This window comes from Pongo abelii, chromosome 19 (assembly GCF_028885655.2).
Source record: "Pongo abelii isolate AG06213 chromosome 19, NHGRI_mPonAbe1-v2.0_pri, whole genome shotgun sequence".
Lineage (NCBI taxonomy): Eukaryota > Metazoa > Chordata > Mammalia > Primates > Hominidae > Pongo > Pongo abelii.
Window position 1 is genome coordinate 58,860,350 of NC_072004.2, and position 56,433 is coordinate 58,916,782.

At 44.4% G+C, this 56,433-nt stretch overlaps 1 protein-coding gene across 2 annotated transcripts; it reads right to left on the reverse strand.

Moving 5' to 3' along the window:
- Nucleotides 1–12,654: 12,654 nt before the first annotated feature.
- On the reverse strand, nt 12,655–41,779 carry SCPEP1 (serine carboxypeptidase 1). 2 transcript variants are annotated; one of them, XM_002827340.4, is made up of 13 exons: nt 41,601–41,779; nt 38,573–38,721; nt 33,706–33,795; nt 31,391–31,546; nt 30,950–31,024; nt 28,129–28,201; nt 24,272–24,309; nt 23,655–23,783; nt 22,234–22,327; nt 20,778–20,891; nt 18,286–18,423; nt 17,099–17,262; nt 12,655–13,253 (listed from the first exon to the last, which is right to left on the reverse strand). In XM_002827340.4, exons 1-13 carry the CDS (start codon nt 41,674–41,676, stop codon nt 13,191–13,193), a joined length of 1,359 nt encoding a protein of 452 aa, XP_002827386.1. In that variant the 5' UTR covers nt 41,677–41,779; the 3' UTR covers nt 12,655–13,190. The 2 variants fall into 2 exon arrangements, with proteins under 2 accessions (XP_002827386.1, XP_009249859.1); XM_009251584.4 differs by lacking the exon at nt 20,778–20,891 and having other exon boundaries at nt 41,601–41,744.
- Nucleotides 41,780–56,433: the final 14,654 nt, after the last annotated feature.

A 56,433-nucleotide genomic window follows, 5' to 3' on the forward strand; every position in this document is an offset into this window, starting at 1 on the left:
GTCCATGTTGTAACAATCATATTTAAAAAAACTCAAAAATAACAGACAAGACTAGAACCTAATAGCAGGTGTATTATAATAATATTTTTTCTCCAGTCTTTCATTTTTAATCAAAGACAAGTCATGGTAGGACCAATGTGTTTGCAAAATAAGTTTTAGTCATATTATACTTGGCCTGATTATTTGCATAAAGTGCAGCAAGAATAATTATTTGTCATATAAGCTCTTTTTAAATTGGCTTTGCTAGAACTTTGTTCCATAGGAATCTCAGATTAGATTGTTTAAAGCCTGGAGCCCAGCCATGGATTTATCTCTGCCTGCAAATGCCTATATGAAATGGGTGAATTCTCCTTTGGAGGTCCCAAGATAACTTGGAGCCCCCACACTCAGTCCTCAATGGAGCACTGCCTAGTGGAGTTGTGAGAAGAGAACCACCATCCTCCAGACCCTAGAATGGTAGATCCACCAAGAGCTTGCACCATGTGCCTGGAAAAGCCCGGGGCACTCAACGCCTACCGTGAAAGCAGCTTTGGGGGCTGGACCCCACAGAGCCACAGGGATGGAGCTACCCAAGGCCTTAGGAGCCCACCCCTTGCATCAGCATCACCTGGATGTGAGCCATGGAGTCAAAGGAGACTATTTCCTACCTAGATATTAAACATCAATGCTAAAATTTTTTTTATAATGCAGGGTAATTTTTGATGCCCCCAAGAGTCAAGATGATCAGGTAATGCAATGCAAAATGAGCAAAACCTTAGATTTTGAGAGGGATCTCTCCAGTTATAATTTTGGGGGTTATGTTAGGGAAATAGGAGCATAGCAGAGCCAGGGTGATGCCATTTTGAGTTCAGCTCATCTCGAGACTAATAAGGCGCATTCCATGCTTGTCACAACCCACAGTCATGAGATGTTTACAGTTCAGGAAACAGCTTGAGGATACCTGTAAAAGACACATTCTTACAATGATGGGAAGTCCAGATGTCCCAATATTCATAACAATACATGCTTTTAAGATTGTTATGCTTTGGGCTGGGCACGGTGGCTCACGCCTGTAATCCCTGTACTTTGGGAGGCTGAGGTGGGTGGATCACTAGGTCAGGGTATGGAGACCATCTTGGCTAACATGGTGAAACCCCGTCTCTACTAAAAAAACCACAAAATATTAGCCGGGTGTGGTGGTGGGCGCCTGTAGTCCCAGGTACTTGGGAGGCTGAGGCAGGAGAATGGCGTGAACCCAGGAGGCGGAGCTTGCAGTGAGCCAAGATCGCACCACTGCACTCCAGCCTGGGTGACAGAGCGAGACTCCGTCTCAAAAAAAAAAAAAAAATTGTTATGCTTTGGCTGGGTGCAGTGGCTCACGCCTGTAATCCCAGCACTTTGGGAGGCCAAGGCAGGTGGATCACTTGAGATCAGGAGTTCAAAACCAGCCTAGCCCACATGGTGAAACCCCATCTCTACCAAAAAATGCAAAAATTAGCCAGGCATTGTAAGGTCAGCCAAGAGAAAGGACGAGAGAGAGAGACCCAAGTTCAGGCAAGTAAGTTTATTGAACCTGCTGGCTGCTCTGTTACAGACAGAGGAGGCAGCCCTGAGCTTACAAAATGAGGGGTTTATATGGGGGAGAGAGACCCCGGGGTCGTTTGTTGGTTAACTCTGCCACATATCACCTGTGACATTTATGGTACCAGACGATGTAGGTAAAGTTTGTTGATGCTTCCCACGACCTCCCCCTGTGGGGTCTGGATGGTTTGTAATTGGGGTTTGCTTTATAGCAGCAAGTCCTGATAGGTAAAGTCTGCTGGGTTCACTGCAGTGCCTAGATAAGGGCTTAGAAATGTAAAGAGGCTTGGGGCAGCATGGAGAGGAGTTGCAGAGTGGGGAGGGGCGGGCAGCACCAAGAAGCTTTTTGGAGCAGTTTGTCTCTAACGGGCATCATGGCAGAATTGGAGCGGGAGCCAACAGCAGGGAGAAGCCCGGCAGAAGGGCAGACACTTCTGAGCCTAAAAGGGCAGGGGGGCCTTCCTGAGCCCCCAGGAGTGGGGACTTGTGGTGCCTCTTCTGAGCTGGCCCATGGACCAATCGGCATACACTTCCTCCCCTCTGAGATCCCTAAAAGCCCCGGGCTCAGCCAGACCAGGGCAGAGAATGGAGAGGTGATGGGATGACCAGCTGCAGAGAGGAGCTACCCTCTCTGCTGAGAGCTGGAGATGACAGGATGATCAGCTGCAGAGAGGAGCTACCCTCTCTGCTGAGAGCCACAGACTTCAGGATGACCAGTTGCAGAGCGGAGCTTCCCTCTTGAGGGCCTTCTCTGTGCTGAGAGCTGAACACCCGACGAGATGACCTGCCTACAGAGGAGCTACCCACTGCAGGTCTCCTCTGAGCTATTGTAGCACTCAATAAAGCTCCTCTTCATCTTGTTCACCTTCCACTTGTCTCTGTACCTCATTCTTCCTGGACTCAGGACAAGAACCCGGTCAAAGGGGCCACCAGCCAGAGGTTTCCAGCCAGAAAAGTGACACCCCAAAGATCCCATAATACTATCTCAGAACCACAGGCCAAAGCCTCTTAAATTTCTTAATTTTGTAGTAAGTTAACGGTTTGTGTTCCGAACTTCCCTCAGTGTTTAGAAAACCAATACTGACCATCACACCCAGGCCTCCTGGTGCCTTCCTGAAAGCTAGCCGGGCGTTTCTGGCACCCTGTCTCAGGCAGTCTCCCCAAACCAGCAGGACTACACATTCAGACAGACTCCTAAAGAGAGAGAGAGAGATTTTCTTGGGACTTGAACCCAAATCAACTTAGGCCAGGGGACAGGTGTGACTCATCCCACTGCCTGCTGTGGGATGTTTAATTTGTCCTGTGTGGATGTTTATTCAAGTGACCCAGACGAGTAAATCAGGAAAATCACATCAATCCATCCCTCATGTATGTCTAATAAGGCGACCCAAACCAGTAGGGATTAGAAGAGGAGGGGCAAAGCACCCCAAGTGACAGAAAAAATAGAAAAGGGATAGGAGAGAAAGACAGAAAAAAGGAAGGGAGAAAAGTGTGGCCTTGAGGGGTGGGCGAGGAGTTCCAAGGGGCTGGAGACTGATCCATTGTGGTGACACTGAGTCAAAAGTTCAGGCAGCTGCTGTCAGCCACTAAGAGATATTGTCCAGCAGTCCCATCAGCCCTCAAGTCTCCCCCCTAGCGGGAGAAAAATCTCCCCATGTCCCCTGATCCCAGATGAGCCCTCAAAGAACATGTTACCAACCATGGGTTCTTGGGCTCTCAAAGCAATAGAAATTGACCTGAGCCTGAAAAAGGTTTCCCAGACAAGGCCTCCTTGGAGCTTATGTCCTAAGGTAAGGGAGGCATAGAGAGCCAGAAGGGCTTTTTTTTTTTTAATTATGCAAAGCATGGGGATTGACAGCAGGGTAGGATATGCAGGCTGGGCTGAGCAAAGCCTGAGAGGGGTGGGGTATGCAAGGCAGCATATCTAGTTGCGATGGCTATCTTGAGTAATGGGCCCCTTGGTGGTCTGGCCTGCAGCAGCAAGGCTGCAGATCAATTGTGCAGCATCCCTTCCCTAGGCAGGACACTCCACAACCTTCATTATCTCCTAAGAACCATGCTGGAATTCTTTAAGTAAAAGAGGAGTGAGGTAGTGGTGTGGGTTTTGGAATCAGTGGGGATGCATGAAAGAATGCTCTAGAGCAGGTGAGCTGAAAACAAGCCCTGTTTCTACTCTGTCTTAAGAAGACTGAGGATTACAAAGTACAGGTAGAGTGCTTAGAGAGTGAGCAAAAGAGGGTTCTACCTTAGTCTGGGGGATCAGAGAGGGCTTCTTGAGAGATTCATATTTATTCTGAGAGCTGAAGAGAAATCAGAAAGTAGCTAGGTGGAAGGGGCAGGAGGTTTCCAGAAAGCCGGGCACATGCAACATTCAGTGTTGAGGGTTGAGGAGCTGGGAGAGAAGAGGTTTCTTCCCCTTTCCTTGTTTCTAAGTCCTCCTTAAAGACTTGCTTCTAAAGAAGAGGCAAAAGTGATAAGATGTCACTTCTGAGATTTCATTATAAAAGATCGTGACCTAGGCCGGGCGCGGTGGCTCACGCCTGTAATCCCAACACTTTGGGAAGCCGAGGCGGGCAGATCATGAGGTCAGGAGATCAAGACCATCCTGGCTAACATGGTGAAACCCCGTCTCTACTAAAAATACAAAAAATTAGCCGGGCCTGGTGGTGGGTGCCTGTAGTCCCAGCTACTCGGGAGGCTGAGGCAGGAGAATGGCATGAACCCGGGAGGCGGAGCTTGCAGTGAACCGAGATCGCGCCACTGCACTCCAGCCTGGGGGACTCCGTCTCCAAAAAAAAAAAAAAACACCGTGACCTTTGTCTTGCATATTTGCCCATGCTCTCTCTCTCTGGCTCTCTCACTTTCTTTCTCTGTGTCTATCTGATGAAGCCAGCTGCCATATTGTGAGCTGCCCATGGAAGGGTCCACATGACAAGTAATTAAGGGAGTCCTTCAGCCCAACAGCCTATGAGGAACTGAATCGTGCCAATAACCTCATGGCTGAACTTGGAAGCACATTCTACCCTAGTTGGGCCTTGAGATGACTGCAGCCCTGGCCAACCCTTGATTGCAGTCTTGTAGAGATCCTAAAGTAGAGGACCCAGCTAAGCCACAGCCGGACTCGTCACTTACAGAAACCGTCAGATAATAAATGTTGCTTTAAGCCACCAAGTTTCTGGGTAATTATTTTATTTTAATTTTTTAAAAATTAAAAGGGACAGGGCCTCTCTATATTAACCAGGCTTGTTTTGAACTCCTGGCTTCAAGCAACCCTTCCACCTTGGCTTCCCAAAGTGCTAGAATTACAGGCATGAGCCAGCATGCCTGGCCTTCTGCGTAATTTTTTACATAGTAATAGATAACTAATATATTCATCAAATAAGGAGTCCCTGGATTTCTCATGGACTTTGCATCTTACCAAAGTTTTGGGTTCATCCTGAAGCTGGGAACACAACAAATTCTGAGCACTTATGTCATTAGGAAGGAAACACTCCCTAAGTCCTAAGGGACACAGGAAATAAGTTTCCAATAATTATTATCCAAGAGCTGGGCATTCACCGCCCTTAGGCAACTGAAGAACTGTGAGGACCATATAGCTCCGCCACATCTAGGCTTCCTGAATGAGAATTAAGTGGACAATCTGAAAAATAACCAGATAATCAATTAGATGATTATATAACTGCCCTCATTCAAAGATACATACACATAAAAAAGCAAGCACATAAACATGGGGAAAAAAACACCTGCAACTAAAATGGAGGAAATTAACACAAAGTACAAAAGATAAATGAGGAACATTCCTCGGAAGCTTTGCACTGGGAAACTACAAATACTTTTTTCCCTCTCAAGGAAATTAAAGCAAACCGGAAGCCCATGAAATAAGAAATGTAAAATGAGATGAAAAGATAAGGTGAAGCAGCAGCTGGCATAACTAGGGAAAATAAATTAGGGAGAAAGATAATTATAGAAGTTAAGAATCCTTTAGAAACTCAAAGTCTCACCGGGTGCAGTGACTCACGCCTGTAATCCCAGCACTCTGGGAGGCCGAGGCAGGCAGATCACGAGGTCAAGAGATCAAGACCATCCTGGCCAACATGGTGAAACCCCATCTCTACTAAAAATACAAAAATTAGCCAGGCATGGTGGTGGGCACCTGTAGTCCCAGCTACTTAGGAGGCTGAGGCAGGAGAATTGCTTGAACCCGGGAGGCGGAGGTTGCAGTGAGCTGGGATCGTGCCACTGCACTCCAGCCTTGGCGACGAACGGAGACTCCATCTCAAAAAAAAAAAAAAAAGAAAAGAAAAAGAAAAAAAAGAAACTCAAAGTCTAGAGTAACATTACCGAAAACGAAGTAATGATGTTGATGGGAGTCTGGAGAAAAAGTATCTAGAATGAAAGCTAAAGGACAACAAAGTGGGAAAAAGATCTTAAAACAATATTCAGATAAATACTGGAAAGCACTGCTGAACTGAAGATCAGAGCCTGGGGATCTAAAAGCTCACGACACATCAGGCAAAATTAATTAAAAGCTAAACATCAATGTAACCATCAGACGTTCCCGGTTTACATAATTTAACAAAAAGATTTACAGCATCCATTTATTAAACTGGTTGGCTAGGTGTGGTGGCTCACATCTGTAATCCCCGCACTTTGGGAGCCCAAGGAGGGCGGATAGCTTCAGTCCAGGAGTTCGAGTTCAGCCTGGGTAACATGGTAAGACGCAGTCTCTACTAAAAATACAAAAAAAATTTGCTGGGCTTGGCGGCAGGACCCTGCAGTCTCAGCTACTTGAGAGGCTGAGGTGGGAGAATCACCTGAGCCCGGGAGATCGGGGCGGCAGTGAGCCAATATCACACCACTGCACTCCAGCCTGGGCAACCAGAGTGAGACCCTGTCTCAAAATAAATAAATAAATAAATAATAAAAAATAAACAAAATAAACTCATTATTTACAAAGATGAAAAAGAGGCGAATTGGTTTCAAATTTCTCAGCAACATTAGATGGCAACACTAAGAATGACGTGACTGAGAGTTTTGTATCTGATCAATTGTTGCTCACAAGTATGGGCAACAGAAAGACATCAAATATGCAGATTCCAATTGTGGAGAATTTTGAAGCCATTAAAATAATAAAGTTTTATATCAATCAGGATTCAGTCAGCAGCTGAGCACAGTGGTCCCTGCCTGTAATCCTAGTACTTTGGGAGGCTGAGGTGGAAGGATTGCTTGAGGGCAGGAGTTTGAGACCAGCCAGGCCAACATAGCCAGACCCTGTCTCTAGAAAAATAAAACTTAAAAAAGAATTAGCTGGTGGCCGGGTGCAGTGCTCACGCCTGTAATCCCAACACTTTGGGAGGCTGAAATGGGCAGGTTACATGAGGCCAGGAGTTGGAGACCAGCCTGGCCAACATGGCGAAAACTCGTCTCTACTAAAAATACAAAAATTAGCTGGGCATCATAGCACGCATCTGTAATCTCAGCTACTCAGGAGGCTGAGGCAGGAGAATCACTTGAATCCAGGAGGCGGAGGTAGCAGTGAACCGAGATCATGCCACTGCACTCCAGCCTGGTGACAGAGTGAGACTCTGTCTCAAAATAAGTAAGTAAGTAAGTAAGTGAATAAATAAATAAATAAATAAATAAATAAATAAAAGAATTAGCTGGGACTGGTAGCACACACCTATAGTCCCAGCTACTTGGGAGGCCGAGGCAGGAGGATGGCTTGAGCCCAGGAGTTCAAGGTGGCTGTGATCGCACCACTGCCCGAGAGCCTGAGTGACAAAGAAAGACTCTATCTCAGAAATAAAAAAGGATTCAATTTGAGCAGCAGAACAGTGTGTGCGTGTTTGCATGTGCACAGCTGTGCGTATGGGGGAAGGTGTAACAGGAATTTGGCTTATGCAATGTGGAGCTGGTTAAGGAGTCTTCGTAAGCCTTTTGTCTCCAAATCTGATGCTGGAGATTGAAGTACACAGGGCAAGCAGTCAGGAAGGAACAAGGAATGTAAAGTGGAGAAGGACAAGAACAATGTGAATCCCACAAGCAAGAGATGGAGTCCATGGGATTGAAATGCATGTCAGTTCTTGGGTCCCTCTTAGTGCTAAGCACACTCACCTGGCCCGGGAAGCGGACATGCTCTAGGAGGATCCGAGGGAAGGGGGAGCAGCTGAGCTCAGCTGAGCTGAGCCAGCAGAAAAACAACATGCATGAGTGAAAAACGGTTGCTGCTTCAGTTCACCCTCCACATTTTCCCAAGAATTTCTCTTGTGGGCCACCCTAATCAGAAACATACAAGAAAGGTAATTCTGAAGAAGTTAGCCTAGGCAAGTTGAAACATTACAAAAACACTACAGTCCACCCCTGGTCAACCTGGCACCCATAACATTGCCTTAAACCACACTTACTCTCCAAATAAAGTCAATAACAAAGTCATACTCTGCTTACCATGACACAACTGTCCTTCCTATACCCAGAAATACACATCTTTTTCCCCAGAAGAGAATCAGAGTCCATTTTTTATCTTTGGATGATGTTCATTCTTTTACTAGCTGTTTCACATTCCTTGCGTGACATCTTGTGATATAAATATTTATATGTAAAGTTAGGTACAAGCATTTTGGAAGGCCAAGGCGTGAGAATTGCTTGAAGCCAGGAGTTGAAGACCAGCCTGGGTAACATAGCAACACCCTGTCTCAAAAAAAAAAAAAAAAAAAAAAAAAAAAAAAAAAAAAAAAGCCAGGCACAATGGTGTGCACCTGTAGTCACAGCTACCTAGGAGGATCATTTGAGCCAGGAGATTGAGGCTGCAGTGAGCCGTGATTGCACCACTGCACTGCAGCCTCGGTGACAGAGCAAGACCGTCTTAAAAAAGAAAAATAAAAAAGATTAAATACTATTAGCACATCAGAGATGATAAAGGAATGAGAGATAAAAACAAAAATATTTGGTTCACCAGATGCGGCGGTGGCTTACGCCTGTAATCCCAGCATTTTGGGAGGCAGAGGCGGGCAGATCACTTGAGCCCAGGAGTTTCAGACTAGCCTGGGCAACATGGTAAAACTTCATCTCTATAAAAAATACAGAAATTAGCTGGGCATGTTGGTGCATGCCTGCAGTCCCAGCTACTGGGGGGGCTGAGGTAGGAGGATCACTTGAGCCCGGGGAGGTGGGGGGTCAAGGCTGCAGTGAGCTGTGATTGTGCTGCTGCATTTCAGCCTGGTTGACAGAGCATAACCCTGTCTCGAAAAAAAGTTTTTTTGTTAATATTTATTAAAATAGATTCACATCAAAAGAAGAAAGAAATACTCATAATTATTACAGTCCTCGTTCTACAGTGGGTCACAAGGTCATAGTACTTATGACTGCCCTCATCTATGATTTATTCCGTGTGTATTTTGCCCTCGGCAAGCACTTCAGTTGGTCATGGCTTTTTGCCTGATGGAATGACTTAAATCTTTTGTGAAGGGTCTGGGCCATTAGCGGTCTTAATTGGGTTGTTGTAGCTCTCCATTGACCTTAATCAGAGGATATGGCAGTACTAGGGGGTGCCCCAAAGGATCTCCTGCATTCTCCCTTCTTACATCCATTGTGTAGGAGCAACCCCATTTCCTCTTGATAGTCAGGATCAATCACTGCAGACAGCACTTTGCCTGTTGATGCAGTGCCCAAAGAGGCCAGATGGTGGCTTCAAGCTCTAGTTCCACGGATTATCTGCTGTGTCTCCTAGAGAAAACATTTCTCTCGTTGTAACTAAGACCTCTAGACCAGCAAAACCTAAAGTTGCAGGGATGGGAAGCAAAAATTCTACCACTGGATCACTAGGGTTAACAGTGAGAGGAGTCGCTTTCATTTTTATCCCTTGATAACTGGACTCATGAATCCTGGGAGAAACAACGCTGTTGATTTAGAGCATGTACCACATACTGGAGGGCAGTGCCCCAGCCCTGCAATCTATCCCCACCTAGCTGGCACTGTAACTGAATTTTCAGTCATTCAACCATCTGTTAAGACAGTTGCTTCAAGAGGATGGGGAACATGGTGAGAGCAGTCAATTCCACATGTATAAATTCGCTGCTGCCTTTCATTTGCTGTGAATACCATAGTCATGGATAAGGGACTCCGTAGGTCCACAGATGCTAGTTTTGGCAGAAGCATTGTGGGAAAGGAAGGCACATCTATGTCCAGAGCAAGTGTTAATTCCATTGAAAACACAGTGCTGCCTCATAATAAAAGTGGTCCAATGTAATCAGCCTAACACCAGGTAGCTGGCTGATCTCTTCAGCAGTGATGCCACATTAGGGGCTCAGTGTTGTTTCTTCTGCTGGCAGATGGGGCAGTCAGCAGTGGCTGTGACCAGGTCACCTTTAGTGAGTGGAAGTCCATGTTGCCAAGCCCATGCATAGCCTCCATCCCTGCCGCCACGGCCACTTTGTTCATGAGTCTACAGGAGTGGCTGAAGGAGGCTAATAGCCACAGAACGGGTCATCTACCCACCTGATTATTAAAATCTTCCCTTGCCCTAGTTGAGTATTCAGATGGAAAACAATGATCTTCATACTCGGGCATTCAGAGATCTAATCTCATACCTCTTCCTCAGAGCTTCTTGTCATCAATTTTCTAATCAAGTTTTTTTTCTTTTTGAGACAAGGTCTCACCCTGTCACTCAGGCTGGAGTACAAATACGGCTCGCTGTAGCCTCAACCAACCTCCTGGGCTCAAGTGATTCTCCTACCTCAGCCTCCTACACAGCTGAAACCACAGAGGTGCACCAACATGCTGAGTTAATGTTTTTATTTTCTGTAGATACAGGGTCTTATCATCTTGCTCAAGCTGGTCTTGAACTCCTGGACTCAAGGGATTCTCCCACCTCAGCCTCTCAAAGTGCTGGTATTATAGGCATGAACCACTGTGCCCAGCCTTCTAATCAAGTTTCTTCCAAGTCCCTGAATACCCAGCTAAATCATGAATTGATGCAGACTTATTCTTCTGTTCATTTCCCCTTCCAGGGAAAATGAAGAGCTGAGTGCACTGTTCCAAGTTCTGTCCACTGGGAGGATTTCCCTTCATACCATCTTTCAGGGCTGTCCTGGAGTGCAGCTATGGTGCTATAGCTGTGCACATTCAGGTGATGCATGCATACTGTGCAGCCCTGTCTGTAAATCAAGCCTGAGAGTTGACTTCCTTTGTCAACTGATCACATGGATTCCCTAGGAAGGTAGGGGTGTGGTTTGAGGGAGAATGTTATACAGCAGGAATAAGAGCCCTGGGCAAGTCTAGGGATTTACTACAAGATCTTAGGGCAAGACACGATTAACCTGCCCAGACAGCAATGGAAGGGCGGCTTCTAATGGCCAAAAAGGTTTGAGGTCCCCTAGCTTTATCTGCCCAGGTGACTCATCTCAATGTTCAGAATTACATTTCTTCTCAACCAATGCACTAACTTTTAACAGAAGAGACTCTGTGAGGTTGGGAATTCAACTTGCTTTATGATTCACTGCTTTGTTGGATGGTTCACCAAGACTCACAAGGCTCAGCAGCAGGTTATACTAATAGCTAACATTTTTGTAACAGAAGATACACATCAAAAGCAGCAGCTAAAAAGGATACACATTGGTGACGTCCAGGTGTATCCAGCACAGGCTTCTAAGGTTCTTCCTTTCCATGGGCACACTGGAGTTCTTGCTAACAGTGAACCACAGAGACATGTGTAATCTGTCCCAGGAGCCTGTTTTTAGTCTCAGGGTCTGAAGGGGCTGGTCATGTAGACATAACCTGCTGTTAACTGTTTCCTCACAGTCTGCAGGAATAAGCTTTGGGTTTATTTTTTTTAATTTAATTGATTTATTTATTTATTTTTGAGACAGTCTTGCTCTGTTGCCCAGGCTGGAGTACAGTGGCGCGATCTCAGCTCGCTGCAAGCACTGCCTACCGGGTTCACGCCATTCTCCTGCCTCAGCCTCCCGAGTAGCTGGGACTACAGGCACCCGCCACCACGCCTGGCTAATTTTGTGTGTGTGTGTGTGTGTGTGTAGAGAAGGGTTTCGCCGTCTTAGCCAGGATGGTCTCGATCTCCTGACCTCATGATCCGCCCGCCTTGGCCTCCCAAAGTGCTGGGATTACAGGCGTGAGCCACAGTGCCCGGCTGTTTTTTTAAACCTCAGCCTTTGGCCAGGCTTGATGATTCATGCCTGTAATCCCAGCATTTTGGGAGCCCAAGGCAGGTGGATTGCTAGAGCCTGGAAGTTCAAGACCAGCCTGGGCAACATAGTGAGACTCCAACTCTACAAAAAAATTTTAAAAATTAGCTGGGTGTGGTGGTGCATGCCTGTGGTACTAACTACTTGGGAGGCTGGGGCAGGAGGATCACTTGAGGCATGATTTTGCCACTGCACTCCAGCCTGGGTCAGAGTGAGACCCTGTCTCAAATAAATAAATAAATAAGTAAATAAAATCTCAGCCCTGCAACTACAAGAGGTGACATTCCTTTCAGACAGTCCTAGAAGCTTTAGATCCCCTATGCAGATTTTTTTTTTTATTTTGAGATGGGATCTCTCTCTGTCACCCAGGCTGGAGTGAGTGGCTTGATCATGGCTCACTGCAACATCAACCTCCCTGGCTCAAGTGACCTTTCTGCCTCAGCCTCCTGAGTATCTGGGACTACAGGTGTGTGCCACCATGCTCGGCTAATGTTTTTATTTTTTTTGTAGAAATGGGGTCTCCCTATGTTGTCCAGGCTGTTCTTGAACTCCTGGGCTCAAGCAATCCTCCTGCCTCGACCTCCCAAAGTGTTGGGTTTATAGGTGTGAGCCACGGCGTCGAACTTCCTTATGTAGCTCTTGAGCTATGAATAAAAAGTTAAAAGTCCTGAGCTAATTATTTTGATTTTAAGGAAATGTGGCAATCCTCTGACTAAATAATTACACTTTTATGAATTTATTCTAAGAAAATAAGGAGGTGCAAAAAAACTAACAGGTTGATTCAACAGAGCACTATGTATAATAGCAATAAACTAGAAATTATTATACTTGTCGGAAGCAATTGGGAATTTTGTAAATAAACTAGAGTACGACCATAAAGTAGAATGCCCCACAGCCATTAAAAATGTTACAGAAGAACATTTATTGACATGAAAAGGTGTTTCAGATATACTGATATGTCAAGCAAATAATAAAACAACATAGAGTAATGATTCATTTTGGTAAAAAATATATATGTATATATAGCAAAAAAAAAAAAAAAATCTGCAAGGACATATGCTAAATTGGTAACAGTGCTTACCCATGGGAAAGGGGTATACAGATGTTGATTTACTCTTTGGGTACCTGTATTTCCCAGTTTTTCTATAAATCACATCATTTGCTTCTGTCATAAGAAAAAGTAATATCTGTTATCATCCTTTATTTTGATTAAAACAAATCAATTTTTTTAAAAATCTTAGTTTTTTTAAGAAGCAGAAATTTCCAAATTGCCTCCAGAGACAATGATTTTATCCTCTGCAGAAGCTGGTCAGAACCTTCTTGATCACAGCCCCAGTTAGATACAGGGAAGAATGGTGCTTCCTACAGCTTCAGTGGCCTCAGCTCAGCTCTGTGCCCCAAGGCCAAACCAGCTCATCTCCAGCTCCATCCATCCTATTCTTGCTGAGTCACCAGTCTCATCATCTTTAGAGCCATGTCCCCTTGGTCAGAAGGAACCTAGAAAAAAACAACATCTGAGTTAGTGCTCCTGGTCCTATTCCTGGGGCTGGGGTCAGAGGCAACATCCTGAAACCTTGCTCCCAAAAAGGGAGCCAGCTCTGTGACAGCAACCTGTGCAGACACCTGGGCACATCCCTGAGAGAGGGTCCTTCCTGAAAATGACTCCTGCACTGGATGAAAGCTCTTCTGGGCCCCGACTGGGCTGGGTGGGAGGGACCTGGAGAAGTCAGCATTTAAGACAAGAACCTTCTACTCCATTTGGGGCTGATCTGTTGATTTCTTGGTAAGGGTCATGCTCATGATACTAGACCTAGCCTGTTCAAGGAAGAAGGAAGATTCTAAACATTTTAAAGGAGTCTGTCTAGAAGGGATCCCGGATTGAGAATAGAGAAATGGCTGAGAAGGAAGCTCACAGGAAAGAGCCACAAATAATAAAAACAAACAGGGCCCTTTGGATGGCATCTGATTTTTGCAGTTATTCAACTTTCTTTTGTTTTCTCTCAGATTTTTAGAATAAGTCCTTTAAAATTTCCTTCCCACACAGCATCAAAAGGGGGAAGGGCAGAGGCCTCAGTTTCTCCCCTACACAGAAGGGGTTGGAGTATATGGTCTCCCTGTTATGCAGTTCCCTGGCTCCATGGTTCTCTATGGCACACCCATCCTTGACTCTTCAGCCAAGAGTCCCCAGGAGGCACAGGCACGGTGGGGCATCCTAAAATATCATTTAATCAATGAAAGGGGAAGTGGTTTGGGGACGACTTAACAACAGTCTCCAAGGGCTATTTTAAGCCTGTCCCCAACTAATCTGTTGTTCTATATGTGACAAACCAAGAGGAAATGGGCCTGAACTCTAGTATACGAGCACGTGGTTGGCTTGTTCCATGCCCTCCTACCAGCCTCGGCAGGGACTTCTCTCTAGGGCAGGCTGAGCATCCCTCATTGGAAAATGCAAAATGCTCCACAATTCCAGCCTTTTTGAGTGCCACCATGAGGCCACAAGTGGAACATTTCACACCTGCCCCATGGGCGGCTGCATTCAAAATGCAGGCGTACAACACACAGTTTATTTCTGCATCCCCAAGGGGGTTACAGTACAGTAACCTTTTAATCAAAACACAGCATTGTAGGTAGAGAGCAAAAGCTGCTGTTGCTTGCTGTTGCTGTTGTCTAGCAGCTGACACAGGTATTCCGGTCATGCTACTATGCTGCTCAGTTACTCTGAACACAGTTTTTCCACTGTATTAATGGTATGTTGTATTTCTTACTGTGAAGTACTTATGTGTGACTATGTGCAAGAAAAAGATTGCTTATCGGCAGCATATACATTTGGAGTCAGAAATGATATGATGCCCGACAACCACAGATTGGTTGAAGAGCCATGGGTGGCTGAAATAGCCACCCTTTGCTCTCTAATAACTCAATGCACACAAACTTTGCTTCATGCACAAAATTATTTAAAATATTGTACAAAAGTACCTTCAGTCTATGTGTATAAGGTGTATATGAAACATAAATGAGTTCCATTGCCTAGACTTGGGTCCCATCCCCAAGATATCTCATTATGGATATGCAAATATTCTAAAATCCAAAAAAATTAAAAATCTGAAACATCAGAAGTTCCAAACATCTCAGATAAGGGGTACTCAACCTGTAACAGTGCTTTGCTCTAAGACTTCCTAATTTTTTTTTTTTAGTCAATATTGAAGGTTCTCAGATCCTGAGAGCCATAAATAATGCCCTCCCCTCTGTGCCCTGCTGCCTTGTTTGTTCTCCCTTTAGATTAAGTCTGTTTGTTTATTTATTTATTTACTTTTTGAGACAGAGTCTCACTCTGTCACCCAAGCTGGATACAATGGCATGATCTTGGCTCTCTGCAACCTCCACCTCCCAGGTTCAAGCGATTCTCCTGCCTCAGCCTCCTGAGTAGCTGGGATTACAGGTGCCCACCATCATGCCCAGCTAATTTTTGTATTTTTAGTAAAGATAGCCATGTTAGCCAGGCTGGTCTCGAACTCCTGACCTCAGGTGATCCACCTGCCTTCACCTCCCAAAATGCTGGGATTACAGGTGTGAGCCACCACACCTGGCCTAGATTAAGTGTCTTTTGAAAGTGGGCTGCTTTCTCTGGCTTCTTAAAGGAAGCTACTGTCTCTTCTCCTCACTACTCATTCATTTTCTCCAGTCTTTCCATTCTGGCTTCTGAGCTTGCCACCTCACCAAAATATCTCACCAACGCAGGTGCCAAGGACATCGGTGTAAACACATCATCACTCATGTTCCAGCCCTTCCCCTGAGTTCTCACCTGGCGCTGCGGGCCCCTCCCTGCTTTGGGGATGCCACGCATCCCTGGTCTCCCTTCTCACTTATCTGGCTGCTCCTTTCTCAGTCTCATTTGTAGGCTCTTCTTCTGCCTTCTGTTCTATAGGCAATTCAAACTCAGCTTGTGCAAATTCCCTCCATCCCAAACAACAATGCTGGAGCAGAAACCTGCAAGCCACCCTTCAGTTCTTTTCCACCCCAAATGATTACCAAGTCCTGCCAATTTTCCCTTCTTTACACTTTACCAAATCCATCCACTTTCCTCCTTTCTGGATTTACCTGACAGTCTCATTGATTGGTTCTTGGCCCCAGGCTTGCCCCATGCCCTCTACTGCTAGAATGGTATTTCTTGGACAAATCTGTTAATTTCACTCCTTTGCTTAAAACCCCTGCTTGGTGCCCTACTGTCTGAACTCCTTAGCGTGGTATGAAAATTCTCCCTCTGCAGCCACCTCCCTCCAGTGTCCATTCCAAGGCCTCACTGTCTGAGGCTCCTGTGGACCTTGTATTCACTGCCCTCCATGCTCCCCACCTCCTCCTCTTTCCTTAAATCACTCCTACGCATCACTTGGGGCACAATCTTCCAGATCTGCATGCCTGGGCAGGGCACCCTTCCCTGAGCCAAGCCCCCTCTTAGCATTGCTCGCCCGATGCTGTTGACAGTCTCCTTGCCTGTCTCTAGACCACAAGCTCCTTGAGGACAGGGACTGGGCACCACTCACCCTTGTGCTCGCAGTGCCTAGTGCTAATAGCAGAATTTTGTTAGGAAACTCAAAACACTCCCAAGCCCTAAGTATTTCTTTTTTAATTTTCCTTTTTTTTTTTTTTTTGAGACAGGGTCTCGCTCTGTCAACCAGGCTGGATTGCAGTGGCATGATCTTGGCTCACTATAGCTTCTAACTTTCAGGCTCAATCAATCCGCCCACCTCACTCAGCCTCCTGAGCAGCTGAGACCACAGGCATGTGCCACCGTGCCCGGTTGATTTTTGTTCTTTTATGAGACAGAGTCTCACTTTGTTGCCCAGGCTGGAGTGCAGTGGCGCTATCTCGGCTCACTGCAGCCTCCACCTCCCGGGTTCAAGCGATTCTCATGCTTCAGCCTCCCAAGTAGCTGGGATTACAGACATGTGCTACCACACATGGTAAATTTTCGTAGAGACAGGGTTTCGCCACGTTGCCAAGGCTGGTCTTGAACTCTTGAGCTCAAGCGATCCAGCCGTCTCAGCCTCCCAAAGTGCTGGGATTGCAGGCATGAGCCTCTGTGCCTGGCCTAATTTTCATATTTTTTGTAGAGACAAGGTTTCTCCATGTGGCCCAGGCTGGTCTCAAACTCCTGGGCTCCAGCAATCCACCTGCCTTGGTCTCCCAAAGTGCTGAGATTACAGGCGTGAGCCACTGCACCTGGCCCTCGGGCCCTCGTACTTCTTACAAGACCCACCTGGGCAGTGGACAGAGGTATAATAACTGCCTGTGGCTTCCCTCTCAGGATGATTTTTAAGTCTGGAACAAAAGCTCTCTCTCACCATGTGACCAGCTTTCAGAATCCAGTAGAAAGCAAGGTTCTTGTAGGACTTGACAAAAGCAGATGTTTCCAAAGATTTAGGGTCACTGTACAGGGCCTTCCACTTCAGCTGACTGAATTTAGGCAGTTCTGGCCACTTCAGTTTCCGCACCCAGGCCTCCTGACCTGGTGAGAAGAACAAAGAGAAAGGCCTGGCATTAACAGCTGGGTAGAGTAGGAAAAAAGTCTAGGTCCTAAAAGTTGGTGCTTCCCAAACTGCAGTATGCATGAAACTCACTCAGGATCTTGTTAAAATGCAAATTGTGATTCAGAAGATCAGGGTAGGGCCTGAGCATCTGCATTTCTGACTCCCCAGTGAAACCTAGGCTGCTGGGAGAAACCTAACAGCTGCAAAAAGCCTGACTGATTTTGCCTCTGCATCTCTCACCACCATCTGCTCTTTAGGAAGGGAACTGGGGACCTCTGGAGGCAGACAGGCCTGTGAGGAGGATTGAGAGATGTCGGGAATGAGATAGTGATAAGGATCACCTGGGATGAAAGCAGCAGCTTTCCAAATTGTCCTTGGTGTCCCTTGCTTACCAGTCACAAAAATATTCAATCCTTCTGGTTTCACAAGGTGTGTCACATCCATCAGACCCTGTGCCTCAATTAGCCTGCCAGTTCAGAGAACCTGTCTCTGAGCCTCCACCAGGCCCTATTTAATTTGGAAGTGAACAAATTAAATAGGTGGTAGGTGATAGGGCAGGAGTTAGGATTCCACAAAGACCATTTCCCCTGGGTCTTCAGGGTTACAGTCGTTAGGGTTTAGTTTTAATTCACTCTGCAGTGGTTAACATCGACTGTGATGTCGCACAAAAATGAGGCTCTCCCTTAATTAAATAGCGCATTTGCCCAATAACCAGGAAAATGTCTTTCTAAGTTTTGTGGTAGAGACAGGTGGTGTTCTTTTCTTTAATCATACCAAAGGGCCCCCAAACCTGGATAGGCCCAGGCTTCTGAGGGGTCACAGCCATGTGCAGCTCCCCACTCTTTGAATAATCAAGGTCGGGGTAGACGGATGTAATGGGAAATGGCCTTCCACCTGGCGTTTCAACATCACCCGCCCCAAGACTGACATGTCCAAGGCCAGTTCCCTTCCAGTTGAACCCATAAAACTGCCTCTATGTGCCTCTCAGAGTCAATTCCTACCCATGGTATCTACGATGAGATCAAGCTGTCCGTTATACACGGTCACGTTGATCCCTGCCTCCAGCAACTCGTCCACAATGCTAATGACTGGCTTCATGAAGTCCTCCTCCATGTTCACAAAGACGTTGGTAGCCTGGCCTGCACATGGGGAAGGAGAAAGACGGAGTAGCTTGGAATCTGCCAGAACGGGAGGTACCTTTCAGCCCAGAGCATCTTGGGCTCCAGCACTGAACAACGACTGAATGCACAGATGCTTCACAAACAGGGATGAACCAGCCCAGAAATTTGTGCCGACTGGTCAGGTGTAAGGCACACATAAATAGCACATGTGGTCCATTCTCTTGAGAGCTTGTGATGACAGCAGGCGCCATTTTTAATGAGGAATTGACACCTGGAATAGGCTACTGTCCAAGGAAACAGGGAGGGAGAGGCCCAGGAAATACTCATTAGGCTGGTACACTCAGGGAATAAATTGTGCTTTGGGCCAATGTCAGTTTTCCTGTTTTTTTGAGTAACACCAGGGCCAAGTTTCAAGTCCTGAACAGGTAGGCCTACCTTATAATAAACCAGATCAAACCTAAACCAATTCAGAGCTGGCCCTCAGGAAAGCCAAATGAATAACAAGCCCCAGGCAAGAGAGGAGCTAATACTCTTGCGAGCTCCTGCGCCTCAGCATTATCGTAACACTGAACGACAGCAATAACAGTGGCAGCCACCATTATTTGCTAGTCACTGCCAAGGAGGCATCTGACAAGCAACATCCCATTTTCTTCTTCATTACCTTGGGAGATAAGGAGTCTTTTTTTAAAAAAATTTAATTTTTATTTATTTATTTACTTATTTGAGACAGAGTCTCACCCTGTCACCCAGGCTGGAGTACAGGGGCACAATCTCAGCTCACTGCAGCCTCTACCTCCCAGGTTTAAGCGATCCTCCCACTTCAGCCTCCCAAGTAGCTGAGACTACAGGTGCACACCACCACGCCCAGCTCTTTTTTTTTTTTTTCAGACAGAGTTTCACTCTTATTGCCCAGGCTGGAGTGCAATGGCACAATCTTGGCTCACCGCAATCTCTGCCTCTCGGGTTCAAGCGATTCCCCCACCTCAGCCTCCCAAGTAGCTGGGATTACAGGCATGTGCCACCCCACCCGGCTAATTTTGTATTTTTAGTAGAGACAGGGTTTCTCCATGTTGGTCAGGCTGGTCTCAAACTCCTGACCTCAGGTGATCTGCCCACCTCGGCCTCCCAAAATGCTGGGATTACAGGCGTGAGCCACCACACCCGGCCACAACCAGCTCTTTTTATTTGAGCTAATTTTTCTTCATTTCTAAAATTCTCTCAGCACTCAGGAGTAATGAAAAAACCAGGGATAGAATGAGCCCTCTGGTGACTGCAGGTTGGGAGAGGAGGGCCCATGTCCCCTGAGAAAGCTCCCAGCAGCAGCAAATTGTAGGCTCCCAGCAGCAGCCGCAGGACCACTGACCCCATATCCCTGGGGTATCTTGAACACACATGAAGCAAAACCCTCTTAGGCTTGGAGTGTTTTCTCTTCAGAAACCTGAGATCTCTGCTTGCTCAAGGCCTCCCTATAAGACTAAAGTAGGAACTTAACCAAGATTTCTACCTGGCCCTGGTCTCTAAGGATTTCATTATTTCCTCACCATGGCCTTGAGACCAGAACGCAGTAATGCCCGGCCATATCCAGCATCAGGATGCCTGGGGAGGTCAGCAAGAGAGAGCTGGTCAAAATCTGCCCAAGCACCTGGGCGTGTCTGACATCCTACAAGGACCTTTGGCGCGAAATCTCATCTGCAACCAACTGTGGCCTTGGATGTAGCTTTTTTATCTTAATTTTTTATTATGGAAAATTTCAAATGGACACAAAAGAGAAGTGTACAATGCTCCGATGTACCCATACTAGGCTTCAACAATTATTAACTCACAACCAATTACACACTGTTTCCCTCCCCACTCAGTTCCCTACCAACCCCTTATTTTGAACCAATTTTGACAAGTCTTTTTTTTCCCCTTTTTAAGAAAGAGGGTTTCTCTCTGTTGCCCGGGCTGGAGTGCAGTGGCACAATTATAGCTCACTGTAGCCTCAAACTCCCGGGTTCAAGCAATCCTCCTACCTCAGCCTCCCAAGTAGTTAGGACTATATGCCACATGCCACCATGCCCAGCTAATTTTTCTATTTTTTTAATAGAGATCGGGTTTTACTATGTTGCTTAATTGTGGCCTCAAGCAATCCTCTCAACTCAGTCTCCCATAGTGGTGGGATTATAGGCATGAGCCACTGCATCCAGCCCTGACAAGTCATTCACTGTCTCTATATCTATTTACTCACCTACAAAATGTAGACAGTAATATTGTTTACCTATAACCTATCATCACCAACAACAAAACCCACCCTACAAATTCAGGTCTCTGAATTTGCACCTCTTTTCTCCCCATAACTATATAAACGGCACTTAATTAGGTCATATAAGTACCTCCCCAGGATTGATCCTCAGGAATAATTTTGAGCTTCTTTCTGATGGGGCCATTCATGAGCTGGCTTAAGGCATCTTGTTGTAGGTGTCTCATGTGGCGCTGACAAAGACGAACTAAAACCAAACTGGTAGATGGTGAGTCAAAGGACTGGAAGTAAGGCCAAGAGGACATCTTTTTTTTTTTTTTTTTTTTTTTTAGACAGAATCTCTCTCTGTCGCCAGGCTGGAGTGCAGTGGCGTGATCTCGGCTCACTGAAACCTCCACCTCCTGGGTTCAAGCAATTCTCCTGCCTCAGCCTCCCGAGTAGCTGGAACTACAGGCACCCGCCACCATGCCCAGCTCATTTTTGTATTTTTAGTAGAGACAGGGTTTCACCATGTTGGCCAGGATGGTCTCGATCTCTTGACCTCATGATCCGCCTGCCTCAGCCTCCCAAAGTGCTGGGATTACAGGTGTGAGCCACCGCACCTGGCCATGAGGACATCTTTACCAAGCTGCTGGGGATGCTGCACAGCAAGAGGGAGGGTTTCAGATTCAGCTGGAAAAGGAAAAGCGTCACTTTGATTCACCCCCAGCGGGAGGAAGGAAATCAGAAACACATTGAAAGTGGAGAGGCTTTATTATTAGGTTGGTGCAAGAGTAACTGCGGTTTTTGCCATTAAAAGTAATGGCAAAATTTCTAAATTTCAATGGTACTCCAGCCTGGGCAACAGAGTGAAACCCTATCTCTTAAAAAAAAAAAAGGGAAAAAATAGATTTGTCAAAATTGATTCAAAATACGGGGTTGGTAGGGAACTGGGTGGGAAGGGAAATAATGCTTCATTGGTTGTGAGTTAATAATTCTTGAAACCTGTCAAAAACCGCAGTTACTTTTGCACCAACCTAATAGTATTGATTGTACATTCTATAGACTTGGGGGCCATTGGGATTCTCCAGAACGGCCAAAGAGAATCATCTAGGAAGTGGAACATAGGGTATCCTGCAGCCTTTATATGCTTCTTGGTTGGCTGAAAGATGACTAAATTCAGCCTTGAATTGATGTTGTTATTTGGTGTACGGAAGCTGGTTTCTAAACTTCAAAAACATCATGCTATGTGACAGAAGCCAGTGCAAAAGACTAACTATTGTGTGATTGTATTTATATAAAATGTCCAGAAAAGGCAAATCTAAAGAGACAGAAGCCAGATGAGTGGTTGCCTGGGGCTGGGAGTGGAAATGAGAACTGTCTGCAAGCGGACACGTGGGATCTGAGGTGACGGAAATGCTCCAAAACTGGATTGTAGTGATGACTACACAACTCTGGGAATATACTGAAAACCACTTACAGTGAGTTAATTTTATGGTATGCAAATTATATGTTAATAAAGTTTTTTTTTTGTTTTTTTTTTTTTAATAAACAGGTTTCTTTTTGCATGGAGGCTGAGGCAGGGACTAATAACTTCAAGGTTCACTCACCTAGGTGGCTCTGTGTGAATTCTAGACTCGACTCCATTGTAGACGTGGGAGTGCTTTTAGTTAAGATGTTATAGAAGTTCACCCCATCTGTGTTCTGAAATATAAAAGTTTATTTGGCTGTTTGTTTCATTTTCCTATCATCAAAGCTGCCAAACAGAAAGACACATGGCTCTTCATCTTATCCAAGGACAGGTTTAATTTTGTAAATTTGCTTGGATCAGAAGAAATACAGCTTTGGTTGGGCCCAGTGGCTCATGCCTGTAATCCCAGCACTTCGGGAGGCTGAGGTGGGTGGATCACTTGAGCCCAGGAGTTCGAGACCAGCGTGGTCAACATGGTGAAACCCCTCTCTACTGAAAACACAAAAATCAGCCAGGCATGGTGGTGCTCACCTGTAGTCCCAACCACTCTGGAGGCTGAGGCATGAGAATCACTCAAACCCAGGAGGCAGAGGTTGCAGTGAGCCGAGATCGGGCCACTGCACTACAGTGTGGGTGACAGAGCCAGACTTGGTCTCAAAAAAAAAAAAAAAAGAAAGAAAGAAAGAGGCCGGGCGCGGTGGCTCACGCGTGTAATCCCAGCACTTTGGGAGGCTGAGGTGGGTGGATCACCTAAGGTCAGGAGTTCAAGACCAGCCTGGGCAACACGGTGAAACCCCATCTCTACTAAAAATATAAAAATTAGCTGGGTGTGGTGGTGCGTGCCAATTATCTCAGCTACTTGGGAGGCTGAGGCAGGAGAATCACTTGAGCCCAGGAGGCAGAGGATGCAGTGAGCCAAGACTGTGCCATTGCACTCCAGCCTGGGCGACAGAGCGAGACTGTGTCTCAAAAATAAATAAATAAAGGAAAAAAGAAAAAAAGAAAAAAGAAAATAAAGAAAGAAATGCCGCTCTGAAGGCCCAGAAACCAGCTGTGTCAGCCCACTCTCCCTGGAGTGGTGAGCATCTCATATGAGCGGTGATCAGGCCCTGCAGGGAAAAAACCAACGGCCTAGGTGTTAATTTACAGGGAGAACAGAGCTGCAGAGGGGCCTACACTCCCAAGTCCTTAGCCTACACATTCTTTCCTTCTGGCTCTCTGGAGTCAGAATGTTGCTTGGCAAGGGTCCCAATAAGGGAATGTGTTGTCTCCACACACTCATCTGTGCAAGACAGTCTTTTTTTTTTTTTTTTTTTTTTAATAGAATCCATACATTTAGTGAAGGACAAGCAAGTCTTGCAGGCCTGGGTGGCTTTCTGACTCTGTAAGGAGCCACTACTTCACTGCTCAGACCCAAGAGATTTATTATCTAGCATGCAATCATTTGCAGATATGTGGGGAGCCTCAGTATAGACTCCAAGTTTGACAACACCAACCACGGGCCCTGTACCCACCAGAAAAAGCCAAGCAGGCTGGCCTCTGAGTGTTTCCCCATTTTACCTGTTCAATGATCATTTCTGCTTTCCCCCACAGCTCTGTGGCCTCTCTGTAGAGCCCCTTATTTACGGCATTCAGTACTTGCTCTGCAACCTTAGACACCTCTGCCAGACCTTTGTCTTCAAGAAGAGACTGGAATGCAAACCAAAAGCAAAAAGACCCACTTTACTTGGGAACATCAATCTGGTATTGCTGCAGTTAGGGAGGGGTAGGAGAAAGAGGGGAAGGAAGGAGAACGGGAGCTCACATATCAAAGTGTATTGTTACAAGCCACATGTTTATTGGATGAAACACAGCAAATTGTTAACTGAACCTAAGTAGGTATTCACAGTGATCTTTCAACATTTCTGCATATTTGAAAATTTTTGTAATAAAAATTTAGGGCATTGGAAAAATGTGTTTCTTATATCTGGAAAAAAGTGATGTGTGCTGATTTTCTTTCAATTTGTCCCTGAGGCGAGCTCTTGCTTTGGGTCTCCAACTCTATATGGATGACTAGTCCCTAAAAAGTAGTGTCAACCACATAGGCAAACTCATCCATCATCTCTTTTTCTGGGGTCACAGCCAGAAGAGATCTGCTGGGCTGTTTGCCCAGAGGGCACAGATGTGTATCTACTTACCATGCTGTACAGGTAAGGTCCCCAGGAGAGCACCGAATCTAAAGGAAACCACATATGTACAAATCAAGTATGTCATACCTCTGTCTTTTCAAAGACAAACCTACTGTGTTCTCTCTAAAGAAGAAAGAGACAGAAGCAAGAAACCTGGTGGCTTTGGATTGGAAGGCTCCTCGATTCACCTGTACCCATGCAGGAGGCGGGCTGATGTCTCAGTGTCTGGAAGGTGGAATAAGGGTGTGGGGGCCTTTCTGTTGACTCTTAGAACTAATGGCACATTAATTTGGCCTGATACTGGTCCAGCAAGTGAGTCATTGCCGATGACAGCATCCCCACAGGTAGGCTGTAGGTATGCAGGTGGAGGCTCTTATCTGTGGACCTCTAGGCCTTTTGACAGCTTAAAATATTTCCCCACCCTCACATTTCTGCTCTGCATCTTATTTGCTCCTCCAGTTTGGAGATATTAGCTTCTGCCAAGGAGCTAAATAAGGAAGATGACTAATGAGTTTGCAACAATGCAAGTGGCTATATTGCCAACTGGCTTATTCCCATCCCACGAACATATTGAGAATTTACTAAGGGTCTGGAGGCAGCAAAAGCTTAAGATATAAATGTGAGTAACATAATGCCTGTCCTCAAAGAGAATAGTAGTTGACCTTGGTTTAGACAAGCTCACAACTATTAAATACTGTATCACTAGGTAAGACAAGTGCTATTGAAAGACACGCCAACAAAGAATCAAGGACCTCAACTTATAAAGCACATTTGAGGATGTCTCTCCTTAGCTTAAAAGTATTCAATGGCTCCTTAAGGCAAAGTGTCTCAAAGTAGGTTTCAAGTAGTCTTAGTTCTGCAGGAACTAAGTCCATGTTGCCCAGTCTGGTCTCGAACTTTTAGGCTCAAGCAATCTGCTCGCTTTGGTCTCCCAAAGTGCTGGGATTACAGATGTGAGCCACCACGCCTGGCCTGGACTGGTATTCTTTTACAGTACACTCTGAGAAATGCAAGCACACCAGGACTTCCGTGGCCTAGCTGTTAATCACCTCCCAGGCTTAACCTTCAAACTTGTTTCTTAGTTTCTTGAAACACAGGATTGGCTGCAGTTCTCTGATGCATCCCACTTCCTGTTTGATCTGGGCCAGAGACTGGTAAACTTTCTGTAAAGGGACAGATAGTAAATAATTTTGGCCCTGTAGGCCAGCCTATCTCGGTTGCAACTACTCAACTCTGTTCTTACAGCCTCCAAACAGCAATAGACAGTAAATTAACTTTTACCGGCTGGGTGCGGTGGCTCACGCCTATAATCCCAGCACTTTGGGAGGCCGAGGCGGGCAGATCACCTGAGGTCAGGAGTTGGAGACCAGCCTGGCCAACATGGTGAAACCCCATCTCCACTAAAAATACCAAAAACATTAGCCAAGCGTAGTGGCGGGCACCTGTAATCCCAGCTACTCAGGAGGCTGAGACAGGAGAATCGCTTAAACCTGGGAGGCGGAGGTTGCAGTGAGCCGAGATCGCGCCATTGCACTCCAGTCTGGGCAACAAGAGCAAAACTCCGTCTCAAAACAAACAAACAAAAACAAACAAACAAACAAAAAAAACTTATTTACCAGAGCAGGCGGCAGGGCAGACTTGACTCATGGGCCCTTGTTTACCAACCTTTGAAGTAGGCCTGCATTGTTCAATAGAACTTTCTACAGTAATAGAAGTGTTCTGTATCTGTGCAGTCCAAAAATGCTAGCTAATAGCCACATGTGTCTATGGAGTACTTGGGTGTGGAGAGTGCCACTGAAAAAATGAAATTGTATTTAAAAATTATAATTAAATTTATATAGTCACATGTGGCAAGCGGTTACCATACTGACATGGTCACATGGACTTAGTGACAGTGCAGATCAAGACCTTCTTGAAGATCAGGAGCATATCTGTGTATCTTTGCCTAGCACCTAGAACAGTATCTACTACCTAGCAAGCAATTAACAATTGTTCATGGAAATTAACAATACTTCTCCCTCAAAAACCAATGTTTCTGGGATAGAGGGGCAATACTTAAAGTGGACCTGGAAGGATGGATTATGATCCAGACAAACAGATTCATAAGGTAAAGTGGGTCACAGCAAGGAGAAAAAGGTAGATTCCAAACACGACGAATAACACTTGCAAAGCCAGGAAACGAAATGTACTGATCTTGGAGAGATAGTGTAGCAAGATGGTTAGGTTGCTTGGATTCCAGTACCTGCAGCCTGGATTTGAATCCCAGTTCTACCATTTAGCTAGGTGACTCTAAGAAAGTTGCTTAACCTCTCTAAGTCTCAGTTTCATCATTTACAAAATTAGGATAACAATAGCATCCATCCCATGGAGTTGTTGTAAGGATTACATGAAGTTAGCACATGTAAAGTACTTAGTGCTACTGTGAAACTGAGGAGACCCCACGAGGAAGTGAGAGGGCCAGCATCATAATTTTGAGTCATAAACAACTCTTATCTGTGTTCCCAATGAGGATGCTCAGTTATGAAACAGCACACCTCTGGGTTGCAAGACCTGATGGAGACTTTGTCTTGCCGTCAACATGAACAAAAGAGCAGGATCTGACAAGAAACTCTCATGCTTCTGACCTAGGCTTCTGCAGTTTTATGATGTCCTACGAGATCCATCCAGGAAGGAAAAACAGATCAACGAATAGCAGCCCTCCTCTTCATGCTGACTCAGTTTTATGCTACTTCAGTCCCACCCTGCAGATGGCAAACATGAGGGCAAGAAATAACCATTCCAAGTCGTAATGGTTATTGGGAACATGGCTCTGTAACAAGCGAATCCCTATCTTTTAGGGGGAAATATTACCTTTTATAAATGATTATTTTTAAAAAACTGAGCCATAATCACAAATCACAAGTGTACCTTCAGAAGAGTTTGATGAATGCATATGCCCGTGTAACCACCCCCTGCAGTCAAGATATATTTCCCTCATGTCCCTTTCCTGCTTATTTCCCTCCCTTGCCCCTAGGCAGCCTCTCTTCTGATTTCTAACTCGATAGTTTGGTTTTGCCTGGGAAAAATCACGTTTTGTTAGGTTAGAACAATGGTTCTCAATCAGGAATGGTTTTGTTCCCCAGGGAGACATTTCTGGTTGTCACACTGGAGTGGTGCTACTAGCATCTCCTGAGCAGAGGCCAAGGATGCCGCTGATAATATCCTACAATGCACAGGACAGCCTCCCACAAAAAGAACTATATGACCCACAATGTCAATAGTGCTGAGAAACCCCGTGTTAGAGTGAACGCCACCAGGATGATTGTTTCAGATGTCTGGAGCCACACCCTGGGTGTCTGCAACATAAACAACTCTTATTTATGCTCACAACACGGATGTTCAATTACGAAACTGCACACCTCTGAGTTGCAAGACCAGACGATAACCTTGTCTTGCCATCAATATGCGTAACAGATGGGAATTTTACCCCAAATGCTTATGTCAGCATCAGGGAAGTAGAGGGGACAGGATGACAAAACAGATTTGCCTTTGTACTGAGCCGCACAGACCTGGATTTGAATCCTGACTAGGGCACTCATCCTATGTGGCAGAGAGCACATTTCATGACCTCTCTGAGTCTTCAGAATGCCTCCAATTGTAAAATTTGATCCTTTTGTTGTGATAATTAAATTAAGAAAACTCAGTTCAGCCCTTAGTGGTCCATGGTAGGTACTCTGTCCCTGTATTTCTTGGATGTAGCAAACACTTTCTCTAAGGGCCCAGAACATTCTGCTGCTTAGCTCTTTGATCTGAACAACACAGCCCAAAGTCCCAGGAAAGGATGGGCAAAAGGGGAGTGAAAAAATGCCTGAAAATGCCATACTTACCAACAGGGGAGATCCAGGAATCACCCAAGGCAACCCCCGCAAAGTTGCACTTGATGGTCCCTCGCTGAATGGCCTGAAAGAGGAAACAAGAAACGTCCTCAGGCCAGGCGCAGTGGCTCACCCAGTAATCCCAACACTTTGGGAAGCTTAGGCAGGAGGATCACTTGAGCCTAGGAATACAAGACCAGCCTAGGCAATGTAGTGAGACCCCATCTCTACAAAAAGTTAAAAAATCAGCGGGACATGGTGGTATGTGCCTTATAGTTCCAGATACCCAGGATGCTGAGGTCAGAGGATCACTTGATCCCAGGAGGTCGAGGCTAGCCTGGGCAGCATGGCAAAACCCCATCTCTACAAAAAAATACAAAAATTAGCCAGGCACGGTGGTGCTCATCTGTAGTCCCAATTACTCGGGAGGCTGAGGCAGGAGGATCGCTTGAGCCCAGCAGGCAGAGGCTGGAGTGAGCCATGATCATGCTACTGTACTCCAGCCTCTAGCCTGGGCAACACGGCAAGATCCTGTCTCAAAAAAAAAAAAAAAAAAAAAAAAAAGTCTGAATATTTGAGATGAAAATTTACAGAAATAGAAAGTTGAGAACTACTGATTGAAGAAAGCAGGCTGAAACCAGTATGTATAATATGATCTCATCCAGCTAAACAATTCTATATAAATGTGCACAAAAATATGTAGAAAGCTATATACCCAGATGCTAACTATAGTGATCTCCATCAGGTGGGAAGGTGAAGTTTTCATTTTTAATTTATGCTTGTTATAGTTTCCAATGTTCTATAATGTACATATGCTGTTTCTATAATTTTTTAATTAATAAATCTTAAAAAAACACCCTTATTTAAACTCACTGATATTCAAACATAGGAGATAGAAGGAAATGTGAAAGTCTTTGATTTTGCCTCATTTGTGCCCTCACACTCACCAGCTGACTGCAGTTAAATGTGTCATGTATCCTTCTAACCCTTTCGTTTACCATCACAGCATGCAAATCTATCTCCACATATGGAAGCGTTTTTGACTTACAAACAAGGTTATCTCATATCGTTCCACAACTAAATACCCAAAGGACAACTTTCCACACTCAGTACATATAGCTCTCTGTATTCTTTCTTTTTTCTTTCTTGTAGAGACAGGGGTCTCACTATGTTGTCCAGGCTGGTCTCTAACTCCTGATCTCAAGCAATCCTCCTACCTCAGCCTCCCAAATTGCTGAGATCCGTTCTTTTTTTTTTTGAGAAAGAGTCTCGCTCTGTCACCCAGACTAGAGGCACAATCTCAGCTGACTGCAACCTCCGCTCCCTGGGTTCAAGCAGTTCTCCTGCCTCAGCCTCCCTAGTAGCTGGGATTACAGGCGTGCACTACCACGCCCGGCTAATTTTTGTATTTTTAGTAGAGATGGGGTTTCACCACGTTGGCGAGGCTGCTCTCCAACTCCTGACCTCAAGCGATCCACCCGCCTCGGCCTCCCAAAGTGCTGGGATTACAGGCGTGAGCCACCGCGCCTGCCTGGATCCATTCTTTATGCTGGCTGCAAAGCATTTCATCTTCGAAAGATATACCTACTTTATTTAAGCAATCCTCTACTGACAGCCAACCAGCTGTTTTCAGTTTATAAACATTATAAACAATGGCATAATAAACATTCTCTGACATATACGTATGTATAAGTACTCCCATAGGACAAAACTATTGGGTCAAATGACACATACATTTAAAAAATTGACAGACATTGTCAAATTGTCCTTTTAAATTTAAATTAATTTGTATTCCCATCAAAAGTACACGACAGCACTTATTTCCCTGACTTCTTACCAAAACTGGGTGTTACCAGTCTTTTAAATATTTACAAATCTCATGGACTTGGCTTACTAATAAAAGCTGAAGATTTTTCTTATGTCTAAAGGCTGTTTATATTTCTTCTATAAATTGCTTGTCCACATTTGTCTTTGCCCATTTTTCTACTAGGACATTGGTTTTTGTTTTTGTTTTTGTTTTTTTCCTGAGACACAGTCTTGTTCTGTCACTCAGGCTGGAGTGCAGTGCCATAATCACAGCTCACTGCAGCTTCAACTTCTTGAGCTCAAGCGATCCTCCCACCTCATCCTCCCAGGTAGCTGGGATTACAGCCAGGAGCCACTGTGCCCAGCTTATTTTTTTTTTTGTAGAAACAGGGTCTCGCTATGTTGCCCAGGCTGGTCTGGCACTCCCGGTCACAAGCGGTCCTCCTGCCTGGGCTTCCCAAAGTGCTGGGATTATAGGCGTGGGCCACTGCATTCTGTCCTAATTTTTATTTTTATGTTTAGGTTTTAATCCATCCAGAATTAATATTTTATACAAGGCAAGAATACAAGTTTTCTATTTTCCAAAGTGATAGATATATGTCTCCATAACATTTATTGACATTATATCCATGCCCCAATGATTTGAAATGTTATCTTATATTTATATATGATCATATATATTTATATATGATCATATATATTTATATAAAATACAAATACATGATACACATACATATATATGTGTGTGTGTTTCTGGATTCTGTATCCTGCCGCAAATAATCTATTTGTCTATTGCTATGTTAGTACCACATTCTTTTACTCACTCATGCTTTATATCTTGTTCCAGATCTAGCAGGGCAATCTTCACTCTTCTTTTAAAAACTTTTCATGGTTATTACTACAGATTTAATCTTACTCTGCATGTACATGGCCCTATTCAAAGTATATTTAATATCACGTGAGTATATAAAAGAAACATAATTGATTTTCTGTCCAAAACCATAACAACAAAGTTATTTTCCATTACCTTATAAAGCTCTAGACCAATGCCAGCTGCCATTTTTCCTCCATAGGACTCTGAGAAAATGTAGAATGGAACTGTCTAGCAAGAAAAGGAATTTACACAGAAATAACTACCTTGATTGCTTTTTGAGTCACACAAATTAATTTCAAATTTCTATTGCACGTAATGGCCAGAAAAAACAAATCTGCTTTGTCTTCCTCCCCCACCACTCCGTATCTGATTATTGCGTCTGATTAGAATGCTCACTCCAAGGTCATTCTTTCAAGTTAAATATTAACTTTAGAGATGACAGAAACAAAAGTCCACAACCCAATCTTGGGAATAAAAAAGTTTTCTCTGAAATCAGCTAGGCATTAAACTCCGGAGGCAGTTCAGATTTATGCTGATGGATGTAGAGTTGCTATTGCCAGCCCTTTACTTAGCTGTTCCTGAGTCTTTGCTTACCTGGAATTCTTTGTGGCAACTGAAGAAGGTCTTCAGGAGAACCATCATGTCTGAAGCCACCATAGCCAGGTCCTTGGCATAGGCACCACTACCATTCACATAACTGAACCCAGTGCCCACGGGATTATCCACAAATAGGAGACTGGCAGCCTGGAGCTACGTACCACAGAGGAAAACGAAATGTTGCAATCAGACATGTGGTCACCAATCATCTTTGGATCATTTTCTACTAGCTCAGCAAAACCAACACATGTGAGGATACCAGCGTGGTGATGATATCCCTGTTGCTAAAAGAGATTTTTAAAAATAAGGGACAGGAACATAGAAAAAAAAAAAAAAACAAAGAATGGCCAACCACCCCCGCCGCCCCCCCACCACAAAAAAAAAAGGGAGAGGCAGGAAGGAAAGATTAACACACACGGGGATCAAATAATCTGGGCTGTTGCTTTTCACACAATACAATGTACTAAATGTAATAAACTAGCGCAGAAAGAAGCATGCAGAGACAGTCTATGCACTAACTCGAAGAAGCCAGAGGACACTCAAAGTCTGGACACATCAGTTTTCTTGGAAATGCATCCAATTTCCACATTGGCCTGGCTTCTCTGTACACTGCAAGAACAGAATTTATTCTAATACCTTTTCCAAAGAGGTTGAGAGTTATAAAATTTACATATAAAAGATCCTGAATAATGACACAGTCCAGCCATGTCCCTTGCTGATGAGGAAATTAAAGCCCAGAAAGAGCCCAGAATGTGCCTAAGGTCACAAAATTGGACAGGCAGTGGCAGCATCAGGACTGGGACCATGGTCCTCACTCATATGGCCCTTTTAGTTCTAGGAGGCTTGGGGACAAGTGGGGGTGGGGGGTGGAGGTAGGGGATGACTCTACAACCACTCCTGGAAGTGAGACTTCTGTTGGAACCAAGCACAGGAAAGGCCCAGGCCAGGAGGACAGCATGTACAAAGACCCTGAGGCAAGAGTAGGAAGCACTTAAGAAAGACCAGAGGCCGGGCGCGGTAGCTCGCGCCTGTAATCCCAGCACTTTGGGAGGCTGAGGCGGGAGGATCACGAGGTCAGGAGCTCGAGACCATCCTGGCTAACACGGTGAAACCCCGTCTCTACTAAAAATACAAAAAATTAGCCAGGCGCAGTGGCGGGCGCCTGTAGTCCCAGCTACTCGGGAGGCTGAGGCAGGAGAATGGTGTGAACCCGGGAGGCGGAGCTTGCAGTGAGCCGAGATAGCGCCACTGCACTCTGGCCTGGGCAAAAGAGCAAGACTCTGTCTCAAAAACAAAAACAAAAAAAACAAACAAAGACCAGAAAGTGGCCGGGCACAGTGGCTCACACCTGTAATCCCAGCACTTTGGGAGGCTGAGGCAGGTCGATCACGAGGTCAGGAGTTTAAGACCAGCCTGACCAGCATGGTGAAACCCCGTCTCTCCTAAAAATACAAAAATTAGCTGGGCGTGGTGGCACATGCCTGTAATCCCAGCTACTCAGGAGGCTGAGGCAGGAGAATCGCTTGAACCCAGGCGGCAGAGGTTGCAGTGAGCTGAGATCGCACCACTGCACTCTAGCCTTGGTGACGGAGGGAGACTCCGTTTCAAAAAAAAAAAAAAAAAACCAGAAAGCTTAGCTCCTAATGCGAGAGCCGGAACACAGAGAGAGGAACAGCCACAAGCCCTGAGTGGGGCCCACGCTGTGCAGCAGCCCTAGGGTGGGTGCGTAGTTCTGCCCATGGGCAGCCTGGATGTCAGGGCTAAGCAGGTGGACAGTGGGAGTGACCCAAGGCTGGGTTTGGCAAGGCTGTAAAGGGAGAAGCATATGGGAGTTGACCACAGAGGGGTGAGGGAAGGAAGAGACGCTAAGAATGAGGGGGAGGTGTGAGAAGGGCAGCAAGAGAGACATTGAAAGAGTTAGTCAAGATACAAGTAGGAGGAAAGGAGAGAGAGAGAAAAGGACTGGGGGCTGTGGCCAGAGGGTGCAACCATGGTGTCTGAGACTGCAAAGATGGCCAGCGTGCATAACACAGGGTCCCAGGTGTCTGCTGTAGTAAGTTTTTGAAGGCAGCTGGAGAGAGGGGTTGTCTTGGAGAAGGCGAGGCAGACTGGTGCAAGATAAGCTGTCCTGAGAAATGGGAGAGAAGCTAGGCCAGAGAGGAAGCCTGTGGACAAGTGCCCATGGTCTCCGTATTCACAGCAAGAGGAAAAGGACAGCGAGGGATTGCTACATTTGTGGCCCCTCCCAGAGTTGGGCAGGGCCTCTGAGAGGTCACGGGGCAAGGTTTAGCTCAGGACCGTCCTCACTGTACCCAGGTGGTTTTCCGTGGTTTGAGATCACTGTCAAGGGGCCCAATTTCCTCAAAGTTTCCAAATCCAGTGCTGGAACCGCCTGGACCGCCCTGTGGAAGAGAGAAGAAACAAACAAAAATTTTAGTCAAATCTTAGTCTTTACAATGAATGACCACATTTGCTATAGACGGTTTATGAGTTAGTGATGGCTGGGTCAATTTGCACAAAAGACAATTTCTCCAGTGAACCAGGGACTTCCACAGTAGCAAAGCTCCCCTAGTAACTGCTGAGGTTTTTCTCTTTGAAAGGAGCAGAGCTGAGCTAAGAGGTCCTCAATGGAATGTTCCTGACTCCTGATTTTTTCTTTTCTTTTCAGACAGGGTCTAACTTTGTCACCCAGGTTGGAGTGCAGTGGTGCAATCTCGGCTCACCACAGCTTCTACCTCTGGGGTTCAAGTGATCCTCCCGTCTCAGCCCCCTCAAGTAGCTGGAACCATAGGCGCACACCACCATGCCCAGCCTGGCTAATTTTTGTATTTTTTGTAGAGGTGAGGTTTCCCCATGTTGCCCAGGCTGGTCTCGAACTCCTGGGCTCAAGCAATCCTCCCGCCTCAGCCTCCCAAAGTGCTGGGATTACAGGTGTGAGCCATCACACCCAGCTGCCTCCTGATTTTCTGAGCTGGAGCCTTGGCCTGCCGTAGGCCTTGCTGACCTGAAGGAGCTCTAACAGGACTAGACACTGGGCCTTCTGACTCTTCCTCCATCACCCCCTCCCCAGGAGATGGGAGACTCTTCAGAGTCCCTGTGGACTGATAAGGGACCCAGACTTAGAAGCAGTTTGATCAAGCAGATTCTGTGGATATAATGCAGCAGATTCTAAACTCCCAGGGCAGGGAGAGTTTGATACTGTGAGCATCCATGGGAGAGGAAAGGCAGGATTCTGAACCGCAGCTCAGGGTTGGGGGCAGTTCTATGGGCTCTGAGGGCTTCAGAGAGAAAAGAAACTAAGAGGCAAATAGGACAGGTTGGGTGGGCTTTCTAATTGAGCCAAGAGGAGGCCCTTTGGGAGGTGGTCAGGGGAAAAGATGGTCAGTGCTTTTTCTGGACAAATCCAGGGGCCAATTGAGGTGGGGAGTCTATGAGGAGGGCCCTGTCAGCTGAGGTGAGGGAAAGGGCTGAGGACCTAGAATAAAAGGATATGGCCTCTCTGTGCACTAGCAGGATGGGTAGGAAAGGGAGATATGAAAAGACGAAATGGGGACCGGGCACGGTGGCTCACGCCTGTAATCCCAGCACTTTGGGAAGCCGAGGCAGGCAGATCACTTGAAGTCAGGAGTTCGAGAGGAGTTCGAGTCCTGCCTGGCCAACACGGTGAAACCTTGTGTCTACTAAGAACAGAAAATTAGCTGGGTGTGGTGGCGTGCGCCTGTAGTCTCAGCTACTCAGGGGGCTGAGGCACGAGAATCACTTGAGCCCAAAAAGTGGAGGTTGCAGTGAGCCGAGACTGCGCCACTGCACTCCAGCCTGGGTGACAGAGTGAGACCTCATCTCAAAAAAGAAAAAGAAAAAAAAAGATGAAAGGGAATACCTTGGGAAAAACAGAAGCCAGGGCAATTTGTGTAGGGAAATCTAAAGAAAAAAAAAAAAAGACAAGATAGAGTCAGGGCTAAAGGGCAACTAGCAACAGCAAGAGGGCCCCAAAAGGGAAAGACTTTATAACACTAATGTTTTGAACCTGGACCAACCTAACTCTGATAAAATTGGAAGGCTATACATCCCCCTGATCACATGCCCTTTGTATCTTAAGATTTCCTAAGCAGTAAAAAGTTCACAAACCAGATGAAGATGTTAACTGCAGTCCTATTAAAAATAACAGAAGTAAGGGTGCAACTCAAATGTCCCCCAGTAGGGGAACAGGTTAGGCAACCATAGCACAACTACAGCATGGAATGCTACACTGCCACTTAGAATCATGAACTATGAAAAACGATGTGGCAACATTGAAAAATATTTATAATGCAATATGCAATAAATTAAAGCCAGGGATCTACCCTCCAATGAAAGCTGGGTTCCTTTTTCCTCATGGACTTATTAGGATGAGGTAGGATCAAAGCAAAAGGAGAAAAGCTGGAAATCCTAGGGGTTGGGTCTTTGTGGGAGAAATCTCAGTTCACCTCTGCTTCTGGTAAGCCCTCCCTCTCCTCTCTCCTCAGCCCCCTCTCCTCAAAAGGCAATGAGATGCTGGCTGGAGGAAGCCTCTGTTCTACATGAATATATCCCGTTGTAAAACCTCTTTTTTGTCTAGAACTTTGGGATAGGGTGCTAGCGTGGCCCAGGGCTATCCAGAAACTCTGAGACACAGTCAGTGTGTCAGTGGACCAAGTGAAAGGCTTCGAAGACTTGAAAGTGTCCCTAACATAGTTTGCTAACCAACACGTCCTCAGTAGGCTGCTGAAATAGATCTCCTTTTCATCTAAATTAGTTATTTCTTCTGTAAGCATAATCTTTTTTCTTCTCTTTTGGGCCTCTAGGTAATTGAAGAGCAATTTATTCTCTTCAGTTGATAAACTTCAAATAGCATCTCAGCTCGTCGGGCGCAGTGGCTCACGCCTGTAATCCCAGCACTTTGAGGGGCCGAGGTGGGCGGATTACCTGAGGTCGGGAGTTTGAGACCAGCCTGGCCAACATGGTGAAACCCTGTCTCTACTAAAAATACAAAAAAAAAAACTTAGCCAGGCGTGGTGGCACATGCCAGTAATCCCAGCTACTCGGGTGGCTGAGGCAGGAGAATTGCTTGAGCCCAGGAGGCGGAGGTTGCAGTGAGCCGAGATCATGCCACTGCACTCCAGCCTGGCTGACAGAGCAAGACTCCGTCTCAAAAAAAAAAAAAAAAAAAAAAAAAAAAATAGCATCTCAGCTCAAAGGGTTAACCCAACCAAAGGTCACAAACCCAATAGCCTCCAGGAGCCCGGCAGAGGCTGTGGAGCAGAGCATATCAGAGGGCGGCAGAGGGGCCCCTTCCTCCAGCAGCTCCCACCCTCTAGGAAAAGGGGCCACCACCACGCAGCTTTGGGGACAGTGAGTTCAGGCCCCCAAACTGCTATATCTCGTGATTTTTGGAAAGAGGAAGCAAATGTCCTAATTTTAAAATGTTAACAACTAATTTAACAATCTCACTCTGCTGTCAACAAAAAGGACAGCTTGTAACTTCTGAAATTCAGTGTTTGTTTCAAACTGTTTTCCTAACAGCCCAAAATGTATCCCTGGGACAAAGGAGAAGCCTCAGCCTCAGCACTTGTGCTTTTGTCTGCTTTGTCTCCCCTTTTTAAGCTTTCATTTGGAGGTTAAAAAAAAAAGAAAAGTTCTGCTGATGAACAAAAAGTTTGAAAACCACCAAAATCTCCCAGATTAGACAGCCAAGGCCCAGAGAAGGAAGTATCTTGCCATGGCTCTAAGTGGCAGGTAGGCACTGAAAACCCGGGGCCCCTGACGGCAGGCCTGAGCTTGTCCATGGCCTGGATCTCCCTGCCAATTGTGCCATACCTTTGTCTCCAGACACCGGAGGTGAACAGGGCTCCCAGGGCTGACACACAAGGGTTCTTTTTCTGCATCATTATCATATCCGCACCTGGGGCTGAGCCACAGCTCTAGCCCTCACAGGTGGCACAAGTGATAATTCCAAAAGAGAAAGGCCCCTCCCTGAAAACTGCTCATTTTCACTCTATCTCACCAGAAAGTCTGCATCGACCATCCTGGGAGGCAAAACCCAGGTGGTGGGAGGCTGCTTATAAATACCAGCATTGTTGGAAGACGTCCCAGTAGCATCCTATGGAGGTGAGCACCAGGGTCCCTATTTACTGATGAGGGGCCCAGGGTTCCAGCTGGGCCATGCCCACATTTTCCAGAGGCAAGACCATGTTCCTTAATTCCTCCCTGGTGAGTGGTCTTCCAGGTGGGGGTGGGCCATCTCTGGACAGATATTTCAGAAATGCCAGAAAAGAGCCTCTGCCTGTCCCTACAAATCTTTCAACCAGCTCCCTGCCTTCCATCCTACAAGCAGAGCCCAAGGTTAAAATGCAAACACACTCAGGGAAAGGGGAAGGGCGCAACAGTCACACGAAGGTGCAAAAGGCTGGTAGCAGTCCCTTCAAAAGATCAGCTTTTCTGGGGGTAAGAAGTTAGGGTTCAGGAAAGGATTGTGGGGAGAGGAAGGGAGGGTCAGGCTACCTCAGGTCTTTCTTTGGAATCTTCCATAACACTCTCTTTTCTTTTCTTTTTTTTTTTTTTTTTTTTTTTGAGATAGGGTCTTGCTCTGTTGCCCAGGCTGGAGCCCAGTGGCATGATCTCAGCTCACTGCTACCTCCACCTCCCGGGTCCAGGCAATTCTCATGCCTCAACCACCTGAGTAGCTGGGATTATAGGTATGTGCTACGACGCCTGGATAATTTTTGTATTAAGTATTTTTAGTAGAGACAGCATTTCACTATGTCAGCCAGCCTGGTCTTGAACTCCTGGCCTCAAATGATCCACCCGCCTCGGCCTCCCAAAGTGCTGGGATTACAGGCATGAGCCACTGTGCCCAGCCTCAAAACACTTTCTATCACTATGTAATCAAATGTATCATCAGGAGTTTTCAGTGAGCCTTCTTGCAACCGTCTGGAAATATAAAAAGACTCTGGCAAAAGGCTAGAACCCCCTCGCCCTCTGATTTAGCCTCCTTGGCTATACCATTGCCTCAGCCTAACTCAGAAGCACGCCGAACCCCCAGGCCACACTCCTGGACCAAATCGGCCCTTCACTGCTGAGACATGAGCCCAAAAAGCAAGCAAAGAGCCACATAGGGGAGACTTGGCCTCGACCTCAGGCCAGGCTGGGAAGCTACTTTACCTGAAGCCACATGACCAGGGGCAGTTCTGAGAAGTTCTTGCAGGAGTTGGTGGCATAATAGAGCCACCAGAACATGTAGGCATCCTTGCGGACGGTCACATAATCCCATACTTCCTTGCCTTCCTCTGTGGGCCAGTCAATGACAGCTCCTGAAACAGAAGCTCAATTTCACTTTCCAGAAGAGTGCCTAATGTACAGGTAAATTCCAAGCCTGGTAGAGACAGCATGCTAGGCTAGAGAGGATTTGTTTTATAGTTTGGTAATTTATCCACCCCAATACATTGCAGGAATAAGGAAAAAACCTCAGCTATGAAAAAAGAAACCAAACTTAATAGCGGCATAGGAGGCCAGGGGCTTTCACTTTTTCCTCTACACCTTTCTGTAATGTTTGGATTTTTAACAATAAATATGAAACACTTTTTTTTTTTTTTTTTTTTTTGAGATGGAGTCTCGCTCTTGTTGCCCAGGCTGGAATGCAACGGTGCAATCTCAGCTCACCGTAACCTCCGCCTTCCAGGTTCAAGCGATTCTCCTGCCTCAGCCTTCCGAGTAGCTGGGATTACAGGCATGCGCCACCACGCCTGGCTAATTTTGTATTTCTAGTAGAGATGGGGTTTCTCCACATTGGTCAGGCTGGTCTTGCACTCCTGACCTCAAGTTATCTGCCCGCCTAGGCCTACCAAAGTGCTGGGATTACAGGAAATACTTTTATAATTCTGTAAAAACAAGAGAGATTTATATTTTGAGTAAAAAAGTAAAAATCTCAGAATACAATATACTGGTTTTTATATCATATTTAATACATGAATAAGACGCCAGGCTTGGTGGCTCACTCTTGTAATCCCAACACTTTGGAAGGCCAAGACAGGCTGATAGTTTGTGCATAGGAGTTCGAAACCAGTCTAAGCAACATAGCAACACCCCATCTCTACAAAAAATGCAAAAATTAGCTGGGCATTGTGGCATACGCCTGTGGCCCCAGCTACTCGGGAGACAGAGGTAGGAGAATCGCTTGAGCCCAGTAGGTTGAGGCTGCAGTGAGCTGTGATCATACCAGTGCGCTCCAGACACTAGGTGACAGAGGGAGACCCTATCTCAAAAAAACACAAAACCAACCAACCAACCAAACAAAAAACATGAGTAAAGAGGCATCACAAATTAGTGGGGCTGAGAATATTCAATATACAGTAATGGAGCAACAATTACCTTTTTTGGAGAAAAAAAGAGAAATTTAGGTCCTCTCAACACTATAAACAAAATAAGTTCCATGAGGATCAAGTAATTAAATTTTAAACTTTAAACATTAAAAATAATACAAAAATATAGTTAAATATATTTCTGATGTCTGGATGAGGAAAGAATCTAAGCAAACCCCAGAGAATGTACAAAAGAAATAATGACGGAGGTGAGAACAGAACCTTGTTATATTTCAGAACCTTGTTATATTTCTATACAACAAAATTTCTGTACATCAAAAATAAAAAGGCAAACAGCAAAGAAAGAGCTACAACAAATATGAAAAAGGGCAATTTTCCTAACTCATGTAGCTGATTTTTTTAAACTGAACGATATATATCTGTGTATGTGTGTTTAATATACGTATCCTATAATCCCCTAACTCCAATTTTCCTTACTTAACTTTTCTAGCATCCACAAAATATGTTTTAGAAAAGAGTAGGCTAAATACATTTTCTTTGTCACTTTTTGCTAACGTAACAATTTCCAAGTTATAGTATCTTTTTTTTTTTTTCCCTCAAAAACCACTCTGGGAAAAAAAAAGTAGGGGGGCTGATGTTAAAAGATGATGGGAGGGATCCCCTCGGTGACTGGAGTTTTCTGCCTTCTACTCCCTCCCTTCTCAAATTTCAAGCCCCATTGGTCAGTAAAAGAACACTGGTCCCAACAGCCAAAGAGACAGACGTAGAGCGGAAGACAATGAGACAACGTCTTGTAAATAAGAAAGAGCCAGGGTGGTGGCCTGTGTCTGCAGTCACGGCTACTTGGGATGCTGAAGTAGGAAGATCACTTGAGTCAGGCAGTTCCAGACCAGCCTGGGCAACAACATAGTGAGACCCTGACTCAAAACAAAACAACAATGGAGATTAAGAAAACCAGAAAGTGTCCTGAGGAGCAAAACAGATGACTAAAACATTACAGACTTAGCTATAAGGTTCTATATACAAGTAACACAGGATTATATTGTCCTTGACAATAACAGATAAGGCTGGGCTCCCCTTGAGAATGACAGATAAGGCGCAGGTCCCTTTTGACCTAACCCCAGGCACTTCTCCCTTGCCTGGCAGTGACTAGTGGTAAAATTGGCAAAGCTACTTATTTTACAAAATCTCCCAGACACTCACCAAAGGGCCAGATGATCCCCATTTTAGAAAAGGAAAACAAAACCGTTCAACAACTTGCCTAAGGTCACAAGGCAAGCTTGTGGCCAGTTCCAATTCTCAGTTCTTGCTTCAGACTAGGAGAAGTTTTGCTGAATGAAGAGTGAAAATCAATTTGCAAGTCATCCTATTAAACACAAATCTGTTTTTTGCCAAAAAAGATCGCTGTGGGGGAAGATGTTATCTTGTTTGTTTTGATCAAGAGAAGAAAGGGCCTTATCTCAATGAAATGTCCCATTCGTGGTAGGATTTAAGGGTACTTTTGACCGCAGATTTCAGCTTAAAATAAAAATACCTTATATCCTCATTTAGCAGCCAATCGCGGCCTTTGAATCGGGGAAACGTCATTGACCAGCAGTTTCCCCAAATCATACATTTCTGCACACAGCTTCTATCTAGGCGTAGGAGAGAACGGAAGCACTCAGACCACCCAGAGCCAGAAAAGGATAAAAAAAAGCACTTTGAATTTTTTAAGGAAAAAAAAAAAGAGTGAGATTCAAAAGCAATATAATTACACAAGGTAAGAACCGGGGAAAAGAGACGTGTTTTCAAAAGCACAAACCCAGTAACAAACTCTCACGCCTGGAGAAAAAAGAGGCACGGCAGCTGGTGCGCCTCTTGCTTGAACCTACCTGCGCTCAGGCCCAGCAGCAGCGGCAACAGCAGCAACCACCGCGGGACGGGAGAGCGCCGCAGTGCCAGCTCCATGACGAGTACCGCACGGCAGCATCAGCAACAGGCTGGACCCGGCGCCCCATCACGTGACGGAGGCGTACAGGGCGGGGCCGGGCGGGGCCGGGCCGGGCGAGTCGGGTCGGGGGCGGGGCCTGAATGGGCCGGGGGCGGGGCCTGAATGGGCCGGGGGCGGGGCCTGAATGGGCCGGGGGCGGGGCCTGAATGGGCCGGGGGCGGGGCCTGGGCGGACCCTGCAGCTTGTTGAGAACCGCACGCCCTCTGCCCGGCAAGCCCACCAGGACCCCTGCAAATGCGCAGGGGCCGTTCTGTCCGCCTGGCCAGGTTCTCTGTCATTTTAGGGAGAGTATTTCAGAAAGGAGACATTTGATGCAGATGTTGGATTTAGGTTGTGTGACCGGATCGAAATACTAAAGGGGAATAACCACCGCCCTTTCTACCCCTCCCATCTCTTCCTTCCCTCAGCAAAAGAACTGACGTTTTCCAACACTGCTACATCTGTGAAAAGTCAGATTAAGCCAGCTGGTCGTTGCAAACAGCGGGGTTTCATTTTCAGATATGTATTTTTTAAATTATTTTTCTGTTAAAATTATGTATGTTATAAACGTTTTGGAAATATGAACAAAAAAGTTATACATAACTATTGTTGGCATTTTTCCCATAGTCTTTTACGTCATTTTTAAAACATTAATAAAGATTTTTATTTCTTTTTTTTCTTTTTTGATAATTTGTCATTAGTATTACTCTGTTACGTTATCTTCACAGCAGTCATTTTAAAGAGAGAATCGAGGGTTTGGGGACGGGAAAGGAAGAAAAAGTGGATGACAGAGATGTTTTCCTCTGTGTGTGTGTGTGTGTGTGTGTGTGTGTGTGTGTGTGTCTGTCTGTGTGTCTTTCTGTCTGTCTGAAGGTCATTTTTACGTTATAGGGTACTGAATAACTCACCTCACAGCTAGGAGACAAGCTACAGCAGGGGCTGTAGGAGAGGCTACTTCTAAATACTGTTTCAAAAGTACATGTAACAAAAAGCAAAAAACAAAACAAAGTACATGTGGCCACTTCTCTTTTCCTGCTCCTTTCTCCCTCCCCTCGCCCTTGACCCCCATAAATGGAAGTGCTTTTTACTCTGCAGCCATTGTCTGGACAGAGCCTTGACCCTGCCCTGCCTGTGAGGTGCCCCTGTGCTGAAAGCTGTGGCAGAGAAAAATATGCCGCTGGGTTCTGTCATGCTTTAAGCATGGGATGGTCCCGAATGCATAAAATCCATAATGCCTGGGCAACATATTGAGACCCCCTCTCTACAAAAAATAACAAAAATTAGCTGATGTGGTGACACGCGCCTGCTGTCCGAGCTACTCAGAAGGCTGAGGTGGGAGGATCACTTGAGCCCAGGAGTTCCAGGCTGCAGTGAGCAGGTGTTCCATGCCATTTGGGAGATACATAAAAGTACATGCTTAGTTAAAAATAAATAACTATGTAGCAAACTTTTCCTGTCTGAAGCTTCCAAGTTGGTGTGTATCACTAGGGCTTGAAATACACTTACCCTTCCAATGCAGTCAGAATTTTAGGGTTTCAATTTTTTTGCCACAAAAATAACACTACAGCCCGGGTGCAAGGTGGCTCACACCTGCAATCCCAGCACTTTGGGACGTCGAGGTGGGCAGATTACTTGAGGTCGGGGGTTTGAGACCAGCCTGGCCAACATAGTGAAACCCCGTTTCTATAAAAATACAAAATTTAGCTGGGCGTGGTGGCACTTGCTTGTGGTCTTAACTACTCGGGAGGCTGAGGCATGAGAATCGCTTGAACCCAGGAGGTGGAGGTTGCAGTGAGCCGAGATGGTGCCACTGCACTCCAACCTGGGTGACAGAGTAAGACCCCATCTCACACATGCACAAAAAAATTGTGCATTTTATAATATGTTAATATGACTTCAAAAGGAAAAAATATAAATAAAATGTCACCTCTAGTTAATGATATTCATATTAAAGTGTTTAGGGGAAGGTATACCAATGTATACAATTTTCTTTGAAATGTATCCAGATGCTGGTGCAGTGACCCATGCCTGTAATCCAGCTCTTTGGGAAACCAAGGTGGGATGATTGATTGAGCCTAGAAGTTTGAGACCAGCCTGGACAATATAGTGAGACCATGTCTCTTAAAAAAAAATCATATCCAGAATATAAGATGGATTGATGGATAGGACAGAAAGAAGTTTGGATACATGGATAAATACATGATAAAGCAAGTATTACAGTAACATTTTCTTTCATTACAGTTTATAATCACAGGAACAAAATAAACAAAAACCACATGTAGAAACCAGATTAAAGCTTGTTATCCTTACAAGCAGTGGCGAAATTCCAATCTTCAGGGTTGGAGTGGTCTTTGCTTAAGAAAAATACCTCCTTGGTTCATTGAAGTTAGGAGTTGGGAGCTGATGTCATAGTAGCTGCAGCCAAGGCAACAAAAGATAATTGCCAAACTGTGCGACCCAGGAGAAATTTTGTTTTGCTCCTAGGAGAGGAAAGAAGAGAGAAAGATGAAAAGAAGTGAAGGCTATATAGAGAGAAAGATTAGCCAAAGAGAGTTGAGGCTGGAAGAAGAGCCAGTAGAAATTTCTCCGATGAGGAGTGGCTATGTAATCCCCCAATGGGTTCTTTTTGCCTGCTGCCCAGATAGAGCCAGCCAATTTATGAAGGCAGGGGAAATGCAATGGGGAAACAGTTTAATTCGTGCAGAGCTGGCTGAAAGGAAGACTGGAGTTTTATAATTAGTCAAATCAGTCTCTGAGGAGTAGTTTCAAAGATAGTTAAGGGGTAGGAGCAGGGGTGGCTAGGCAATGGGTGCTTGCTGCTGACTGGTTGGGTTGGAGATGAAATCACAGGGGTTGAAGCTGTCTTGTTGCACTGATTTGCTTCCAGGTGGGGCCGCAGGAGCAGTTGGTAGGTCCAGGTGGAACCAGGTGTCAGACATGCAAAAAAACCTGAAAAGATATCTCAAAAGGCCAATCTTAGGTTCTACAATAGTGATAGTGTCTGCAGGAGTAATTGGAGAAGTTGCATATTTTGTGACCTCAGGAATAATGGCTGGCAATCCTTAGCAGAATTCAGCCTCCTCTATTTTCTTAGCCTGGTGGTCATTTAGCGTAAAGTTTGGGGAAGGGCCATTATCATTTAACCTATAACCTAAATGCCTCCCAAAGTTAGCTTGGCCCAGAAGTCCAGGAACAATTAAAGGCAGCTTGAAGGCTAAAGGCAAGATGCCAGTTGGTGAGATCAGATCTCTCCCACTGACATAATGTTCTCACTGATACAATTTATGCAAAGGCTATCAGCTACAGAACATTTTTTAAAAGTTATGCTTGTGGTTCAATTTGAAGTGGATTGCATTTCTACAATGTAAACCTGTCCTCTTGAGGCAGCTAAAAACTCTAATAGGACTGGGCCAGGCGCAGTGGCTCACACCTGTAATCCCAGCACTTTGGGAGGCCAAGGAGGGTGGATTGCCTCAGCTCAGGAGTTCCAGACCAGCCTGGGCAACATGGTGAAACTAAATTAGCCGGGTGTGGTGGCGTGTGCCTGTATTCCCAGCTACTCGGGAGGCTAAGGCAGGAGAATTGCTTAAACCCGGGAGGCAGAGGTTGCAGTGAGCCGAGATGGTGCCACTGCACTCCAGCCTGGGTGACAGAGTGAGACTCTGTCTCAAAAAAAAAAAAATATATATATATATATATATATAAATATATATAAAATATGGCTATAAGGGAGGCAATAGGACTGGAAGAAAGATACTGGGTACTGAACCTCAAAACTGTTTTTAAAATTATATGTTTATTCTGAGAAAGGTTTGGGAGGCTAATGGAAATTGGTTGGGAGCTCCTAAAGGCCCATCCATGGAATTCTTGGTGCAGATGCTTGTGGTAAACCTTGGCGTTATGTGACTATCTTCTCATGTGTCTTCACATCATCTTCCCTTTGAGCGTATTAGTCTCGTGCACTTGTGTCAGGCAACCTAACCAGAGTGACTCCATCTTGAATAAAGGCCAGAAAAAGCCAAATCTGCTGGGTTATATTCCCAGGGGGTTGGGCCCTCTTGGTTACAAGATGTTTATGGTTGAGGGAACTAGTTAATAATGCTAACTAACAGCCCTTTCCCAAAACAAACCCCCTTCTTGGCTGGAGACTAGACTGCCTTTGCAGGACTAACAAATTAGCCACAAGATTAGAAATTATGGTTTAGGAGTAATGCGGCTGGAGGCTGCAAGATTCTGAGCCTTCCCAAATTGCTCCTGGGGATAACATCACTATAGTTAAACCTAAGATCAGTGCTTTAGATATTCAGCAGACCCTGCACTGGATGGATCAGCTGGCATCACCCAGATCGATAAACTGGCTCATCTGTTCTGGTGGCCCCCACCCAGGAACTGACTCAGCACAAGAGGACAGCTTAGATTCCCTATGAGTTCATCTTCAACCTGACCAATCAGCACTCCCGATTCACTGGCACTCCACCAACCAAATTATCCTTAAAAACTCTGGTCCTTGAATGCACAGGGAGACTGATTTGAGTAATAATAAAACTCCTGTCTCCTGCGCAGCCAGCTCTGCATGAATTACTCTTTCTGTATTGCAATTCAACTGTCTTGATAAATCGGTTCTGTCTAGGCAGTGGGCAAGGTGAACCTGTTGGGCAGTTACAGCAGGGGCCACCACGTTCAGCCCCAAAATTCTTTTATTTTAATTTCCATCCATAAAACTCTACTTGATGTAGGTGCAAACATTCTTAATAAAACATTAGCAAATAGAATTCAGCATTTCATAAAAAGAATTAATTCACCATAACCAAATAGAATTTATTGTAAGGAAACATAGATAGTTCATTATTTGAAAAACAATCAAAATGATCAACCTCATTAAAAGGAAAAAGAAGAAAATCATATAATCATATAAATCAATGCAGAAAAGAATACTTGACAAAATTTAACATCACAAGTTTAACACACAGTTTTTAAATTTATTATTTAAAAAATTCAGAAAATGGGAATTGAAGGGACCTTCCTCAACTTGATAAGGAGCACTTACAGGCAAGCTACTGTGGCTCACTCCAGTAATTCTAGTGTTCTCGGACAAAACTGAGGGTTGGGCTGCTATTTCTTGTGCCCCAATAATGAGATGCAGATGAATTAGGGAGAGAGTTTTTATTTCTGTAACCAGTTACAGGGGGAAGGCCTGGAAGTTATTGCCGGACCAACTCCAAATTACAACATTTTCCAGAGCTTACATACCTTCTAAGCTATATGTCTACGTGTAAGTGTGCATTCATCTAAAGACATAAGTGATTAACTACTTTTAATCTATAATTAAGGTCTGAGTCCTGAAGATCTTTCTCCAGAGCAACAGTAAATTTACTTAATCTAAATGGGTCCAGGTGCTGGGGTGGTTACCCTTATCTTGTCTCCTGCTAAATCATGGAGGTTTAGGGAGTTCCTTCAGACCTCCAATAAACTTGTTTGTGGAGGCCTGGAAAGCTTCTTCAGACTCACGATAAAACTTGTTTAATCCTAAATGGGTCCTGTTAAGAATTCCTTCATTATTTTGTCATGCTTTAAGGCCCAGGAAAGGCCTACGCAAAACTCTTGGTGGGCTTTTGTTCCATCCCAGCCTTGTATAAGGGCCACTGGCTTTTAATATTTAACGTAACCACTCAGTCAATACTGAAACAGTTGTTACAGAAGCCTGCTTTAGTGAGAGCCGCCTGCCACAATCTCCACTGTCAATTTGCACATGATATCTATCATGCTTGTATATTTATTTATCACGAGAATTGCAGGGAGATGGGGTATCATAACCTTTCTGGCTACTTCCTGCTGAGAGAGGGTCGTCGTTATGGAGTAGAAGAGGTCGATTTGTTCTTGGTAGCACTCTCTGCTTCAGGGCTTAGAGGCAACGCCTGTTGAAACATAATAGTATGCAACAGCGACACATGTAAATACTTTGCAACAGCATAATAGTATGCAACAGCAACATATAAATAGGTTGCTGCTGTTTTCTTCTGAAATTTAAGTTGTTTAGTCTTCAGTTCACAGGGCTTTAAGTAAGCACAGCTTAAGTTTCAGTGATTTCCAGTTGAAAGAATGGGGAAAAAGGAAACGAAAGAGGAAAAAATTGAAAACATTATTTTGGAGACCTGTAGCCAGAAAAATTAGAATTTAATCCAAACTGTAGAAAGTAATAAAAACTGAAAAACATCAGGCAAGACTAGAATTTAACAATAGGTGTACTATAGTTTTTGAAACGTAACTTTTCTGTCTCCAGTTTCCCATTTTTACTAGAGACAAATCATGATAGGACCAATTTGCTTTATTATACTTGGCCAGATTATTTGTTTGTTTGTTTGAGACAGAGTCTCAGTCTGTCACCATGCTGTAGTGCAGTGGCGCAATCTTGGCTCACTGCAACCTCCACCTCCCAGGTTCAAGCAATTCTCATGCCTCAGCCTCCCGAGTAGCTGGGATTTCAGGCACGTACCACCACACCCAGCTAATTTTTGTATTTTTAGTATAGATGGGGTTTCACCATGTTGGGCAGGATGGTCTTGATCTCTTGACCTCGTGATCTGCCCACCTCGGCCTCCCAAAGTGCTGAGATTACTGGCATGAGCCACTATGCCCGGCCGGCCAGATTATTTGCATAAACTGCAGCAAGAATAACTATTTTTCACATAGACCTTTTAAACTGGCTTTGATGGAACTTTGTTCCACAGCAGGAATCTCAGATAAGACTTTAAAGCCAAGCCCAGTCATGGATTTGTCCCATCAAATACCTATGTGTTGGGTGAATTTCTCTCCTCTTGAGGTTCCAAGACAACCTGGGGTTCCATTGGCTCCGTAAGTCAAGTTTGATTTCTTAAAGGAAAGCACACCATTCCAGTCAAAGCCTTGGTAAAATAACCAGTTTTTCCAATTGTGTCCTGTTACAAAAGAAAACAAATTCTTAACTGCACTTATCCAAATAACTATATTGCCATAGATCAAGAATACTTAGAAATAGTTTTCAAATTCTGGAGAAAATCAGCTAGAGAGAAACAAATATGCTCAAATTTTGTTCATGGGAGTATACTAAATTGTTAAAAGCTGTCAATAGCTCAAAAGAAAAGTTTCCTTGACTCTGAAAAACAAAACAAAGAATTAGCAATATTTTAAGCAAAAAGTCAAAAGATCACTTCAGACTCCTATTAGTTCAGTTAATGCAGTTAATTCCTGTCCTTCTTGATATTAATGAGCAGTTTAGCTCCTCAAGAGTCCTGAGGCCTGGCGTGGTGGCTCATGCCTGTAATCCCAGTACTTTGGGAGGCCGAGGTGGGCAGATTGCCTGAGGTCAGGAGTTTGAGACCAGCCTGGCTACCATAGTGAAACCCCATCTCAACTAAAAATACAAAAAAATCACCAGGCGTGGTGGTGCACGCCTGTAGTCCCAGCTACTCGGGAGGCTGATGCAGGAGAATTGCTTGAACCTGGAGGTGGAGGTTGCAGTGAGCTGAGATCACACCACTGTACTCCAGCCTGGGCAACAGAGCAAGACTCTGTCTCAAGAAAAAAAAAGAAAAAGTCCTGAACATTTTTCCTCAGTTCTAATGTCACAATCTCCAAAGTTATCAGAAACCTGCATTCAAGAGCACCTGTTAGAGCTTTATAGCTAATTATAAAACCACCTTCTAAAGAGGACCAAAAGAGGAGAACAATTGTTTATGGATGACAAAAAGTTTTAGGGTAGCCATAGTTAAAGATACAATTGACAAGGAAATCTGTTACCTCTGTGGTACACAATAACTTAACATAACAATTATAATTATTATTGATAATGTATGCTAAGATATATTAGAATTATAGGAGTCTCCCATAACTTTGGAACACATACCAATAACACATTCATACAAATATAGCCCAAAGAAAGCCAAACACCATTTCATATTTGACAATTCTTCCTGCATAATTTTTATACCAAACAAGCCAATTACACCTTTACGTTAGTGTACTATTAATGTTAAACCCAATTCTTAGTAAAACCTTATAGACATGTTTACCCAATTTTAATATTTGACCATAAGGTAATATTTTTATAGACCTTTTATAACCCTTTACTAAAAATACAAAAAATTAGCTGGGTGTGGTGGCAGGCACCTGCAGTCTCAGCTGCTTGGGAGGCTGAGGCAGGAGAATGGCGTGAACCCAGGAGGTGGAGCTTGCACCGAGCCAAGATTGCACCACTGCACTCCAGCCTGGGCACAGAGCGAGACTGTGTCTCAAAAAAAACAAAAAACAAAAAACCCTTCACAATTTTTGTTAAAGAGCAGGTTAGTGCTCTAAGAGAAACCCAGTGTGCTTTTATTTTAATGCTCAATTTACAAAAACACTGGATGATACAGCTTTAACTTTAGCCAATATGTTTACACAAAGAATTTCCTTTACAATCAACCTTCCACAACTTGCTTAAACCTTCATTTTTATTTTGTTCAACTTAAAACAATCCTTTAACCTTTAAATTTAGGCAAAAATCCACATTCTCACCCCTCGTTATAATCTTTTTACCAAAAGTATATTTTACTTTCCTTACACTGCTTGCATGTAAACTGTTTCTTTAACAGTCTTAAATACATGTTACGCTCTTAACTCTTGGCAAACTTTACTTTTGTGAAAACCTTGCTAAGTTTGGGATCTTAATTATCTATTAAGTGTGGAGCCTAGAACCTAGACAGAAGTGCAGGTAAGTCTGACTTATTCCAGCAGCTAACTCCATGTGTCCTAGGCCTTACCTAGCTGTAAAGCAGGCAAGTTTTACAGCTAAGAGTCATAGAGGCAATTTTTTAAATAAAGTATTTAGGAGGCCTAATCACATTTAAATTGTACAACACTTCTTGTGTAAATTCCCTTTCATAAATTCTTTCATGACTTACACAGGCAATCTCTGACATGCCTCAACTTGCTGACTTGTCCTAAATAGCCCTTTCTTTAAACAACCAGTTCAGTTATTTTACTTTAGGGCAAGAATTTACCATACAAGATCCTTTCTTATATAAATTCTCTTTTCTTTAATACCTTGTTTTATATATAACCTTTAAATAAGTTTCGAATTAGACAAAAACTAGTTACCCTTTACAAAGGACACAATTTTTAGAATGTTTTCCTACCATATATATAGATATATAGATATATAGATATGTATTTTTTTTTTTTTTTTTGAGACAGAGTCTCACTCTGTTGCCCATACTGGAGTGCAGTGGTGTGATCTCTGCTCACTACAAGCTCTGCCTCCCGGGTTCACATCATTCTCCTGCCTAAGCCTCCCGAGTAGTTCCTACAATATATTTTTATTGGAAAATACCCAAATAATAAAATCTCAGTGTTTAATATAACTTTAGATTCTAAATTATGACAAGTTTGTTTATGAATATTTATCCCGTTACATTTATCTAATTATTTATTTTAATCATTTACCTAAATTATTCATGAAAATTGTGATAGTCTTCATTTAAAGTTATGAAACTGCCATTGCAAAATTATAACTGAGCACGAACATGGCACATGTATACATATGTAACTAACCTGCATGTTGTGCACATGTACCCTAAAACTTAAAGTATAATAAAAAAAATTATAACTGAGACAGTGAAAATGATCTGACCTAACTGACTCCATCTTGCTTCTAACCTCCAAGCTATTCTTGTTCATTAACTTAGTTTATAGTTCAGCTTCGAAACAAAGATGATAACAGTCCTTTTGCAGAACAAACTTCCTTCATGTCTGTGGACTAGACTGCCTAACACAAGATTAGAAGTTTGGGTATTTAACTAAATAATTCAAGATGTAGCTCCTTCATTAAACCAATATTAATGTTTCATTTATTAAAAATTACACAAGCAAAGATCATTCTGTATTGGGCTGACTCATACTTTTGTAGCCTCTATGCCAAATTTTGACACCTTCTAGTATTTAGCAGAGATAAGTATGAGATTACTTGATCAATAAATACAAACAAAAATGTACACTGGCAACTCCTAAGGCATTTCTAATATTACTTTACCAATAATTTTTAAAGCTAGCTTATTTATTAAAGATGTTACTTAAGTCACATAAACTTGAAAAAGCATTTGACTAGTCTTTCCTTTGTTCTGTTAAAGCATTTAAGCGCTTTTATTTTTCTTTGAGCCAATTAATTAGAACTCCTTTATATATTTTCAGTAGTGAAACATGGTGTACACAAGACACAAATATATAGATGTATTAGGCATGCCAACAGAAGCACATTTTACAGATTCATAAGACCTCCTTTTTCCTCTTTTAACTGGATCTTTGAGTTCTGGACACAGCCCATACCTAGTCTTGGGTTTTCAAAAAGGAGACTTATTATGAGGCTAGACCATGTGACCAGCTTTTACCGTGCACTTAAAAAATATTTTTTCAAACAAAGACATTTCTAAGTGTCTAAATTATACTTTTTCTTAAAAACTCTAGAGTAGGCTGCATGCGGCGGCTCATGCTTATAATCCCAGCACTTTGGAAGGCCCAGATGGGTGGATCACGAGGTCAGGAGATCAAGACCATCCTGGCCAACACGGTGAAACCCTGTCTCTACTAAAAAGTACAAAAAATGTGGCGGCTGCTTGTAGTCCCAGCTGCTTGGAAGGCTGAAGCAGGAGAATGATGTGAACCCAGGAGGAGGATTTTGCAGTGAGCCGAGATTGCGCCACTGCACTCCAGCCTGGATGACAGAGCAAGATTCTCCATCAAAAAAAAAAAAAAAAGAAAAAAAAGGAAAAAACCCTACAGTAGCTTCTGTTGCAATAGCTATTAATGAAGAAAACAGAATTCAGTCAACTGAGAAGAAAAATCTTTGCTCAAAAAGACAAGGTCCTAGGAGAGAAATAAACAAACATAAAAACAAAAACATGAAGGCCTTTTATTTTTATTTATTTATTTTTTTGAGACAAAGTCTCACACTGTTGCCTGGGCTGGAGTGCAGTGGCAAGATCTCGGCTCACTGCAACCTCTGCCTCCCAGGTTCAAGCGATTCTCCTGCCTCAGCCTCCTGAGTAGCTGGGATTACAGGTGCCTGCCACCACACCCAGCTAATTTTTTTGTATTTTTAGTAGAGATGGGGTTTCACCATGTTGGCCAGGCTGGTCTCAAACTCCTGACCTCGTGATTTGCCCGCCTCGGCCTCCCAAAGTGCTGGGATTACAGGCATGAGCTGCCATGCCCAGCCCATGAAGGCCTTTTAAATACAATATGCACATATACATATATACATCTTGAATGCTAGCTTTTAATTAAGCTGACTTTTAGCCATTGAGCTCGTAAAAAAAATTTTTCCTTCCCAGAGGCCTCTCAGCAGCAATGGACCCAATACCTCCCATTTTCATGTTTATATGATATCAAAGGGAATAAGACAGATACACAAATAAGTGGAGATGTATTTTGGGCAACACAAGGGGGAGTGCACTCAGGCAAAACAGACTCAAAACCAACTCAAAAGCTGGTCAACCAAAATTCAAAGCAGGTGTATGCATGAGCCCTTTTGCTTCCCTTGGCAGTACCGGACAAATGGCTTAACAAGTCGAGACAGGAAAACAATAGGCTCACAATTAACTCACCCTTTGAGTGCGTCCACTCCTGATCTCCATTCTTCCCCAGTAGTGAAAGAGATGTGCAATTTTGTGCATGTAACAGCCTTCAAGAGGGTCCTTGGGAAATCTCATCGGCAGCTGCTGGGATCCTCCTGAAGATTGCCTCCTTGCAAGCTGCTAGCCGTTGAACACAGCACCATCCCGTCTCTCCTGGCTGGCTTGCCAAATTTTGTTCCCAGACCAGAGTGAGGGTCGGGCTGCTATTTCTCACGGCCCAATAACAAGATCCAGATGAACTGGGGAGAAAGAAAGGTTTTATTTCTGCAACTGATTACAGGGAGAAGGCCTGGAAATTATCACCAGACCAACTCCAAATTACAAAGTTTTCCAGAGCTTATATACCTTCTAAGCTATATGTCTGCATGTTAAGTGTGCATTCATCTAAAGACATAAGTGATTAACTACTTTTAATCTATAATTAAGGTCTGAATCCTGAAGACCTTCCTCTGGAGCCTCAGTAAATTTACTTAATCTAAATGGGTCTAGGTGCTGGGGTGATTACCCTTCTCTTTGTCTCCTGCTAAATCATGGAGGTTTGGGGAGTTCTTTTAAGGGAGGAAACCACCCCCCATACTGTCTTACGCCCAATTTCTGCCTCCAAAGTAAGAAAAAGTAAAAACTAAAAGGCAGAAATGAAATCCACAGGCAAATAGCCCAGAGCCATGCCCTGGGTCTGGTTAAAGATTGACCCCCGACCTAACCGGTTATGTTATCTATAGAGTCCAGACATTGTATGGAAAAGCATTGTGAAAAATCACTGTCCTGTTCTGTTCCATTCTGATTACCGGTGCATGCAGCCCCCAGTCACGTACCTCCTGCTTGCTCAATCAATCACAACCCTCTCATGCGGATGCCCTTAAAGTTGTAAGCCCTTAAAAGGGACAGGAATTGCTCACTCAGGGTACTCGGTTTTTGGAGACGTGAGTCTTGCCAAAGCTCCCGGCCAAATAAAGTCCTTCCTTCTTTAACTCGGTGTCTGAGGGGTTTTGTCTGCGGCTTGTCCTGCTACATTTCTTGGTTCCCTGACTGGGAAGCGAGGTGATTAACAGACAGTCGAGGCAGTCCCTTAGGTGGCTTAGGCCTGCCCTGTGGAGCATCCCCGCGGGGGACTCCAGCCAGCTTGAGTGACGCAGATCCTGAGAGCGGTCCCTGGTAGGCAATTGCCCCGGTGGAACGCCTCATCAGAGCAGTGCATGGCAGGCCCCTGTGGAGGATCAACGCAGTGGCTGAACACCGGGAAGGAACTGGCACTTGGAGTCTGGACATCTGAAACTTGGTAAGTCTGGTCTTTGGAACTTGCCCACTCCATTTGAGTGGAAACATGGCCTGATCACCCATGGCGTGCCGGTACCGGCACTTTGGTTTTTATTTTTCACTTAACTTGGATTGCTTGATACTTTGGTTTTGGTTTTGACCTGGTGTGGATTTCCGGATACTCTGATTTTGGTTTTGATTCTGGTTTGGTGTAAACTGTAAAAGTGTGTGTGTGCCCTTTTTACCCATTCTTTGTTTTGTGGTGTGCGTGTGATGTGAGCGTGGTGTTTTATCTCTAAGAAGCATGGGTCAGGCACAAAGTAAGCCCACCCCACTGGGAACTATGTTGAAAAACTTCAAGAAAGAATTTAAGGGAGATTATGGTATTACTATGACACCAGGAAAACTGAGAACTTTATGTGTAATAGACTGGCCAGCATTAGAAGTGAGTTGGCCCTCAGAAGGAATCCTGGACAGGTCCCTTATTTCAAAGGTATGGTACAAGGTAACCTGTAAGCCAGGACACCCAGACCAGTTCCTGTACATAGACACTGGGTTACAACTGGTTTTAGACACCCCCCCCAGTGGTTGAGAGAACAGCAGCGTAAGTGGCTGGCACAGGCAAGGAAAGACCATCAGAGAGAGAAAGAAGAAGAGACAGAGAGACAAAGAGGGAGTCAAGGAAAGAGAGAGACAGAGAGAGAGAGGCAGAGAGAGAGAAAGAGATAGGCAAAAGGAAAGTCAAAGAGAAAAAGAGACAGAAAATCAAAGAGAGAAAGAAAGAAAGAGAGATATACAAGTAGTTAAGAAAAAAACAGTGTACCATATTCTGTTAAAAGCCAAGGTAAATTTAAAACTTATAATTGATAATTAAAGGTATTCTCTGTAACCCTATAACACTCCAATACCACTTTGTTGTCAGTATAAACAAGGGTGTATCCCGAAAGCACTGAGGCCTTCCTATCAAAAATCCTTAACCTAGTAACCCATGGATGGCCCAAATGCATTCAATCTGTAGCGGCAACTGCTTTGCTAACAGAAGAAATTTAAAAAATAACTTTTAGAGGAAACCTCATTGTGAGCACACCTCACCAGTTCAGAAGTATCCTAACCGGGGGGGGAAGAAGATGATTTAACATTAACCACTGAAAATTCCCTTAACCCAGCAGGTTTCCTAGATCATACAAAGGGTCAGCCAAACCTAGGAGGAACTCCCTTCAGGACTGGACGATAGATGGTTCCTCCCGGGTAATCAAAGATAAAAAACAAGCCATCTATACCAATTCTAAGTTAATTTGGACTAAACAATGTTAATAGCAAAGGATAATTGAAATCCCAAACTTACAAGGTTTTCAACAAAAATAAAGTTTGCTAAAAGTTAAAAGTGTAACATGTACTATAGTAACTTCTAATCTTGTGGCCTTAGACAGTCTAGTCCACAGACATAAAAGAAGTTCGCTTTGGAAAAGAATGGTTATCATCCTAGAAAAAAAAAGGAAAAAGGGGGGGGCAGAATTTATATAAAAAGGAATGTTATATGGAAAATTCTTGTCCTGAAATAAATTAACTAGTTGTTTAAAGAAAGGGATGTTTGCAGTAAGTCAGAAAGTTGAGGCATGTCGAAGAATTGTCTGTTAAAGTCATGAAAAAAATGTGTGTTAGAAAAATAAATTTATGCAAGAAATGTTGTGTAATTTAAAAGTAATTAGGCCTCCTGAATGTAAAACTATTGAAGAAAGTTTATATGCAAGGTGTATAAGAAAAGTAAAATATACCTTTGGTAAAACGATTATAAGGAGGCATAAGAATGTGGTTTTTAACTTACATTAAAAG

Coding starts and splice junctions, on each gene's coding strand:
- SCPEP1 (XM_002827340.4), bottom strand. CDS start 41,676: ATGGAGCTGGCACTGCGGCGCTCTCCCGTCCCGCGGTGGTTGCTGCTG. Junction 31,547..33,705: donor AACCACGGAAAACCACCTGG/GTACAGTGAGGA, acceptor TGTGGTACGTAG/CTCCAGGCTGCCAGTCTCCT. Junction 20,892..22,233: donor ATTCACACAGAGCCACCTAG/GTGAGTGAACCT, acceptor GTTTGGTTTTAG/TTCGTCTTTGTCAGCGCCAC.